This window comes from Zingiber officinale, chromosome 4A (genome assembly GCF_018446385.1).
Source record: "Zingiber officinale cultivar Zhangliang chromosome 4A, Zo_v1.1, whole genome shotgun sequence".
Taxonomy (NCBI): domain Eukaryota; kingdom Viridiplantae; phylum Streptophyta; class Magnoliopsida; order Zingiberales; family Zingiberaceae; genus Zingiber; species Zingiber officinale.
The window spans coordinates 57414451-57486539 of record NC_055992.1 but is presented as its reverse complement, the minus strand read 5'-3'; the positions used below and the strand labels follow the sequence as shown (position 1 = coordinate 57486539).

Below are 72089 nucleotides of genomic sequence, written 5' to 3'. Positions count from 1 at the left end.
TCAAGTTTGACTTGACTTGAGAGGAAGAGGAAGAGTCAAGTTTGACTTGACTTTATGCCACCTCATTGGTGAGTTGGCATTGAGTGGGCCAATGATGATGCTCCACATCATCATAGTTGCTTAAGTGGGATGTCACCTCATAGGAGTTACCATGAGTTGTGACTCTTGGCATTCCATGGAGGTTACACATCCTCTTAATGTGGCCGACCACATCAATTGGAGAAATAAGTTTCATTTTTGAGTAATTCTCATTCATTCCTTCATCTTCTTCCTTGCTCCATTTTCTTCTCTCCCTCTCCTCATCTTGCCGAACCCTACTAAGGTGCTAGCACACTTTAGTTTGGTGATCTCCTTCTTGTGTTCGTGTGGATACTTCTAGAGGGTTGTCTACTTTGACAACCTTGAGATCCTGCACCATTGGACGAGCGGGATTCGCGTAGGGCGCACATCAAGGGTATATTATTTGTTTCCCTTTGTAGATCTACTATAGATCGAGGTTTAGAAACTCGTACTCGTAAGTTTTTCGAAAGTTTTTACTTCACACGGATCCGTGGCTGGGGGTTTCGGGGTTTCCGCGACACGAAAAGCGGTTTTCGTGGCCCGAAAAACCCAACAGTGGTATCAGAGCCACGTGCGAAGACTTGTACGAGTTTAATTTGATTTTTTATGAAAAATATAGGTTCTGTGATATTCTGTAATTTTATGATTTTTAGAGTTTTTATGGGAATTTTTCTCGTAGAAGCGAAGCACAAGTGTCTCGACACTTGTAGGCTTCGACTACCAAGAAGTTTTTTCAAAAACGGCAAGGTTTCACCCCAAATATTTTTGGGACAGTGGGCTAAGGCGCTATTGGATCACTAAGGGACACTCGCGATGGTTAGATCGCGGGTAGGGGCGCTGCCCCTGGTCCCGCAAGGGGATTCATTTCGCGATTGCGCCCGAAAACCGTTAAACGGGACCGCCGGGAAATTTTACTCGTAAAAATTAGTATTAAAATTACAGAAAATTATGGAAATTACATAATTTAGAATTATGTATAATTTGTGATAGTCATGGCCTAAAAGGACCCAATTGGATTGGTATATTTTGTGTTGTAATTCATAATACGACCTGCGTGCTGTCATGTGATTATGTGTGTTGTATTTTTGATACGCGACCTGCGCGTCGTGCCTTTCTCTATTTATTCTTGTCGTAAATTAGTTTAGACTTGAATGTAACTCGAGTTTCAAAATTGTAATGTACAAAATTGGAGCCGTGGAAGGTCCACTCGAGATGGAGTTACGAGGAGGGCGCGAGCAACACAAGGTGGTCAAAGGGAGGAGCTTAAGAAGCTGTTGACCCTAAGTTGACCATCCGATCTTCTCATTGGCTTGAGAAGATCGTAGTAGGGACATGACAAATCACAAATTAATTTAATTAATTGCTTGTGTATATGTGATGCATGATTAAGTAATTAATTAATGCCTAATGATTAGATTAGATTTAAGTCGTGCACATGATGCACCATTTCGATTAGATTAGATCTATCGAGTATATGATACGCATCATCGTTTAGATTAGATCTAAATCACGTCAACTCTAATGCCTACCGTGCCGTGATACCTATCACTACCTCGATCACATGTGTTGTTGAATCTGCCAAAGCAGAGCAACACATATTATCTTGGTAGGGTATGGAAGGACAATCTTGGTCCCACTTATCAACGCATGGGCGAATACAAACTCAATTAGATTGAGTATTCCTAGTTAACTCGGTTGGATCGAGTACAACTATAGGCATTCTTCCAATGGTTGGAAAGATAGGATATAAATCACATTTATATTAATTCTTGGGTGTATTAGCCAAAGCTAACTCAAGTTTTAATATAACTGCGGATAATGATCCTATAAACAAGAGTTGCATAGAGATGTAATTGGTAAATCGTTACCTACCGATCATACTAAATCTTGGGCGTATTAGCCAAAGCTAACTCAAGGGTTAGTATGATGTGGATTTTGTCCCACATGAATTATAGAATTCAGTGGGAGCATCATTTAGTTAAAGGCCTAATTAAATGATTTAAAAGAATATGATATTTATTTTCTGTATTTTTCTGTTGTAGATAACCATGACGTCGAATACGAACACCTTCTCTCTACGTTCTGTCCTTGAGAAGGACAAGCTCAACGGAACAAATTTCCTGGACTGGTACAGGAACTTAAGAATAGTTCTCACCCAGGAACGTAAACAGTACGTTCTGGAGCAGCCCATTCCGGGGGCTCCTCCTGCTAATGCCCCGCGAGCTGACAAAAATGCTTACAAGAAGCATCAAGATGACGCATTAGATGTGTCCTGTCTAATGCTCGCGAACATGAACTCTAAGCTTCAGAAGCAACACGAGTTAATGGGCGCTTACGATATGGTTGAACATCTTCGTCAACTGTATCAAGGACAAGCGAGGCATGAGAGATTTGAGATCTCAAGGGCATTGTTTCAGTGCAAGATGTCAGATGGGGCTCCTGTAGGCCCATATGTACTCAAAATGATTGGGTACATAGAAAACCTATAGAGGTTGGGATTCCCGCTTGGCCAAGAGCTGGCCACTGACCTGATCTTGCAATCCTTGCCAGATAGCTATAGTCAGTTCGTTCTAAACTACAATATGAACGAAATTGACAAGCCACTGCCCGAGCTGCTTAGCATGTTAAGAATTGCTGAGCTGAACCTTAAGAAGGCAAAGCCCCACTCTGTTCTGATGGTTCAGAAACACAAGGGCAAGGGCAAGCCCAAAGGCAAGGGAAAGTCCCAAGCCAAGGGCAAAGGCAAGGCACTGAAGCCTAAAGGAGGGGTCGCCAAGGATGCTACATACTTCCACTGCGGTCAGACCGGGCACTGGAAGAGGAACTGCAAGGTGTACCTGGAAGATCTTAAGAAGAAGCGAAGTGAGACTTCCACTTCAGGTATATATGTTATAGAAGTCAATCTATCTATTTCTTCATCATGTGTATTAGATACCGGATGTGCATCTCACATTTGTACTAATGTGTAGGCGCTGAGAAATAGCAGGGCATTGGCGAAGGGTGAGGTGGACCTACGTGTAGGCAATGGAGCACGAGTTCCTGCTGTTGCTATAGGGACTTATTTTCTATCTCTGCCCTATAGGCTTGTATTAGAGTTAGATGATTGTTGTTATGTGCCTGCATTAACTAAAAACATAATTTCAGTTTCTTGTTTGGACAAGAAAGGTTTCTCTTTTATAATTAAGGACAAATGTTGTTCTATTTATTTAAAAGATATGTTCTATTGTAGTGCACCTCTGATGAACGGACTCTACATTCTAGATCTTCAAAGCCCTATCTATAACATAAATACCAAGAGGTTCAAGTCAAATGACATGAACCAAACCTATCTCTGGCACTGTCGCTTAGGTCATATAAATGACAAGCACTTATCCCAGCTTCATAAGGATGGTTTGCTGGACTCATTTGAATTTGAATCTTATGATACGTGCGAGTCATGCCTACTAGGCAAGATGACCATGACTCTCTTTAGTGGGCACAGCGAAAGAGCGACTGATTTGTTAGGACTCATACATAGTTATGTATGTAGCCCTTTCAATGTCGTTTCTAGAGGTGGTTATAGGTACTTTATCACATTTACTGATGACTTCAGTAGATATGGTTATGTGTACTTAATGACACATAAGTCAGAATCTTTTGAAAAGTTCAAAGAATTCATGAATGAAGTATAGAACCAGCTTGGCAAGAGTATTAAGATACTTCGATCAGATCGAGGTGGAGAATACCTTAGCCATGAGTTTCGTGACTACCTAGCTGAGTGTGAGATTCTATCCCAACTCACTCCTCCTGGAACACCACAGTGGAATGGTGTATCCGAAAGGAGGAATCGTACAATATTAGATATGGTACGATCTATGATGAGTCACACAGATCTTCCAACATACCTTTGGGGCTATGCTCTAGACACGACAGCTTTTATACTCAACCGAGTTCCATCCAAAGCCGTGATAAAGATACCATATAGGATATGGACTGGGAGAGATGCCCAGGTGTCTTTCATGAGGATTTGGGATTGTGAGTTTTACGTTCGACGTCAAGTCTCAGACAAGTTAGGACCCAAATCCGACAAGTGCTACTTTATTGGATATCCCAAGGAAACTAAGGGATATTACTTCTACATTCTCAGTCAGCACAAGGTAGTTGTGGCAAAGACTGGGGTCTTTCTAGAAAGGGACTTTGTTTCTAGAAAGACTAGTGAGAGTACGTTCGATCTTGAAGAAGTTCAAGATGCGGACCATAGCACTGAAGCCTCGATGGAAGTTGAACTGGAACCACAAAGTGTTGTGGATGATGTTGTTCCATAAGGAGTTGAGGAACAACAACCAGTTCAAGTAGACATACCTGTTCGCAGGTCTGATAGGGTACGTCGTCAGCCTGAGAGATACTCATTTCTCTTGTCTGACCATGATGACATTGTGCTCATAGAGGATGAGCCTACCACCTATCAGGAAGCTGTGATGAGACCAGATTCCGAGAAATGGCTAGAAGCCATGAGATCCTAAATGGAATCCATGTACACCAACCAAGTATGGACTTTGGTTGATCCACTTGAAGGGGTAAAACCCATTGGGTGCAAGTGGGTCTTTAAGAGAAAGACTGACATGGATGGACTTATCTATAAGGGTCGCTTGGTAGCTAAAGGTTTCAAGCAGATTCATGGTATTGACTATGATGAAACCTTTTCTCCAGTAGCGATGTTTAAGTCCATTCGGATCATGCTTGCTATTGCAGCCTACCATGACTATGAGATATGGCAGATGGATGTCAAAACCGCGTTTCTGAATGGAAACCTGCTCGAGGATGTGTACATGACACAACCTGAGGGTTTTGTAGATCCACAGCATACTAGTAGAGTATGCAAGCTGCATAGGTCCATTTATAGACTAAAGCAAGCTTCTCGGAGCTGGAATCTTTGATTCGATGATGCAATAAAACAGTTTGGTTTCATCAAGAACGAAGATGAACCTTGTGTCTACAAGAAGGTTGTAGGGGATATAGTTGTCTTCCTCATATTGTATGTGGATCACATACTACTCATTGGGAAGGACATCCCTATGTTTCAGTCTGTCAAGACTTGGCTAGGGAGTTGCTTCTCAATGAAGGACTTAGGTGAGGCATCCCGCATTCTAGGGATACAGATCTATAGAGATAGATCTAAGAGATTGCTTGGCCTAAGTCAGAGTACATATATTGACAAGGTACTCCTTCGGTTTGCCATGCAGAACTCCAAGAAGGGATTTCTGCCGATGTCACATGGCGTGAGTCTTTCGAAGACTCAAGGTCCCTCTTCTAGAGAGGAGAGAGACAACATGGATCAGATCCCTTATGTCTCAGTCATAGGATCTATCATGTACGCCATGCTATGTACTCGACTTGATGTCTCGTATGCTTTGAGCATGACGAGTAGATACCAGTCAGATCTAGGTGAAAGTCACTGGATAGCGGTCAAGAATATTCTTAAGTACTTGAGAAGGACTAAAGAATATTTCTTGATATATGGAGGCAATGATGAGCTAGCTGTAAAGGGTTACAATGATGCCAGCTTCCAGACCGATCAGGATGATTATAGATCGCAGTCAGGGTTCGTATTTTGCATTAATGGTGGTGTTGTGAGCTGGAAGATTTTGAAGCAGGACACAGTAGCTGATTCTACGACAGAGGCCGAGTACATTGCAGCATCAGAGGCAGGAAAGGAGGCAGTTTGGATTCGCAAGTTCATCACTGAACTTGGGGTGGTTCCCAGTATCGCTGACCCTATTGAGCTCTATTGTGACAACAATGGAGTTATAGCACAGGCGAAGGAACCTCGCTCACACCAGCGGACCAAACACATACTACGGCGCTTCCATCTCATTCGAGAGATTATCGAGAGAGGAGATGTGAAGATATGCAGAGTACCTAGCGAGGCTAATATCGCAGATTCCTTGACCAAGGCTTTGGCACAGAGGAAGCATGATGGCCACACTAGGTCATTGGGGCTTAGAGCCTACACTGATTGACACTAGTGCTAGTGGGAGATTGTTAGTTAGAGCCCTAGAGCCAATCATTTGATGTTTGTATTATGGACTTGTTGTATCATATTCTTATATAAATAAAGGCATTTGTTTTTGGTTATTTTACTTACTTGTATTTGTGCCAAATAAACTAAGTATAATAGCGTCCTTGAGTAGAAGATTCTCACCTATATCAATCGGTTAGTTGAACCGATAGTGAGATGATATAGGGAACACTACTCTTAATCATTCCTAGTCGAGTATTAACTTTCAGGGGCAATGTTAATGCAATAAGACTAGCATATAGGTCAACTCGATGACTTGATCTCACAAGTCATGGATATAGAGATATCAAGTTGACACATGGGTATGCATTGGAGAATGTATATTAAATGACCCGCCATGAGAAAGTATCATGGATCGTTATATGAGTGTCATATACTTTCTCATGTGGTTATTAGTATGACTACTAGTCCTTAGACCTGAAGTCACCATGGTTCCCTACATAAGGAGTTATGTACTTTGGTTTCGTCAAACGTCACCCGTAATTGGGTGGACTATAAAGACGATTACTGGGTGTGTAACGAATTATGCAGAGGGATGTGAGTGATGTAGATGGGATCTATCCCTCCTATATGATGGGAGTGACATCGATATTCTTGATAGAGTGAGACCACGAAGTGCATGACCATGCCCAAATGAGTCAATATGAGATATTGAGCTCATTTGATTTAGTGAGTCTACTAGGAGTTCAAGATTTAGATTGATCAAAGGATGACACAGTCTATGCCTCACATTGATTAATCTAGATATCTAGGATAGAAGGACACTTGTCATATTTTGTGAGGAGTCATAATTAGTAGTCACAAGGTGATGTTGGATCTCAACATTCTTGTAACTTGCGTAGTAATGATGTGTTGCTAGATACCGCTCATTACTTATGCTCCTAAATGGGTTTAGGGGCATTGCCAACGTTACAAGAACCTATAGGGTCACACACTAAGGACAATTAGATGGAGATTAGGTTCATATGATGAACCAAGAGGATTAGATTCATTTGATGAATCAAATTGGATTAAGAGTAATTTAGATTAATTGAGTTAGACTCAAGTTGATTCATGTGTTCAATGAGTCTAATTTAGATTATGACTCATTGAATCAATTTAATTTAATGAATTAGATTCATTATATTAAGTTGGCTTGAATTAAATGGTTGGATTAGATCAACCATGAGAGAGATTAAGTCAAGTTTGACTTGACTTGAGAGGAAGAGGAAGAGTCAAGTTTGACTTGACTTTATGCCACTTCATTGGTGAGTTGACATTGAGTGGGCCAATGATGATGCTCCACATCATCATGGTTGCTTAAGTGGGATGCCACCTCATGGGAGTTACCAAGAGTTGTGACTCTTGGCATTCCATGGAGGTTACACATCCTCTTAATGTGGTCAGCCACATCAATTGGAGAAATAAGTTTCATTTTTGAGTAATTCTCATTCCTTCATCTTCTTCCTTGCTCCATTTTCTTCTCTCCCTCTCTTCATCTTGCCGAACCCTACTAAGGTGCTAGCACACTTTAGTTTGGTGATCTCCTTCTTGTGTTCGTGTGGATACTTCTAGAGGGTTGTCTACTTTGACTACCTTGAGATCCGGCACCATTGGACGAGCGGGATTCGCGTAGGGCGCACATCAAGGGTATATTCTTTGTTTCCCTTTGTAGATCTACTATAGATTGAGGTTTAGAAACTTGTACTCGTAAGTTTTTCGAAAGTTTTTACTTCGCACGGATCTGTGGTTGGGGGTTTCGGGGTTTCCGCGACGCGAAAAGCGATTTTCGCGGCCCGGAAAACCCAACACGATTTTCTTATCTTCGGATCTTTTCCTTTGTTTCATGGAGTAGATCTTCTTGTTCTAGGATTGAGGGAATATTTGTGATGTGAATTGATGTAAGATTTCAAGGATTTGCCAACTTCTTGTTTCAATGATGTTATTATGTTTTATATCAATTCAACCTTGTATGGGTTGTTGTGTTTGGTTCTAATTACCATTATTGATTGGATGTTTGTAATACTTGTGGATCTTGTAGAGGAATTCTCTAGATTGTATGACCGAGGGGCGTCGTGACAGGGTTGCCCCGTTAACGAACATCTTGGGGATCATCTTGAAGGGTGAAGCAAGAATCTACAAAGAAGTGGGATAGATAGATGAGTTGTTTCCTATATTTTGATGTGAATTGATTAGTGATGTGTTTCTATGTTGTATGACCAAGGGACGTCATGACAGGGCTGCCCCGCTAACAAACTTCATAGGGATCATGACTATTTAGTTGCTTAAGGTGTAGATATAAGTCTCTAGCTAGTGTTTTCTGCAGGAGATAACCGATGACTTCTTACAAATGCATGACAATTGAGGATATAATTGGTAAAATCAAATTACATTGATAAGTATCACAAAGAAACCAAATCTCCTAGAACTTTCATAAAACCTAGTTTCTGCATTACTTTTCTATTTCCATTTTCTAGTTGCTTCTTAGTTCGTGTAATTCCTAATTGTTAGTTAGAGCCCTAGAGCCAACCATTTGATGATTATTGTATGGACTCGCTGTATTATATTCTTGTATATAAATAAAGGTATTTGTTTTTGGTTATTATACTTACTTGTATTAGTGTCAAATAACTAAGTATAATAGCGTCCTTGAGTAGAAGGTTCTTACCTATATCAATCGATTGGTTGAATCGATAGTGAGATGATACAGGGAACACTACTCTTAATCATTCCTAGTCGAGTATTAACATTCAGGGACAATGTTAATGCGACGAAACTAGCATGTAGGTCAACTCGATGACTTGATCTCACAAGTCATGGATATGGAGATATCAAGTTGACACATGAGTATGCATTGGAGAATGTATACTGAATAACCCGCCATGAGAAAGTATCATGAATCAATATGAGTGTCATATACTTTCTCGTGTGGCTATTAGTATGACTACTAGTCCTTGGACCTGAAGTCACCATGGTTCCCTACATAAGGAGTTACGTACTTTGGCTTCGTCAAACGTCACCCGTAACTGGGTGGACTATAAAGGTGATTACTGGGTATGTAACGAATTATATAGAGGGATGTGAGTGATGTAGATGGGATCTATCCCTCCTATATGACGGGAGTGACATCGATATTCTTGATAGAGTGAGACCACGAAGTGCATGGCCATGCCCAAATGAGTCAATATGAGATATTGAGACATTTGATTGAGTGAGTCTACTTGGAGTTCAAGATTTAGATTGATTAGAGGATGACACGGTCTATGCCTCACATTGATCAATCTAGATGTCTAGGATAGAAGGACATTGTCATATATTGTGAAGAGTCACAATTAGTAGTCACAAGGTGATGTTGGATCTCAGCATTCTTGTAACTTGGGTAGTAATGATATGTTGCTAGATACCGCTCATTACTTATGCTTATAAATGAGTTTAGGAGCATTTCCAATGTTACAAGAACCTATAGGGTCACACACAAAGGGAAATTAGATGGAGATTAGGTTCATTTGATGAACCTAAAGGATTAGGTTCATTTGATGAACCTAAAGGATTAGGTTCATTTGATAAACCTAAAGGATTAGGTTCATGTGATGAACCAAATTGGATTAAGAGTAATCCAAATTGAGCTAATTGAGTTGGACTCAATTTGGTTCATGTGTTAAGTGAGTCTAATTTGGACTTAGACTCATTTAATTAATTTAATTCAATGAATTTAGATTCATTAAATTAAAATTGACTTGAACCAATTGTTAGATTAGATCAACCGAGGGAGAGAAGTGGTCAAGTTTGACTTGACTTGAGAGGAAGATGAAGGGTCAAGTTTGGCTTGACAATTTACCACCTCATTGGTGAGTTGGCAAAGAGTGGGCCAATGATGATGCTCCACATCATCATGTTTGCTTAAGTGGGATGCCACCTCCTGGGAGTTACCAAGAGTTGTGACTCTTGGTATCCCATGGAGGTTACAAACCTCATGATGTGGTCGGCCACTTTTAGAGAGGAATGAATTGATTTTCATTCAAGTGAATTCATTTCTTCTTCTTCTTCTCAAGCTCTCATCTTCTTATCCCTCTCCTCCACCTCCTTGGCCGAAACTTCTAAAGGTGCTAGCACACCTTTTAGTTGTTTTCTCCATCTCTTGCCTATGTGGATACACATAGAGGAGTGTCTATTTTGATACTCTCGAGATCCGACAAACCTTGGACGAGCGGGATACGCGAAGGGCTTCGCATCAAGGGTAAATTTCTTTTCTTCCTTGTAGATCTAGTGTAGGTCTAGGTTAGAAACTCGTACATGAAGTTTTTCAAAATTTTATAAACTTTGCATGGATCCGTGGCATGGGTTTCAGGGTTTCCGTAATGCAAAAAGCAGTTTTTGCGGCCTAAAAAATCCCACAGTAGTATCAGAGCCACGTGCAAAGCGTGTACGAGTTTTGTTTTTATTTTTATGAAAAAAATTCAGATCTGTAAGTTTCTGTATATTTGTGATTTTTATAGATTTTATGGGTATTTTTCTCGTAGAAGCGAAGCACAAGTGTTTAGACACTTGTAGGCTTCGACTACCGAGAAGATCTTTCCGAAACGGCAAGGTTTCGCCCCAAATCATTTTGGGACAGTGGGCTAAGGCGCTGTAGGATCGCTAAGGAACACTCTCGATGGTTATATCACAGGTAGGGATGTTGCCCCTGACCCCGCAAGGGGTTTCGTTCCGTGATTGCGCCCGAAAATCGCTAAACGGGACCGCTGGGAATTTTTACTCATAAAAATTGTAAAAATTATGGAAAATTTACAGAAATTTATAGAAATAACATAATTTAGAATTATGTATTATTTTGTGATAGTCATATCCCAAAATACCCAATTAGATTGAAAAAAAATTGTGTTGTAATTCATAATATGGCCTGCGTGCCATTTTGTGTTTGTGCGTGTTGTACTTGATTCGCGACCTGCGCGTCGTGCCTTCCTCTATTTTATATTCCTGTTGTAAAATAGTTTTTTAGACTCGAATGTAACTCGAGTTTCAATTTTAATGTACAAAATTGGAGCGGTGGAAGGTCCACTCGAGACGGAGTTACGAGGAGGGCGCGAGTAACACATGGTGGTCAAAGGAAGGAGCTTGAGAAGTTGTTGACCTTAGGTTGACCATCCGATCTTCTCATTGGCTTGAGAAGATCGTAGTAGGGCCATGACTAATCACAAAATATTTAATTAATTACTTATGTGTGTATATGTGATGCATGCTAGAATAGTAATTAATTAGCGCCTTGACGATTAGATTAGATCTAAATCGCGTGCATGATGCGCCCTAACGATTAGATTAGATCTAAATCGCATATATGATACACCTCGACGATTAGATTAGATCTCAATTGCGTCAACTCGTAATGCCTACCATGCCGTGATACCTATCACTACATCGATCACATGTTGTTGTTGAATCTGCCAAAGTAGAGCAACACATATTATCTTGGTAGGGTACGGAGGGACAATCTTGGTCCCGCCTATCAACGCATGGATGAGTACAACTCAATTAGATTGAGCAACTAGTTAACTCAATTGGATCGAGTTTAACTATAGGCATTTTCCAATGGTTGGTAGATAGGTCAAAATCACGTTTATATTAACTCTTGGGCGTATTAGCCAAAGCTAACTCGAGTTTTAATATAAAATGCGGATCTTGATCCTATAAACAAGAGTTGCATAGAGATGTAATTGGTAATTAGTTACCTACCGATCATACTAAGTTTTGGGTGATTTAGCCAAAGCTAACTCAAGGCGTAGTATGATATGGATCTTGTCCCACATGAATTATAGAATTCAGTGGGAGCATCATTTAATTAAAGGTCTAATTAGATGATTAATATAATATGATATTTATTTATTTTATGTATTTTTCTGTTGTAGATAACCATGACGTCAAATACGAACTCTTTCTCCCTGCATTCCGTCCTTGAGAAGGACAAGCTCAACGGAGCAAATTTCCTGGACTGGTACAGGAACCTGAGAATCGTTCTCACACAAGAATGTAAACTGTACGTTATGGAGCAGCCCATTCCGGAGGCACCTCCTGCCACTGCCACGCGAGTTGACCGTGATGCTTATAAGAAATATCAAAATGACGCATTAGATGTGTCATGTCTTATGCTCGCGACCATGAACTCTGAGCTTCAGAAGTAACATGAGTTGATGGGCGCTTATGATATGGTGGAACATCTTCGTCAACTATATCAAGGACAAGCGAGGCACGAGAGATTCAAGATCTCTAAGGCACTGTTTCAGTGCAAGATGCAAGATGGGACTCCCGTAGGCCCATATGTACTCAAAATGATTGGGTACATAGAAAACCTACAGAGGTTGGGATTCCCACTAGGCCAAGAGCTGGCCACTGATCTGATCTTGCAATCCTTGCCAGATAACTATAGTCAATTCATTCTATATTATAACAAGAACGAAATTGACAAGCCACTGCCCGAGCTGCTTAGCATGTTAAGAACTGCTGAGCTCAACCTTAAGAAGGTTAAGCCCAACTCCATTTTGATGGTGCAAAAGGGCAAAGGCAAGGGAAAGTCCCAAGCCAAAGGCAAAGGCAAGGCACTGAAACCAAAAGGAGGGATCACCAAGGATGCTACCTACTTCCACTAAGGTCAGACCGGGCACTTGAAGAGGAACTGCAAAGTTTACCTGGAAGATCTTAAGAAGAAGAGAAGTGAGACTTCCACTTCAGGTATCTATGTTATAAAAGTCAATATATCTATTTCTTCATCATGAGTATTAAATACCAGATGTGCTTCTCACATTTGTACTAATGTGCAGGCGCTGAGAAATAGCAGGGCATTGACAAAGGGCGAGGTGGACCTACGCGTAGGCAATGGAGCACGGGTTGCTGCTGTTGCTGTAGGAACTTATCATCTATCTCTGCCTACTGGGCTTGTATTAGAATTAGATGAATGTTGTTATGTGCCTTCTTTAACTAAGAACATAATTTCAGTTTCTTGTTTGGACAAGAAAGGTTTTTCATTTATAATAAAGAATAAATGTTGTTCAGTTTATTTAAATGATATGTTCTATTGTAGTGCACCTCTGATGAACGGACTCTATATTCTAGACCTTGAGAACCCTATCTATAACATAAGTACCAAGAGGTTCAAGTTAAATGACATGAACCAAACATATCTCTGGCACTGTCGCTTAGGTCATATAAATGGCAAACGCTTATCCCAACTCCATAAGGATGGTTTGCTGGACTCATTTGATTTTGAATCATATGAGACATACGAGTCATGCCTTCTAGGCAAGATGACCAAGACTCCTTTTAGTGGACACAGTGAGAGAGCGACTGACTTGTTAGGTCTTATACATAGTGATGTATGTGGCACTTTCAATGTCACTGCTAGAGGTGGTTATAGGTACTTTATTACATTTACTGATGACTTCAGTAGATATGGCTATGTGTATTTGATGACACATAAGTCAGAATCTTTTGACAAGGTCAAAGAATTCAAGAATGAAGTACAAAACCAGCTTGGCAAAAGTATCAGATCGAGGTGGTGAATACCTTAGTCATGAGTTTTGTGACTATCTAGCTGAGTGTGGGATTCTATCTCAACTCACTCCTCCTGGAACACCACAGTGGAAAGGTGTATCCGAAAGGAGGAATCGTACCTTATTAGATATGGTACGATCTATGATGAGTCACACAGATCTTCCTATGTATCTTTGGGGTTATGCTCTAGACACAGCAGCCTTCATTCTCAACCGAGTTCCATCCAAGGCTGTAATAAAGACACCATATAGGATATGGACTGGGAGAAATGCCCAGGTGCCTTTTATGAGGATTTGGGGTTGTGAGGCTTACGTTAGACGTCAAGTCTCGGACAAATTGGGACCTAAATCCGATAAGTGCTATTTTATTGGATATCCCAAGGAAACGAAGGGATATTACTTCTACATTCTCAGTCAATACAAGATAGTTGTGGCTAAGACTGGGGTATTTCTAGAAAGAGATTTTGTTTCTAGAAAGACTAGTGGGAGTACGTTCGATCTTGAAGAAGTTCAAGATGTGAACCATAGCACTGAAGCCTCGATGGAAGTTGAACTGGAACCACAAAGTGTTGTGGATGATGTTGTTCCACAAGGAGTTGAGGAACCACAACCAGTTTAAGTAGATCTACCTCTTCGCAAATCTGATAGGGTACGTCGTCAGCCTGAGAGATACTCATTTCTCTTGTCTGACCATGATGACGTTGTGCTCATTGAGGATGAGCCTACCTCCTATCAGGAAGCTGTGATGAGTCCAGATTCCGAGAAATGGCTAGAGGCCATGAGATCCGAGATGGAATCCATGTACACTAACCAAGTATGGACTTTGGATGATCCACCTGAAGGGGTCAAACCCATTGGGTGTAAGTGGGTCTTTAAGAGAAAGACTGACATGGATGGACTTATTTATAAGGGGGTCGCTTGGTAGCTAAAGGTTTCAAGCAAATTTATTGTATTGACTATGATGAAACCTTTTCTCCAGTAGTGATGTTTAAGTTCATTCGGATCATGCTTGCTATTGCAGCATATCATGACTATGAGATATGGTAGATGGATGTCAAAATCGCGTTTCTGAATGGAAACCTGCTCAAGGATGTGTACATGATACAACCTGAGGGTTTTGTAGATCCACAGCATACTAGCAGAGTATGCAAGCTGCATAGGTCCATTTATGGACTAAAGTAAGCTTCTCGGAGCTGGAATCTTTAATTCGATGATGCAATCAAACAGTTTGGTTTTATCAAGAACGAAGATGAGCCTTGTGTCTGTAATAAGGTTGTTGGGAGCACAGTTGTCTTCCTTATATTGTATGTGGATGACATACTACTCATTGGGAAAGACATCCCTTTGCTGCAGTCTGTTAAGACTTGGCTAGGGACTTGTTTCTCAATGAAGGACTTAGGTGAAGCATCCCGCATTCTAGGCATACAGATCTATAGAGATAGATCTAAGAGGTTGCTAGGCCTAAGTCAGAGTACATATATTGACAAGGTACTCCTTCAGTTTACCATGCAGAACTCCAAGAAGGGATTTCTGCCGATGTCACATGGTGTGAGTCTTTCAAAGACTCAAGGTCCCTCTTCTAGAGAGGAGAGAGACTGCATGGATCAGATCCCTTATGTCTCAGCCATAGGATCTATCATGTACGCCTTGCTATGTACTCGTCCTGATGTCTCGTATGCTTTGAGCATGACGAGCAGATACCAGTCAGATCTAGGTGAAAGTCACTGGATAGCGGTCAAGAATATTCTTAAGTACTTGAGAAGGACTAAAGAATATTTCTTGATATATGGAGGCGATGACGAGCTAGCTGTAAAGGGTTACAGTGATGCCAGTTTCCAGACCGACCAGCATGATTATCGATCGCAGTCAGGGTTCGTGTTTTGCATAAATGGTGGTGATGTGAGCTGGAAGAGATCGAAGCAGGACACAGTCGCTGATTCTACAACAGAGGCCGAGTATATTGCTGCATCAGAGGCAGCAAAGGAGGCAGTTTGGATCCGCAAGTTCATCACTGAACTTGGGGTGGTTCCTAGCATCGCTGACCCTATTGAGCTATATTGTGACAACAATGGAGCAATTGCACAAGCTAAGGAACCTCGCTCACACCAGCGAACCAAACACATGCTACGGCGCTTCCATCTCATTCGAGATATCATCGATAGAAGAGATGTGAAGATTTGCAGAGTATCCACTGAGGCTAACATCGCAGATCCCTTGACCAAGGCTTTGGCACAGTGAAAGCATGATGGTCACACTAGGTCATTGGACCTTAGAGCCTATACTGATTAGCACTAGTGCTAGTGGGAGATTGTTAGTTAGAGACCTAGATCCAATCATTTGATGATTATTGTATGGACTCGCTGTATCATATTCTTGTATATAAATAAAGGCATTTATTTTTGGTTATTATACTTACTTGTATTGGTGCCAAATAACTAAGTATAATAGCGTCCTTGAGTAGAAGGTTCTTACCTATATCAATCGATTGGTTGAATCGATAGTGAGATGATATAGGGAACACTACTCTTAATCATTCCTAGTCGAGTATTAACATTCATGGACAATGTTAATGCGACGAGACTAGCATGTAGATCAACTCGATGACTTGATCTCACAAGTCATGGATATGGAGATATCAAGTTGACACATGGGTATGCATTGGAGAATGTATACTGAATGACCCGCCATGAGAAAGTATCATGGATCATTATATAAGTGTCATATACTTTCTTATGTGGCTATTAGTATGACTACTAGTCCTTGGACCTGAAGTCACCATGGTTCCCTACATAAGAAGTTACGTACTTTGCCTTCGTCAAACGTCACCCGTAACTGGGTGGACTATATAGGCGATTACTGGGTATGTAACGAATTATGCAGAGGGATGTGAGTGATGTAGATGGGATCTATCCCTCCTATATGACGGGAGTGACATCGATATTCTTGATAGAGTGAGACCACGAAGTGTATGGCCATGCCCAAATGAGTCAATATGAGATATTGAGCTCATTTGATTGAGTGAGTCTACTTAGAGTTCAAGATTTAGATTGATTAGAGGATGACACGGTCTATGCCTCACATTGATCAATCTAGATGTCTAGGATAGAAGAACATTGTCATATATTGTGAAGAGTCACAATTAGTAGTCACAAGGTGATATTAGATCTCAACATTCTTGTAACTTGGGTAGTAATGATGTGTTGCTAAATACCGCTCATTACTTATGCTTCTAAATGGGTTTAGGAGCATTGCTAACGTTACAAGAACCTATAGGGTCACACACAAAGGGAAATTAGATGGAGATTAGGTTCATTTGATGAACCTAAAGGATTAGGTTCATGTGATGAACCAAATTGGATTAAGAGTAATCCAAATTGAGCTAATTGAGTTCGACTCAATTTGGTTCATGTGTTAAGTGAGTCTAATTTGGACTTAGACTCATTTAATTAATTTAATTCAATGAATATAGATTCATTAAATTAAAATTGACTTGAACCAATGGTTAGATTAGATTAACCAAGGGAGAGAAGTTGTCAAGTTTGACTTGACTTGAGAGGAAGATGAAGGGTCAAGTTTGACTTGACCATTTGCCACCTCATTGGTGAGTTGGCAAAGAGTGGGCCAATGATGATGCTCTACATCATCATGTTTGCTTAAGTGGGATGCCACCTCATGGGAGTTACCAAGAGTTGTGGCTCTTGGTATCCCATGGAGGTTACAAACCTCATGAAGTGGCCGACCACTTTTAGAGTGGAATGAATTGATTTTCATTCAAGTGAATTCATTTCTTCTTCTTCCTCTCAAGCTCTCATCTTCTTCTCCCTCTCCTCCACCTCCTTGGCCGAAACTTCTAAGGGTGCTAGCACACCTTTTAGTTGTTTTCTCCATCTCTTGCTTGTGTGGATACACATAAAGGAGTGTCTATTTTGATACTCTCGAGATCCGGCGAACCTTGGACGAGCAGGATACGCGAAGGGCTTCGCATCAAGGGTAATTTCTTTTCTTCCTTGTAGATCTAGTGTAGGTCTATGTTAGAAACTCGTACATGAAGTTTTTCAAAATTTTATAAACTTTGCACGGATCCGTGACATGGGTTTCGAGGTTTCCGCAACCTAAAAAGCGGTTTTTACGACCCGAAAAATCCAACACTAATTGATTGTTTAGCTAATTCGTTTTGTGATATCTTTAGTGGTTATAACCAGTCCCCATGGGTACGATATCTTTTATATTACTGACGACATAACCGTACACTTGCGGTGACGTAACACTACTCGGTCACCATGGTTTCCTAACCCTTAAGGCAGGTTAGCCAGGCGACCAGTGGTGTTGGGGTTGTTGGTCTACTACTTCAGGAGTTGAGGCATGATGTCGAGTGTAAGCAGGCCTAGTTTAGCTACTCAGCGGGAGTCCCAGGCAAACTGAACGCAATTTCCCGTGTCATGGGTATAAGATCGGTGATAGGTGCAGTACCGGGCCTCCCATGGGCAGGTTTGTTAATAGGGTTTCAAATGGCCTCGATCCATTGTACCTCTCTAGCAACTTGGACTAGTGGAAGATTCGACCGGGGGTCTCTAGGCCAGACAGGAGGCAGTAGTGGCTTCCTCTCTACCCAACTGGTTGGCACAAGGCTCTTTACTTCTTTCTTCCGGGCAACATAAGCTTCATCTATATTGATGTATTTGACCACTTTCTTGAGCAAATTGTCAAAGTCCTTTGTAGGTTTTCGGATGAGGGCCCTGAAGAAATACCCTTCTAACAGGCATTGAGAGAAGACACTTATTAATATCTCAGAGGTGGCGGAGGGCACGTCCAGTGCCACCTGATTGAAACGCTTAATGTATGCCCTCAGAGACTCCGCAGATACTTGTTTGAGGGCAATTAGACTATGATTAGTCTTCTGGTTTCTCCTGCTACTGGCAAAATGATGTGGGAAGATATTTTTAAACTCTTTGAAGTAAGTGATAGACTCGACTGGTAGTCTATCAAACCATCTTTGTGTCGAATGGGAGAGAGTGATTAGAAACACTTGGCACTTTATAGCGTCGCTATACTGGTGCAGTAGGGTGACGTTTTGAAATTTACGGAGGTGATCTTCCAGGTCCTTATTACCTTCATATTCCCCGATAGACATGGGCTTATAACCCCTAGGTATTTTTCTCATCTAGCACCTCCTAAAAGAAGGCCACGCTAGGTTGCTCAGACGTCTCCTGCACAATTCGGGCCTTTCCCCTTTTGGGGTCCCTCAAGGTTGAATTTTTGGCGGAGGAGCCCTGCAATGGCATGATATTTGTGCCATCTTCTCAGTGTTTGATAAAGCACCCGAGGAAAGTCACATGTCTTCTTCCTCTTGGACCTTCCATCCGAGGCGGAGGGTCCATCCTTTGAGGCCATAGGTGCGTGGCACTAGTGAGAATTTGCAATATATTTTTCTGAGGGCTACTCGCATCTTGGCCACGTTGATTCTACCAGTATCGTCCATCTTCATGTTTTGGAGTAGGTGAATATATTCCTACAGATGACAACAAATTTGATCTCATCCGAAAGCTAAGTTGGATGGGGAAAGTCGATGACAAGGGTGAGCACTTTGTCTAGGCAAAGACTTTGACCTGGGGTTAGAGGACGCGTTGTGGGCTCTAAACCTTTAAGCAGAGCAGGGGAGGGGGAGTCAAGGTCGCAAAGGATAACATGAGCCTATACACACATAGATAAATCACACAAGAATGTTAGAGCTCAAAACCAGGGAAGAGGTCCATGGCGTAGGCCTTCCAACGCTCAAGTCAAAAGCAGCACCAAGCAAAAAGTACGGAAAGAGAATGGATAGTAGTATGGTAGTGGATGCGTGTAGGTATGTGTACCTAACCAATAGAGAGGATTTCATTTTTATACTGCCTCTCATAACTTCCGCAATCATGAAGCATCAGAGAATGTTAGGTGTCAAAGTATGTCAGATGATGGATGAAGTACAGTGGACTCCCATAGGGTGGAGGAAGGTTCCACGTTATGCCTATGACAGAGTATTAGAATATTCCCTGACACATAGCCATTATCTTTTGACAAGTAGTTGTGATTCCCTAACAGGGTTGTCTCCAGCCCATAGTCCGACCGATGCTTGGGTCGTCCGAGAGTATATTGGGAGCTAGGCTCATGGAAAGTGAGAATTGAGCTCTAGGGGCCCAACTAGTTAAGAAGTCGACCGAACGTACACTGGGGTGGTGCCTAAGAAAAATGAGAAGACTGAGCCCTGGGGTCCGACTGGCTAAGAAGCTGACCTAGAGTAGACTGGGGTCGTGCCCAGGAGAAATGAGGAGACTCAGCCCTGGGGCTCGACCAACTAAGAAGCCGACTGGGAGTAGACTGGGATGGTGCCTAGAAGAGATGAGGGGGCTGAGCCTTGGAGGTCCGACAAGCTAAAAAGACGATGATGAGTAGACTGGGGCGGTGTCTAGGAGAAATGAGAGGACTAAGTCCTAGGAGGCTTGACCAGCTAAGAATCCGACCAAAAATACTCTGGGACGGTGCCTAGGAGAAATGAGGAGACTGAGCTATGGGGTCAGACTGGCTTTGTGATCGGCCAGGAGTTATATCGAGAGTCATGCTTATAAGGTGGGAGGGTTGTCCCAGAAGAATTTCTTGGCCTTGACTGTTACTTCCCTTTTCGGACCAAGCCAGGGACTTCTCGGCCTCAACTGTCACCTCTTCTTAACTTTTAACTGTCATATCCCCTTGACTATTAACCTCCTAATATTACCGGGGCCCTCCATTACGCAGGGTATCTTGCTTCTAATATTTGGATTCTCTAAGATGTCTAAAACTCATGCACAACAAATTTTATTGATAAGCTCCCTGTGTTGACCACTAGGTCCTACAAATGTTATAAAGGACCTAAAGTACAAAAGTTTGCTTTCCATTTCATTTTGTAATCAAAACTTGAACCGCCAACTAAGTCTGAAACACTTAATGTCATTTAGAAGTGCCAAACAAATGTTACAATTGTTACTCAATGCAATAATTAATGATACTAACTGTGAGTTTAGACCTTATTGTAACAATTTTGGTCAAAACTACGGCAACCGAAACTGTTACAATGTAGAGCAACGAGGATAAGTCTTGAAATGCATCTTATAGTTTCAGACTCGAGTGAACACGATGGAATGTTCCAAAGTAAAATGTAAATTAGTCTAGATGTTGTTCTAGTTTTGGTTAAAACTGTCATACCATAAAGCAGTAATTGATAAGTTTTAAAATGTTACATGGGGTAGTTTTGAAATATTACATGAAGCAAAACTCATGTGCCAAAGACCATTGCACCTTACAACTCCTTAGAGCCAGATGAACACAATGGAATATTTAAAATTAAAATGCAAATCAAGTTAGACATTGTAGCAATTTTGGATAAAACCACTACAACATAGAGCAATTTTGTCTGAAATTGTTACTCAGTTAGGATGACTACTAAGCTTTAGTTGTTAATATACCAATTTTGTAGTCAGCAACTCTAACTACAATGTGGAGCAATTTATCCAAAACTATTACACTCAATGAAACAAGTTACAATGCTAAACTTGGAGCCAATAGGATTGTAATATACATTAATATTTGACTACTAAACTTGGGTAGTCAATGTACTAATTTAAATTGATAAATTCTAATATTGTTACATTGACTTCGTCTGCTCTTCGGGATGACTTAGAACCCTTAATAGGTTGTTATTCGCACCTTCAAAGAAGTTTTCATGAGAAATTGAAAACGATCAATGAAAAGAGGAACGATGGAACAATAATAATAAGTGAAAATGCAAGCGCCTTTGAAGAAAATTTAGAGTAGGGTAAAAATGACTTAAATTGAAATATCGACCTTTTTGATCAATTGAGAAAAAAGAAAATTGAGAAGAAAGAAAATTGAGAGGAACGATCAAACAGCTTCCCTTCGTGTTTCACGGCCAATAGAGAATAAGAATCATCATTATGGATTTGCTTTAGGCCGATCTGTGTGGTGAAAGATTATATGGAATTGTTTTTATCTTTTATTTTATAAAAAAAAACAAAATGTTTTTGATTGATTTGCAATATACCTGTCTTCATAAAGTTACTCGAAATGTTAAAATTGAAAATATTACATCTACAGTGTAGGGAAAAAGTGAGCAAAAATGTATGCAGCTAGTGAGTAGTGTGCAAAGATGCAAGTCTGAATCACAACTGAAAAAGTCGGGGATACATGAAACGAAAGAGATTGCCATGGAAAAAAGAAAAGAAGCTAAAGAATAATACAGCAATCTCTCTTGATGCCTCTCAAACATCGAAGGTCTTAAAGGAATCAACCATCTCGCGTAGCTTGTCCTTCATCGCCTCCCATCTCCTTTCATTGGCTCCTGTTGTCAATGTGTAAAACTTACCTGCCATGGTGCAAGTAATTTCAGTAAAATTTTTACTAGGCAATTTTCATTCTTTTACAAACACCAGAAATTCATTCCATCAGAAATATGACATAAGAAGTTCTAAATCGTGAAAACTGCACAAATGAACATGTGGTAAATGCAAGTTCAATGAAACCGTAAGCACCATGAACCATACAAACCATACAAAAAGTCTTCTATGTTGAATGTCCTAAATGTTGGACGTTGCATTAGTTGCAATGTTAGGAAGATAAAGGGGTATCTTTTCATCTTCATCTTCCTTCATAATATGCCATTAAAGCATCGATTTGTAACCGATATTTTCTTCTCATATAATGAAGCGTCCAAGAGCAATCGACGAAGGAGTAAGAGGGTGATTAGTGTGTGATCGATCGAGGTGATCATGAGCAAAGAGAAGAACATTCAAGAAGCAAAGGTTTTGGTTCGTGAACCTTGATAAGAGCTTTTCGATTCAGTTTCGTCGATTCAGTTTCGTGATAGCTCTTCCAACGACAAGCGATGACCGGTGACCAAGTTCGTCTCGGGAGACCACTGTGAGTTGTTACCATTTTATTTTGTGTTTGTTTCATGTTATCAAAGACAACAATGGTATCAGAGCGTTAGTCCTAAGTGCATGAAAATCCCTTGGAATTTTTCTCTATTCTGCCCGCGATTTGGTTGACAAAATCGTGATCTACAGCTGCTAAACAAAATCACGATTTGTGATTAACGTTGGCAAGCTACCAGCTTCCGTGACCGGTGAACGCAGAGGATCATGTTTGAAAGGTAAGCAATGCTGACCACCGTATTTGTTATGGGAAAAGAAGCACGGGTGGAAAAAAAGAGGAAAAATGGGGAAGATGAACAATATTTTTATCAACACAGTAATATTTCCATGTTTTTTAATCGATTTAGTAAAAACATAATCAATTAAAAATGAATGAACAATGCTTTTAACGAAACACAGTGACTTCGTGAAATTTTTTGATTTTATTAAATCAAAATTAAAAAAAAAAAGTGAATAAATGAATAGTGCCTTTCATGTTTAAAATTTAATTAAATATATTTATTAATTAATTAAATGCATATAGAAATGTATTATTGAAAATTAAACTAGACCAATTTGTCCAATCAAAACCAGGTTTGGTTTAAATCATTAGTTGATTTAAGCAGACTAGTTTGATTCAATAATACCTAGATCTGGTTCAAATCATTTGTTGGTTTTACCAGATCAGTTTATTATTGAATTAGTTGGGATGATTTTGATTACATAAGTTAGGCTGATCAAATATGACCAGATTAGTTATATTGTATCAGATTTGATAAAAAAAATAGATTTGTTTTAATGCGTCGGACTTAATCCAATGAATATTGGATTAATTAAATGAACCTGAATTTGATCAACAAGTCTGAGATTGACTTAAATGACTTAGATTAAAACAATAATAGAACATAAGTTAGAAATCTTTATCTAATTAGATTAGTTCTAATAAGGACAATGGACTAAGCTTAGGATCTGAATTCCTGATCGACTGATCTAATGGGTCAGTCGACTTGAACTCTTGAAAATTGAGAAGATTTGTTTTTCTTGATTTATTATGATGGTTCTATGTCTGCATAAATTGAATTAAACTGATTTTGTACTGATTAGTCGGTTTTGTATTGACTTATTTAAATTCAATTTTTTAGATGGCACGGACAATTACCACATTGACTCATCCGCGAAGTGCGACAAAACTAGCTCAGGGAGGAGATAGAATATAATTCTGCTTATGGACTTGATGGACATGTTAGACGGCTTGATAGACTATTTTGGAAACTTGAGCAAGAAGAGTTTCCCGTCCTGGACAATTATAGGATCTGGGCTTTGATGTATTCATTGCCAAAGTATCCTAGGGTGATAGTGTTGGTGCAGTTAGCACTAACGGTCTAACTCAGGTTTTGATGAATGACAAATCAGGTTAAGTTAGGTTCGTTGTTATCTAACACTCTGATCGAGTGTGCAGGATAAGTCCAGCTAGGTCGACGGGCTGACCGGATAGCTGGCGACAAGTCCAAGCGGGTCGACGGGCTGACCGGACGCTTGGCGAGAAGTCCAGCTAGGTCGACGGGCCGACCGGATAGCTGGCGAGAAGTCCAGACGGGTCGACGGGCTGACCGGACGTCTGGCAGGTAGGTAAGGTAAGTCACTGGAGGGGAGTGACTGTGAGAACGCGTTCCCGGGAAGGGGACATTAGGCGTCGATCCGGCTTAGATCCATTTCGGATGTCTAAGTCGAGATCGTGACTAGATTCCGGTCTCGGAAAGACGGAATCTAAGTCATACTCTTTTTATCCATCTGTTGAATTTTAACTGTGCTAACAATCTGTTTTACAGGATATATATTTGCCTCGGACTAACTTTGTTTTTCAGGAAAAGAGAGTTTTCTGGAACAAGGTGGTCCGGGCGCCCGGAAGGCGAATTCTATCCAGCCAAGTCGTCGCCACGTGGAGCATCTCGGTTTGAGCAGTTACGTCACATTCCAGGCGCCCGGAACAGCATATAAAAGAAGCCCCAGGCAGGAGCTTCAGAATCAATCAAGCTGAGAACTCTTCTACTGCTGGTCTTGCTGCTCGACGTTCAGTGCGACGCCAACAAAGCTCCGACACTACGCTCCGTTCTTTTCCCTTTTTGTCGGTATTTGTTTTCAGTTTTCATTAGCATTCCCTGTACGATTCTTTTTGTAATCATCATTTCGAATTGCTAGTGATTGCCCAACGAAAGTGGTCAAGGACCACGGGCCTTCGAGTAGGAGTCGTCACAGGCTCCGAACGAAGTAAAACCATTGTGTCTATTTTACTTTTCCGCTGCGTTTATACTCGATATTTTCGAATCGATATTCACCCCCCCCTCTATCGAATCTAACGGTCTTACAAGTGGTATCAGAGGAGGTACCGCTCTGATTTGGTGCAACCACAAATCAGACAGGGGGTGAATTTTTTCTTTCAATTAATTCTAAAACTGGTGTATCGTTAACTTAAATTAGTGCAACATGAATCTAGATTTTTTTTTCTATTTTTCTCTTCCCGCACTACTAATCCAAGACCAAGTCTTGGGATATTTTTTGGTTATTTACCTGTGCACAGAATGTCCCAACAAGAAGGATTCAGCACAGTACGACCTCCACTCTTCAACGGGGACGACTTTCCATACTGGAAGAAGCGCATGGAGGTTTACCTCAAAACAGACTTCGACCAATGGATGAGCGTTACGAGACCCTACAAGATTCCGGCAGATACCTCCGGGAATATACTGGATACTGAAGACTGGACAGCTGACTTGAAGAAGAAGGCGTCAACCGAAAATAAAGCAATCAACACTCTACAGTGCGGATTGACAAGAGAAGAACTAAACAGAGTCGGTCCACACAAGAACGCTAAAGAGCTGTGAGACAAGTTGATCGAGCTGCACGAGGGAACGAGCGACGCCAAGGTAACCAAACGAGACTTGCTTTTAAATAAGATTTTTAATATAAAAATGCAGGAAGGTGAAACGGCGAATCAGCTTCACGCGAGGATCAAGGACATCCTCAACGGGCTTCATGCGATAGGCCATCAGATGGAAAACAGAGACTTAATAAGGTACGCATTAAACGCTTTTCCACGTAATAGTTTGTAGGCATCAATAGTGGATGCCTACAAAATTTCTAAAAATCTCTCTAAGTTAAAGTTAGATGAACTTTTCTGTGAATTGGAATTACACGAACAAACTAATGCTGGAGCCGAGAAAGGTATAGCCTTATTTGCAGGTTCCTCCAAAGAAAAGAAAAGCAAGCCTGAACTTGAAGAAGACTCCGACCAAGATTCTGAAGACGAAGAACACCTGGTGAACTTGGTAAGAAAAATGTTTACCAGGAGAAAAAGGAGCTTCAGCAAAAAGGACCTTCAAAAGATCAGTTCTCCCTCAGAACAAAAGAACGTGACTTGCTACGGATGCAATAAAAAGGGACACTACAAGAACGAATGCCCAAAACTGAAGTTCGACAAACCAAAGCCAACAAAAAAGAAGGCACTCAAAGCAACGTGGGACGACTCCTCGGACGAATCGGAAGAAGAAGAGCAGAAACATCAGAGCCACCTCGCACTGATGGCCCACGAAGCTGAAACAGAAGACGAGTCAGAAGATGAAGACGGGTCTGAACCCGAAACAAGCCACGAGTCCGTACTCGTTTCCGAAGACTCGAATGAGGTATATTTTAATTTAAACAAAAATTTTTTAGAATTATTTCCTGTTTAAATAGTAGATTAACTAAAGTAGAAAATGAAAACAAGTCACTTCTTGAGGAAAATCAAAACCTCAAGGAACAAATCAAAAATTCAAATCCAACTCAAGATCTAACACTTGAGGAGGAGAATTTATCATTAAAAAATGAGATTAACAATTTAAAAGAAATGTTAGAAAAATTCACAACAAGATCAAAAAATCTAGACTTAATCCTAAATAATCAAAAAGCATGTTATAATAAAACCGGATTAGGATATAAGTCGAATTCAAATAAAACCTTCAAATCATTAATAACCCAATATAAATCAACCAATCTAGCTTGGGTTCCGAAAGCGTGTCTGACCACGCAAGTAGGACTTAATCAATATTATATACCTAAAGAAAAAATACATTATATAAAATCGAATAAACCAAACCAAAATCCAAAATACAAACCTAAATCAAATTCAAAATCTAAACATTTTAAAAATCAACAAAATTATCACCAAGTTAACCATAACTATAAAAAGAATCGACACAAACCTAAAACCAAAATCTAAATTAATGGCCAATAATTCAGGGGGAGGCTCCAGAATAGCTGGCACCTCCAAAACTAACCTACCCGACAGGGTAACCCAAAACAAACTAACCCGGCAGGGTAATTAGGATTAGTTAAAAAGAGACCAAGTTTAACTTGACTCATGGTACTGGTGAAGTTTTTGGATGATAGTACGTTAGGGAAGCTTGGGCATCGCATGTCTAGAAAGATATGGCTTCGATCTGGTGCATTTGGCCAAGTGGAACTGACCGAAGCTACCCTTAAACGAATCCTAACCAGTTAGACCAAGATTTGGTACTAAGTTCCGTGGATAGGACTATTCGGAAAACCTCGAAAGGTTGGTTACTTCTAATGATGTCCATGTGACTCACCAAGCTTAGAAGTTTATCCGAAGAATGCCTATTTGTGGAAACCAAAGCTAAGTCTGAATCTAACACAAGTTAAACCAAAACTCTGTAATCAAACCAATTTCATCTCACAAAATCATAGGATTCCCTGATTGATAATATAGATCGGGTGAGATGAATAAGGCTTAAATTTTAAAGTTAAAATTTTTAATTTTAACTTAAAAAATTAATTTCAAAATTTTAAATTTTAAACTTAAAAATTAATTTCAAAATTTTAATTTTAACTTAAAAATTAATTTCAAAATTTTTAATTTTAACTTAAAAATTAATTTCAAATTTTAATTTTAACTTAAAAATTAATTTCAAAATTTAAATTTTTAATTTTAACTTAAAAATTAATTTCAATTTTTAATTTTAACTTAAAAATTAATTTCAAAATTTTTAATTTTAACTTAAAAATTAATTTCAAAATTTTAATTTTAACTTAAAAATTAATTTCAAATTTTAATTTTAAACTTAAAAATTAATTTCAAAATTTTAATTTTAACTTAAAAATTAATTTCAAATTTTAATTTCAAACTTAAAAATTAATTTCAAAATTTTAATTTTAACTTAAAAATTAATTTCAAAATTTTAATCTTAAACTTAAATTAATTTTAATTAATTTCAAAATTTTAAACTTAAATTAATTTCAAAATTTTAACTTTAATTTAATTTCAAAATTTTAATTTTAATTTCAAAACTCTTTTTTAAAAATTCAGTTTCAAAATATTTAATTCAAAATTTTTAAATTTTAAAACTTAACTCCAAAACCTAAAACTCTAACAAAAAAAAAAAAAAAATGCAGTCAAAAACCAGGGGCGAGCGCCCGGAAGGGGATCCGGGCGCCCCGCCCTAAATCAACCCCGGGCGCCCGGAGTCCCCTATAAATAAGGGGCAGCAGGCGCCCCCAATCTTTGCACCACTAATTCTCACTTTTGCCAAGGTTCACTCCGAACCTCAGTGCGAAAGTACTCTAAATCAAAATTTTCTTGCGGTGAAGACGCTGTTGCGATTCAACCGAGGTCGTCAGATCTTTATTTGTCGATGGCTCCTCGGTAAAAAATTCTTCCCCTCCCTAAAAATTTTATTAGAATTTGGTCTCTTATTTTGTTTCTTAGAATGTTTTATTATATATATACAGTAGGAAACGAACAAATACTGGTGCTGGACCCTCCAATGCTAGTACAGACCCTAGGTTCCCCACAGACGAACTTAGGATTAAGTTTGAGTCAACTATCTATAAGGCCATTAGGACTGCCTGCATAGATAGATCTTTCTTTCTAGTGTCATGTCCCTCCGTTTTAGAGGTTATAGACCACTATAACTTAAAGAACCTTGTCGAATGTACTAGTCCAATAAACATAAGTCTGTGTGCCGAATTTTGCAATAACCTAGTGAAAGTAGACGATCTCACCTATACCACTAGGGCAGCAGGCACTGATATCATATTTTCCCCTACTACTATCCGAGAGTTCTTAGAGTTACGTCCATCTATTTGTTCCTTTTTGTGCTATCCTCCCAGGGATCTACCATTCGGAGATCCCTACTCACATATTACTCTCGATACGATTTATTCGTATTTTTTTTTAGGAGAGCGAGATCCCACTGTGACACAGTTTAGGTCGGTAGAACTTCGAGTCCAGGACTACGCTCTTTATAGGGTGTTAGTTCTTTGCATTTTACCACTGACTACTCGGGACATCGCTGTGATGCGCCCATTTCATTCGTTCTTACTCTATGCCCTGAGTCATAGGTTAGATATTGACATCAGCCTACATATCTTCTCCACCATTATCTACTCGGCTGGATTCGTGACTGATAGACGAGTCCACATGCCATTTTGTCACATTCTGACAGCCTATATGTCCTCGTTGCACATTGATGTCACTAGAGGAGACATTGCCCATATGACCGAGTTCGATGTTATAGCGGCTCGGAACTTTTCCCTAGCTGGTGTCCAGATAGATAGTGTAAAATACCGGAAAATAGGCGAATACTAATAAGGGAATTTTCCGGAATTTTTGGAAATTTTTCGGGAATTTTTCGGAGCTCGTATGGACGAGTTAACGGGGATGAAAATGGGGCCCGGGGAAAAGCCTGTTTAGGCGACCCATTTAAGTGAGGAAATGTTTATTTTATATTTCCTTTTTCTTTTTCCTTTATTTTTCCTTTTCCTCTCCGTTTCTTTTTCTCTTCCGTGCGTGCCCGACACTGCCTTCTCCCGTGCCCTAAACAGCGCCGAGCAGTTCCCCTTTCTTCTTCTCTTCTCACTCGGCGCCGGTTTCTTCTCATCTGTGCCCTAGCCAGCCCGGCCTTCTTCTTCTCCTCTCCCTGCCGGCGACGCCACCCCATGCCCTAGCCTCTCCTCCCTCACGCGCGCCACTGCCGTTCCGACGCTGAGACACCACCGGCCACAGGAACTCCAGTCGCCTGAGCTCTAGCCGGTGCCACCACAGTCCTCTTCCTCTACAGACTTGGTGTCTCTGTGCCCTAGCGTTGGCCCGCCGCCGAGCCTTGGTCGCCTCACAGCCACTCTTTGCCGCCGGCCTTCCTCAGCCCTAGTTCTCCGGCCGACTCCTCCTCCTTCCCGAGCCACACCGTGCCTTAGATTTGGGCCAAAGCCGCGACACCCCTCTCTTCAGCGACATCTGAGCACGGCCGACTGCCGTCCCTCTCTGCCCTAGCGTCGGCAGCCAACCAATTTGCCTACACGGGTTCTCTGTGCCATTGTTTTCCTTTGTGCTACACTGTCCTTCCAGCGCTGGATCTCAGCCTCGGGTTGCTGTGAAGTGCAGACAGTGAGTAAGGTGATCAGACCCCCAAGGTGAGCCTTGATTTGGACTTGCATGGTTGAGCATGTACACACTGTGAATTGGACATTGGATTTGTCTAGGTGCTGTTTTGGAAGGGTTAACTTGCTAGGCAACGGTTCCACCTCGCTCCGGATAGGATTGTTGGCAGCAACTTCGTCTACTGTGCTGCAATAGTGAATCTTCACCAGCTGTGATCTGAGGTGAAAATGTGTTTTATGTATGAATTGATACGTACCTAATTTGGTTATAGGATGATACATTGATGGCGGATCCTTGTTGTAGATTGAGTTGGTTTTAAATGAATCTAATGGAACGATTAGGGTTAAGATCATTAACCTTAGTCAATGGTTAGATTTAATTTTTGGTAGGTAATTGGTTATGTTAATTAGGGTTTTTCCCTGATATTAGTTTCGTGGGTTTTATTAAGCTATTTAAATTCATTTGAATTGTAGCTAAATAAAATATATCTATATGTTCGACACAGGACTTTGATTCGGGACGGTATCTCGACGAGTATCTTGATTACAGGATTGGACCATTTTATCGGAGGCGGGTACTTTGACTTATGTCTTTTGATATGCATGATAATATGTTTAACATATAACAATAATTGTGTTATCTGTTTGTTTCGGTTGGTCGCTACATGATTAGTTACATGTTTGTTTGTTTATTTATGCTGCACTGCATGATATCTACCTGATCACATATGCTTTAGGTAGTGAATCAACCACATGCTATGATATGTTCTGGATCTAGGGTTTATTTGATACCCTATTTGATTGGTGTACCTTCTATTTGATACTTCTTCCAGTGGTACACACTTGTATCTAGTTATATGGACTATGCCATGTTTTTAGTGTCATGCATCATGATTGCATGCTGTGCGATTGTCGGCTCCACTTTGGTTGACCCCATCGCCAGTTACATGTACTGCACACACCACCCATGGATTAGTTGTATATCTGGCTGGAGTGTGGCGGTTCTGCTGTTTGGCTCCGTTGGTCAGGTGACCAGACAGTTCCGCTCTGCTTGGCTCCGTTGGCATTTAGGGTAGCAGCGTGGCCGGCAGATGGTGGACTCTGTTGGCTCCGTTGGTCGAGACTCGGTAGTAGCCGGAGATTTCCTCCCGTCGTTGTGTAACGGAGATGAGAGCATAGAGCTCCCCATTTATGATTTGGGGCGGAGGCGGAGTATTCGACAAAGATTCCGTCCACTCGATCACTGTCAGGAGCGGTGATGTCCGAGTGCACGGTCACCATATCATTTATTGCATTTTATTGTTGTGATTGTTGCACTTATATGCTGCATTTGTATGGATGCATTTGATTGACATGCATACAGATTATGATTCTTTTGACCCTGTTACCTTTGTACCTTAATCCCGGTTAGTACAGTTATCTCCTGATTTCGTTTCAGTTGCATTTATTCTTTCTCGTATTCAGGAGACTGTACGCATGATTAGTGTTGTCTGTTATTTGTTTTATTATGCATATCAGTTGTACCTGCTGAGTGTTGGACTCACCCCGCATCCATTGTTGATATTTTCAGGTTGAGGCTGTCCGGAGCAGTTCCAGTCGCTAGCCCCCATATGCACGTAGAGCTAGTTCTCTACTAGTTCGTTATTGGTTTTATTTAGGCCTTTTTCTATATCAGACTTTGTTTTAGTATTGTCTTTGGATTTTTCCTATAGATATTGTATGGATTGACACCTTTTTATGGATTTTTGATATGGTATTGGATTTCATTCTACTACGTACCTGCCTGGACGGCAGAAGAGGTGAGTTCGTTGGATTTGAGCTTTACGAGTGTAGTGGAGTAGGGTGGATTTTGAGTCAGAGTCCTATTGTTATTGATTACTATTATAACTGCGTGGTTGTGACAGCCAGAGGCTGAATATCTTTATTAACTGCGTGGTATTTGTTTTTTTTTATTTTTGTTATCATTCCAGCCGCTTGTGGCTGATGTATATGTGATATGTAGAAAGTTTCATATTGTCCGCTGTACAGGGGAGATGCTGTCGAAATTTCTTCGGACAGAGACTCCTCTGGGGCGTGACAATTTAGTGGTATCAGAGCGAGTATACGATACTTGCTATGTGTTCTAGATTTTTGAGAGCTTAAGTTTTACGATCTTTGTTTTCGTATTTCGGATAGTTGATATAACCTGATACCAATTGATATGGTATCAGAGCGCCAAAGTTTGGCGATATTTGTTTGATTTTCGTGTGTTGGATTTTCGAGATTTATCTGATACCAATTCATTGGTATCAGAGCAGGGTGTGATACCTGCTTTTGGTATTTTGGATATTTTTATACTAGCCCTAGTTGCGAGACATATTGGTGTGGGCAGTTATTTTTGGTTGCACGGATTTGTCCGTTTCGATTATGTTATGGACTTCCGTTTTGGATTTATATGGATTTCCGGTGTTTGTTTTTCTCGTACGGAATTCCGAGGTCATTTTGGGGACTGGACAGCGATGGAACATCTCCAGACGGCATATAGGTATGATGTTTAATTTTATAGTTTTTGACAGGTATTAGCATTCTTTATTTAGTACCTGTCTGATTGCTGTAGCACATATTACTTGTGATGAGTTAGCCATTGAGGATGGTTGACCTTAATAGAGATAAGGGATTATAGTCTCTGGTGATTTTTCTTATCATACCATCAGTAGTTTTAGCTTCTGTTACTACTCATAAGGGATGGAGGCACATACCAGCCTCTGCTATTGTTAGCTGGGTAGTGGATGATACCTATAGACTCCTGTTGACTTAGCCAGTAGAGTTTTTATACTCATACCTTTTGGATATTAGGGTACCCGATACGATGGGAATTGGTCATTGGGGGTTATCATGTTTGATCATTGTTGAGAATGATTTGAGGTTGAGAGATATTGTGAGATCAGGTATTGTGATATGTTCATTTCTAATGATTTATGAGGATAAATGTTATGTGGTTGTCTGATGACCAATTACTAGATATTTGTTTTGATGATCTATTTGTGGATAACTATTTTGATGATTTATATTTGGGATGTCGTTAATGGTGACATAATGAATGTCATGTATGATATTCACAGGTTTGATGATTATGGTGGGTGATCAGATTATAAATTTGGGTGCTGGAGAGTTTTACGGTTGAATGTGCCTATGAGATTTAAATAAACCTGGTTGGTTATGGATAGTTAACAGGATGATATAAAAAAAAATGATGATATATGCTTCCTCTGATATGGGACTATGTGGATAAATAATGATTGATGTTTTGAATGCTAACTTGCCCTCATGGGGAGTAAAGGTTTATTCATCTGATATAGTGTGGGCTGATGTTTTTGAGGATGAAGATGAGAGTGTCTTGATGTTCTTAAATTCTGACTTTTTCTTTTGGGTCGTACACATTTATACATATGATATTATATGGTTAGATATACCTTAGTTGCTTGTGGAGGATTAAGGTATTCTTGATTAGTTAGTAGATGAATGATTTAGTTTTGTTGGTTGATCAGTAGAGGATTGCCATACTCTATTTTTAGAGGTTCGAACCTTTAGGATATTTGTGCTTAGTTATGTATCTAAAGCACATTTGAGTACATGTTTTGTACTGACGTGGAAAGGACTGATTTTGCCATATATCACTGACGGCTTGGATAGGTTATAGAGGATCGATGTATCATATTCTATGAAGACTTTGACCGTGGACTGTGTATACCTGGTGGGATAACTTAGAGAGTGCATTGGGATATGTGACCCTACTGATGTAAGGAAGTGTAGAGCTAATTGCTTAACACTTATGAGATACAATCGTTACTAGTGTATACTGGAAGAGTACATTTGGATTTATGATGATAAAATTTTCCCCATTAGATATAGTCTTGGTAGTGTATGACATTGACTTGCAATGTTATACCATGATGTGTATATCTTTCTTGTCCGATACTAGTTCCTTTGAACCTATAGCAGGGTGGTTACTGGATGATTAGACTGCTTTATTTTGGGTTGCTTTTGATTGATGTATTCATGCTTGACACATATGCATGAATTTTGTTTAGATATACCTGTAACCCATGAGTGTTGGTAGCATAAGGTTGGTCTTTTTGGTTGAGCTGGTATGCTGATTTTGGATGTCTATGTTGCATGTATATTATGATTTGTTATGTGTTGTGGGAGTCCTATGGTAGACTGTCCATTTGCAAGTAGTATATGTATCCATGTTCTGATATGGTTTGAAGGTTCCTTGTGGATCATAGATATGTAGTTCGGTGTATGTATTTGGATGTGTTATTGAAGATATCTTGTCAATTAAATCTGAGTTGTAGTATAAGTACATCGGTGGTGTTTTGATGGAGGCATTTTGTCGATTTAATCTGAGTCGTGATATGTACATATGTGTTTGGTGTGATATCTGAGGTATCTTTTTGATTATGTTTGATTTGTGAGTGCACCTGGGTTTAGTATGCTTATTTGGAAGTATATGTTGGATATACTCTTGGCATAGGTGAAGATATGTCATGTGAGTGTGGTTTGAGGTGTATTGTTGATTTTACCTATGTTGATTTTGCACACGACTTCGGTATGCATTGTTGGAGATATCATACTGAATATACCTGAGTTGTGAGTATGTTTAGTGTATAATAATTGGAGGATTTTGTTGATCATACATATGTTGTGTGAGCATGTGTGCTAGGTGTATACATTGGTAGCAGTATGATGATTCTACTTATACTGAATTCAGAATGTGGAGTGACTGCATTATGTCATTTGTTGAATTAACCCATCAACTAATTTTCCTATCAGTGGATGACCCACTAGGATGCTGATAGAGTTGATGATGGATTTGAGTAGTTACTAGGTTGTTATATCCTAGGCTAACCACAGCGAATTGTGGTAGAGAGATTTTGTACAGTCTCTAGCTGGATAGTTAGGTGTCTTGGGGTACTTAGGTATTATTTTGTGGTGGAGCGTTGCTCCCACATATCACGGATTGCTGGTAGCGGAGCATTGCTCCTATATTTATTGCAGATACATATTTCAGATTATTTGTGGTGGAGTATTGCTCCCACATATTGAGGATTTCTTGTGGTAGAGCGTTGCTCCCACATATGTGGTGTTTCCTGTGATGGAGCGTTGCTCTCACCCTGGAGGATTTATTTTTTTTTGGTGATTTATGTTATTGATGATTAGATTTTTCGATTTATTATTGGAGATCTTATGAATAGGAATGTCTGTGATACAGACATTATGTGTATTGGTTTTTGTCATATAGGCTTACAGTGCCTTAGATGTTTTCAGGGACTCGATGATCCTGGTATGTCGAGGATGTTTGGATAGGTGTCCATTATCTTTGTGGACGATGTTGTGATTTATTACGGATCCGAGGTGAGTCACGTACACTATCTTTGCATAGATCTAGAGATGATTCGACAAGAACATTTATATGTGATTATCAGTAGTGCTGGTTTGGATTGTCTTTTGTTATGATGTTTGGGACACACGGTCACCAGTAGGAGTGTACGTGGTTCCACAGGAGATAGAGGTTGTTACCGTTGGGAGCAGCCGAAATCAGTGTAGGAGATCCGCAGTCTTTTGTGACTCGCAGGATATTACAGACCTTTCGTCGAGGGTTGCTTTCACATAGCTATGCTACTTTCACGCGTGACCATGAAAGGCGTGAAGTTACTTGGACTGAGGATTGCAAGACCAGCTTCTAGGAGCTGAAGCGGAGACGGGTGTCGACTTTGATTTTTGGTTTTTTTTACCTTCGGAAGAGGACGAATTTGTCCTCTACACCGACGCGTCTCTACAGGGTATGGGTGCTGTTCTGGTGCAGCACGGTAGAGTATTCTTATATGCTTCTCGATAGTTGAGGGAGCCTGAGAAGAAAATACTCAGTTCATGATCTGGAGTTGGCCGCTGTTATTTTTGCCCTGAAGATTTGGCGGCAGTACCTGTATGATATTACATTGAGATTCTCACTGACCATCGGAGTCTCAAATATCTGTTCATTCAAAAGGAACTTAATCTTCGACCGAGGAGATAGATGGAGTTCCTGAAGTATTATGATTGTACCATTAGCTATCACCTGGGAAAAAGCTAATGTGGTTACCGATGCACTTAGCTAGAGGTCCAAAGGGACTTTAGCTTGCCACCGAGTTGTGGTCACAGATTTGATTCAGGATTTCTCTGAGTTAGACATTGAGGAGCAGGGACAGACAGAGCAAGGTATTCTTGTTACCATAGTTGCTCAGTCGTCGATCAGGACGAGAATCCGAGAGACCCAGTTGTTAAGACCTCATAGAGCTCAACGTAAGGCAAAGTGGTCCATATTATCAGACAGAGGATGTCAGAGGCATAAGACTGCCAGAAGTGTTATGCTGACCGGAGTCGGAGACCTTAGAGTTCTCCATTTGCGACCAGGTATTTCTACGAGTTTCACCCACGAAAGGGGTGAAGAGATTGGCCTCAGAGGTAAGCTAGCTCCGCGATACATTGGACCTTTCCAGATCTCGGAAAGGATTGGAGCAGTAGCTTATCGGTTGGCACTATTGCCGTCCTTGGCAGGCGTTCACGCCGTATTCCACGTGTCTATGCTAAGGAGATACGTACCCGATCTGATACATGTGTTGATAGATAATCTCAGTTCTCCTTTCAGCCTGACGTCACCTATGAGGAGGTTCCGGTATGGATTCTAGACCGGAAAGAACGTCAGTTGCGGAACAAGACCATCCGGCTGGTTAAAGTCGGATGGCAGCATCATTCGGACGAAGAGACTACTTGGGAGCTTGAGGATACGATCCGAGCTCGATATCCCCACCTTTTCACTTGAGGTATGTGATTTAGTTTACCGTTCAGCATTTATACTTTATATCTGTTGTTGGTACTTGCTGATGGTAGATAACGAAATTTGGGGACCAAATTTTTTATTAGTGGGGGAGAATGTAAAATACCGGAAAATAGGCGAATATTAATAAGGGAATTTTCCGAAATTTTTGGAAATTTTTCGGGAATTTTTCGGAGCTCGTATGGACGAGTTAACGGGGATGAAAATGGGCCCGGGGAAAAGCCTGTTTAGGCGACCCATTTAAGTGAGGAAATGTTTATTTTATATTTCCTTTTTCTTTTTCCTTTATTTTTCCTTTTCCTCTCCGTTTCTTTTTCTCTTCCGTGCGTGCCCGACACTGCCTTCTCCCGTGCCCTAAACAGCGCCGAGCGGTTCCCCTTTCTTCTTCTCTTCTCACTCGGCGCCGGTTTCTTCTCATCTGTGCCCTAGCCAGCCCGGCCTTCTTCTTCTCCTCTCCCTGCCGGCGACGCCACCCCATGCCCTAGCCTCTCCTCCCTCACGCGCGCCACTGCCGTTCCGACGCTGAGACACCACCGGCCACAGGAACTCCAGTCGCCTGAGCTCTAGCCGTAGCGTTGGCCCGCCGCCGAGCCTTGGTCGCCTCACAGCCACTCTTTGCCGCCGGCCTTCCTCAGCCCTAGTTCTCCGGCCGACTCCTCCTCCTTCCCGAGCCACACCGTGCCTTAGATTTGGGCCAAAGCCGCGACACCCCTCTCTTCAGCGACATCTGAGCACGGCCGACTGCCGTCCCTCTCTACCCTAGCGTCGGCAGCCAACCAATTTGCCTACACGGGTTCTCTGTGCCATTGTTTTCCTTTGTGCTACACTGTCCTTCCAGCGCTGGATCTCAGCCTCGGGTTGCTGTGAAGTGCAGACAGTGAGTAAGGTGATCAGACCCCCAAGGTGAGCCTTGATTTGGACTTGCATGGTTGAGCATGTACACACTGTGAATTGGACATTGGATTTGTCTAGGTGCTGTTTTGGAAGGGTTAACTTGCTAGGCAACGGTTCCACCTCGCTCCGGATAGGATTGTTGGCAGCAACTTCGTCTACTGTGCTGCAATAGTGAATCTTCACCAGCTGTGATCTGAGGTGAAAATGTGTTTTATGTATGAATTGATACGTACCTAATTTGGTTATAGGATGATACATTGATGGCGGATCCTTGTTGTAGATTGAGTTGGTTTTAAATGAATCTAATGGAACGATTAGGGTTAAGATCATTAACCTTAGTCAATGGTTAGATTTAATTTTTGGTAGGTAATTGGTTATGTTAATTAGGGTTTTTCCCTGATATTAGTTTCGTGGATTTTATTAAGCTATTTAAATTCATTTGAATTGTAGCTAAATAAAATATATCTATATGTTCGACACAGGACTTTGATTCGGGACCGTATCTCGACGGGTATCTTGATTCCCGGATTGGACCATTTTATCGGAGGCGGGTACTTTGACTTATGTCTTTTGATATGCATGATAATATGTTTAACATATAACAATAATTGTGTTATCTGTTTGTTTCGGTTGGTCGCTACATGATTAGTTACATGTTTGTTTGTTTATTTATGCTGCACTGCATGATATCTACCTGATCACATATGCTTTAGGTAGTGAATCAACCACATGCTATGATATGTTCTGGATCTAGGGTTTATTTGATACCCTATTTGATTGGTGTACCTTCTATTTGATACTTCTTCCAGTGGTACACACTTGTATCTAGTTATATAGACTATGCCATGTTTTTAGTGTCATGCATCATGATTGCATGATGTGCGATTGTCGGCTCCACTTTGGTTGAGCCCATCGCCAGTTACATGTACTGCACACACCACCCATGGATTAGTGGTATATCAGGCAGGTGTGTGGTGGTTCTGCTGTTTGGCTCCGTTGGTCAGGTGACTCAGCGTGGTAGCCGGCAGTCAGTTCCGCTTTGTTTGGCTCTGCTGGCATTTAGTGTAGCAGCGTGGTAGCCGGCAGATGGTGGACTCTGTTTGGCTCCGTTGGTCAGATGACTCAGCGTGGTAGCCCCCGTCGTTGTGTACCGGGAGATGAGAGCATAGAGCTCCCCATTTATGATTTGGGGCTAGAGGACGGAGTACTCCGACAGATCCGTCCACTCGTCCTCATCAGGAGCAGTGATGTCCGAGTGCACGGTCACCATATGCATTTATTGCATTTTATTGTTGTGATTGCTGCACTTATATGCTGCATTTGTATGGATGCATTTGATTGACATGCATACAGGATTATGATTTCTTCGGTCTGACGACCTGTTACCTTTGTACCTTAATCCCGGTTAGTACAGTTATCTCCTGATTTCGTTTCAGTTGCATTTATTCTTTCTCGTATTCAGGAGACTGTACGCATGATTAGTGTTGTCTGTTATTTGTTTTATTATGCATATCAGTTGTACCTGCTGAGTGTTGGACTCACCCCACCTCCATTGTTGATATTTTCAGGTTGAGGCTGTCCGGAGCAGTTCCAGTCGCTAGCCCCCATATGCACGTAGAGCTAGTTCTCTACTAGTTCGTTATTGGTTTTATTTTGGCCTTTTTCTATATCAGACTTTGTTTTAGTATTGTCTTTGGATTTTTCCTATAGATATTGTATGGATTGACACCTTTTTATGGATTTTTGATATGGTATTGGATTTCATTCTACTACGTACCTGCCTGGACGGCAGAAGATGTGAGTTCGTTGGATTTGAGCTTTACGAGTGTAGTGGAGTAGGGTGGATTTTGAGTCAGAGTCCTATTGTTATTGATTACTATTATAACTGCGTGGTTGTAACAGCCAGAGGCTGAATATCTTTATTAACTGCGTGGTATTTGTTTTTTTTATTTTTGTTATCATTCCAGCCGCTTGTGGCTGATGTATATGTAATATGTAGAAAGTTTCATATTGTCCGCTGTACAGGGGAGATGCTGTCGAAATTTCTTCGGACAGAGACTCCTCTGTGGCGTGACAGATAGGGATGACGGGACTATGTTTTGGCGGAGGGGGGCACAGCACCAGCCAGATCCAGACGCACAGGTGGACGAGTTCATGCTCGCACTATTTCCAGAGGAAGCCGCACCGGCTCCACCACCGCCCCCAGCTCGAGCACCACGACACGCTCCCCGCACTCTAGCCGACCGTATGACCGGACTAGAGAGAGCTATGGCGAGTCTCCAGCAGGAGAACTCTGATTTTCATCGGGACATACGGCGAGAGGTTGCCGAGTTACTAGCTGCCGGGGACACCCGACACACTGAGCTGATGGCACTTCTTCGATCCTTGGGATCTGAACCACCCCCTTCATCATCTCAGTAGTTTTAGTTATGACCTACTTCTGTAGCTACACTACTTGTAAAATATTTTGGATTTATCTAGTGATATTTCAGACCTACATTGATTATGTTCTATCTCGGTAGCCTAGGAATTTTAAATTTCAAAATTGTTTTCAAAAATCACTCTTTCAAATTATAAGTCAAATTTGTTTGTTTTCAAAACCTTCCATTTTTAGACTTTCAAAAACAGTTTTGGCCTTAGACTAGCTTGGAATCCATAGAAAGCATGCACCCATAGGGCTAGTTTTTGAGCATCTCACCAACACTTTAGGTTTACCTTGCGTGTGTTTGACAAACATAGAAAGGGGTGAGATGCATAGGCCAACTGTCTGGACTTAAGATGCTCATCTCAGTGCATCAGCATAAGTCTGGACGTTAAATACAAATCAGACAGTAATCAGATTAAGTTCATCAGTCAAGTCAAACACTGACTGCTTATAATCAACTTAATCTGACTAACCAAGTGAAAACTACTATTTTCTGATAGTGAGTTAGTAACTAATTGGTTAGACAGCTGTTTAAATTTTAGTATCAAGTTCAGGGGGAGAAATTAATTAAAATGTTATGTGTTTGAAAAGTGCCTTTTAAAACTAACTTGTGGTTGGACATCAGTTTACAAAGAGTTAAAATTTAACTAAGTATTTGAAAAACTTGGAAGTTTAATCCCACCTAATTTTCACACCTGATTTTAAAAGTTAACTATTGAAAATTAAACTTTCCAAATTTCGCTTTTTAGCCTTAATTTTTTCAAATTTAGCTTGATTAACTTTGAAAATTGTTTTCTTGAACCAAACTCAGATTTTTACAGTAACTCTACACTATGATTGTTCACCCTTGTGTTTTTTGATGAATGCCAAAGGGGGGTTAGGTGGTTAAGTTAGAACAACAAAATGCCAACTTGAAAAACTAACTTAAAACCTTAAAAACCTCGAAAATCATGTTTGATTTCTGCATATATTTATCACTAACTTAATCAGGTTGTCATTCCATCAAAAAGGGGGAGATTGTTGGTGCAGTTAGCACTAACGGTCTAACTCAGGTTTTGATGAATGACAAATCAGGTTAAGTTAGGTTCGTTGTTATCTAACACTCTGATCGAGTGTGCAGGATAAGTCCAGCTAGGTCGACGGGCTGACCGGATAGCTGGCGAGAAGTCCAAGCGGGTCGACGGGCTGACCGGACGCATGGCGAGAAGTCCAAGCGGGTCGACGGGCTGACCGGACGCTTGGCGAGAAGTCCAGCTAGGTCGACGGGCTGACCGGATAGCTGGCGAGAAGTCCAGACGGGTCGACGGGCTGACCGGACGTCTGGCAGGTAGGTAAGGTAAGTCACTGGAGGGGAGTGACTGTGAGGACGCGTTCCCGGGAAGGGGACATTAGGCGTCGATCCGGCTTAGATCCATTTCGGATGACTAAGTCGAGATCGTGACTAGATTCCGGTCTCGGAAAGACGGAATCTAAGTCATACTCTTTTTATCCATCTGTTGAATTTTAACTGTGCTAACAATCTGTTTTACAGGATATATATTTGCCTCGGACTAACTTTGTTTTTCAGGAAAAGGGAGTTTTCTGGAACAAGGTGGTCCGGGCGCCCGGAAGGCGAATTCTATCCAGCCAAGTCGTCGCCACGTGGAGCATCTCGGTTTGAGCAGTTACGTCACATTCCAGGCGCCCGGAAGGAATCCAGGCGCCCGGAACAGCATATAAAAGAAGCTTCAGATCAATCAATCAAGCTGAGAACTCTTCTACTGCTGGTCTTGCTGCTCGACGTTCAGTGCGACGCCAACAAAGCTCCGACACTACGCTCCGTTCTTTTCCCTTTTTGTCGGTATTTGTTTTCAGTTTTCATTAGCATTCCCTGTACGGTTCTTTTTGTAATCATCATTTCGAATTGCTAGTGATTGCCCAACGAAAGTGGTCAAGGACCACGGGCCATCGAGTAGGAGTCGTCACAGGCTCCGAACGAAGTAAAACCATTGTGTCTATTTTACTTTTCCGCTGCGTTTATACTCGATATTTTCGAATCGATATTCACCCCCCCCCCCCCTCTATCAAATCTAACGGTCTTACAGATAGCAGACTATGTATGGGAACGTCATGAAGGACGCATCACATATTCAAAACTGTGTAAGGAACTACTTCACCATATAGGTGAAGAAGATCCTGAAGAGTATGAAGAGGACTAGGAAATGTTCGAGGAAGATCTAGAAATAGATCTGATGACGAATCTTGAAGCAGTCTCATATGAAATTATCCCAAATGAGTCTAGGATGATAGGGATAATGTTGACCGCGGGACTAGTATTTGTCATAGTGGGAGTGGTATTGACTTATCTAGTTTATTAGTGTTCTGTTTACTGTCGTTTATGAACAGTTTTAGCCCATTTAGTTTTTGAGTCGTGTATTAATTTCTATCGTTATGTACGAACAAAGTTATGTTCTGAAAAGTTATGTTATCTGTTAAAAAACTTAAAAATGATTAGTTGATTTCATGATTCATTCATGTTCAATGATTCATTCATATTCATGATTAGTTCATGTTTAATTATGATTAGTTCATATATCCATATGATTAGTTCATATGAAAAATTATTAGTTCATTTGATGGGATGTGTGTAATATAATTGATTGATTAGATTGGAACATACAAATGATAAGTAGAAACATCGTTATCACTTGATTTTGTAAATCAATTCTAATTTAGTCAATAATTAATTGACTGCATATGAATTATACTAAAAAAATAAATAATGTGTTTATTTATGTAGATTATGACAACTAAAAACATCAGAACTCAATAAAGGAGAAAAATTATATGGGGATAACTACAAAATATAACACCTTAAGAAACAATACATTCTTGAGGAACAAGAAGTTCTAGAGGCTGTAAATCAATTCATGGATGAACTGGCTGATGGTTTTACAGGACAGCACAAACTTGATGCCTATAAGGCATGGAAAAGAAAGGACTCCATTGCTAAGGGAATATTGATTAGTTCAATGGTTGATGACCTAGTATTTGAGTATGAGCCATTACCATCGGCTTATACTGTCTGGGCAGCCCTTAGAGAAAAGTACAGTGGAGTAAGTATGAGTAAGATCCATCAGCTAACAATCAAGTTTGATAGCTGTAAAAGATACTCGAATGTTACCATAGCCCAACATCTCAGGGAGATGGGTAACATGATTCGAAAGCTTAAGACTGTTGGTCATACGTTGATCGATGAACAACAGGTTCAGGCAGTTATCTGTTCCCTTCCTGATTCTTGGGAAACGATGAAACAGAATCTAACCCACAGTGAGAGTATCAAGACTTTCATTGATGTCTCACGCCATGTAGAACTTGAGGCAGAGATGATTGAATCTGCAAGAATTTCTGGTCAAGCTTTTGTAACTGAAGGTTCTGATTCTAAGAATAAGAAAAGATGGTTTAAGAAAGGAAAGGGAAAAGGAAAGGAGGTTAGTGTTGTTGCTGCTAAAAACCAAATCAAGAAGCAAAGAAAGAAATATGGACAAAAACCTAAAAGTAAGCTGAGTTGCTTCAACAGTGGCAAGAAGGGTCATTTTGCTCAGGATTGTACTGAGCCTAAAAAGGTAGATCTATCTTTAACTTCTTTCCATGAGCATTATGTTGCAAGTACAGTGTTGTTAGTTGATTCTTATCCTTTGTGGATTGTAGATTCAGGAACAATGAACCATGTAGCTCGTGATCGAGCTACATATGTGGAGTACCGTCGGGTACCAACTGACAACAAATAGATATATGAGGGAAACAATGCAAGAATTGAAGTCAAAGGAATTGACACTTGCAAGCTCAACCTACGTGGTGGGCGTACCTTGTTTCTACGTGATGTCTTGTATGCTCTTGAGATTCGACGAAATCCGGTTTCCGTCACTTGTCTTCTTGATTTAGGTTATTGTGCAAATTTTTATAGTCGTTGTGTAGAACTTCGAATTAACTCTGTGCTAATTGGGCATGATTATGTAATAAATGATTTTATGGTTTTTAATGTAGAACCAAATAATAATGATGGTTGTTTTTCGAATATTACTCTTACTAGTAATGCTGATGTTAATGATGAAATTTGGCATGCTAGACTAGGACATATAGGACAAGAACGAATAAATAGATTAGCTAAGGAGGACCTTTTAGGCACTCATGCTAAGATTAACTTATCTATATGTGGGCATTGTCTTGCTGAAAAGACAACTAGGAAATCATTTGGCAAGGCTATTAGTGTTGAATCATCATTGCAATTGATTCATTTGGATATTTGTGATCGAATGAAATTGAAAGCTAGAAATGAGAGTTCTTATTTCATTACATTTATTGATAACTTCACTCATTTTGATCATGTGTATTTGATTTCTCATAAATATGAAGCGCTTCATTCGTTACTTGAACGAAGTTGAGAATCAATTGGAATGTAAGGTTAAAACCTTACGCACTGACCATGGAGGTGAATATTTTTTTGATTAGTTCAAGACAATGTATAATGAGAAAGAAATTGTTAGACAGCTAACTATTCTTGAAACTCCAGGGCAAAATAGGGTTGTTGAAAGAAGAAATAAGACTCTTCTTGAAATGGTTAGGTCTATGATGGCACAATCTCCTATTGAGGAGATGCATTATTAGTTGCGGCTTATATACTTAACAAAGTGCTTTCAAAGTCAATTCCATCTACCCCACATGAACGTTGGACAGGCAAAAAGCTGGATTTGAGTAATCTGAGACCTTGGGAGTCAGCTGCCTACGTTCATGATAAGACTCACGAATATGGAAAATTAGGACCCAGAGTAAGAAGTGTATCTTTATAAGGTATTCTGAGACTTCTAAGGGTTATGTCTTCATTGGTGAGCGATAAGATGGAACCATCTCTGAAATAGAGTTAAGAGATGCTACTTTTCTAGAAACTGAGTTCCCAATATGAGGTAAAATTGATAAGATAATTCCTCTATATGAGATAGAGAAGGAGGATAATGTTCCTTTAACAACAAATCAGGAGATGTCTGAATCTAGTCAACCTATTAGGAGTAATTTGTCACTGTCTAACCTATAAAGAAGTAGTCGTCAGATTATTCCTCGGAAAAGGTTTGATATTGAGAATGAGACATTGATGATTCTCCCAATTGACGATGAGGGACCTCGAACAATTGAGGAAGCTTTAAGAAGCTCAGTAAGAGAAAAATGGGAAATTACAATGGATGAGGAGATAGAGTCAATGAGAAAGAATAAAATTTGGGATTTAGTCGATCTTCCTCCTGGCCGAAGGACTATTGGGAATAAGTGGATTCTCAAAGTAAAAAGGAAAGAAGATGGATCGATTAATAGATACAAAGCTCGATTAGTTGTAAAAGGATATACCCAAATGGAGGGTATTGATTTTGAAGAAACATTCTTCTCATTTGTGAAGTTTGTGTAAATACGTATTATTCTAGCTATAGTAGCACAATTTGACATGGAATTACATCAGATGGATGTAAAAATAGCTTTCCTTAATGATAATCTTGACGAAGAAATCTATATGGTACAACCAAAAGGTTACGTTGTTGAAGGCCAAGAGCAAAGAGTATGTAGACTTGGAAAGTCTATATATGGGTATAAAGCAAACGTCAAGACAATGGAACGTAAGATTTAATGAAGTCATTTTGTCTTATGGTTTCGAAATGATCAATGAGGATAATTGTGCTTACCTAAGAAAGGAAAAAGGAAAGTTTGTCATTTTATCATTATATGTTGATGATATGCTAATAGTTGGAAGTGACATAAAGTGTGTGATAGAAGTCAAATCCTAGTTTTTATCGCAATTTGACATAATAGATATGGGAGAAACAGAGTACATTTTAGGAGTGAAGATCATTAGAGATCGATCAAAAAGGCTTTTGGATTTGTCTCAAGAAGTTTATATCACTAAGATGCTACAACACTTCAATATGTCAGATTGCAATATTGAACAGACGCTTATAGCGAGAGGTCCTATTTTAAGCAAAAGTATGTATCACAAGACTCCCGAGGAAATAGCCAAAATGAAGAAAAAATCATATGTCAATGCTATTGGTAGTTTAATATACACTATGTTGTGCACTCGTCCTAATATAAGCTATGTTGTTGGCTTAGTTAGTCGTTTCTAGTCAAAACCAGGATCGAGACACTGGAAAGCGATAAAGAGAATATTCAGATATCTCAAAGGAACAGCAGATTATTCTCTCTGTTTCCAAGGATCAGATATGAGCCTGAGTGGCTACACAGATGCAGATTGAGTAGGACCTTGATGATAGAAAATCCACATTTAGGTATATCTTCTTGCTGAATGGTGGCGTCATCTCATGGAACAGTAAGAAGCAAGCTTGTGTAGCCTTTTTGACAATGAAAGTTGAGTATGTGGCTTGTACAGCGGTTGTGCAAGAGGTCGTCTGACTAAGAAGGTTTCTGAAGTATCTGAATATTACTGAGAACAGTGAGAGTCCTGTTATAGTGTACACAGTCAAGCTACAATAGCTTTTTCCAAGGATCCCAAATATTACAACAAAGACAAACATATAGAAATTAAGTATAATTTTGTAAGGGATATTGTTACAAGAAAAAGATAATTCTTGAGTACATCACTATACGTGATATGTTTGCCGATCATTTTACTAAGCTATTAGCTAAAGAGTCATTTCAAGGACATGTAAAGTCTTTGGGATTTCGAAGAATGTAACTTATTGTCAAGACATTTTGATAAATGAAAATGTCATGATCTATTCAGTGTATATGTTTTGGTTACATTCGAATAAAAGTCTCGATAAACATGTTGGCAGATTAAGATTGGTCCACTCACATGGACACTCATCTCTATTTGTTATGTACAAATAGAGGTAAAACTGTTGCTTATAGAACAACTTATGTAGCCGTGAATAGAGAGACATACTAACAAGTTAAGGTTGCCTTGATAATTGTGTCAAGATGAGATCACTTATGTAATGATTGGAGTAAATACACCTACCATTTACTAAATCTGCTTAAGGCCGTATTGGAATTCATATATTGAATTCAGGTGGCAAAAGGCGAATACGCTCGCCCCAGCGCCCCCGCCAATCCGTCCCAGGACCAACACGAAGGAGATAAATCACGGTCATGCACTCTTTTTAGTAAAAAGAACATCGTAACATGTGATTCATACCACATGTGTTATGGCGACAAGAATGATAGTAAGATAATGGATCCCTACTTCTCTACTATGTGAGACCCTTGAGATTATAAGTTAATCTCAATCTTACCATAAGTAACTATTTAGCTGTTTACTTGAAGTTCTGATCAGTGTCTACTACTTTAGTATGTTTCTTATTGGTTATGGATGATTTGGTCTATAGAGCATAACTAGAAAAGCGACATTCTAGTTAAAAAGATTAAGATTGATTTACATCTGTGATATTTATTCACTAGTACCAGTTACATTTTTAGTTCGGTACATAAAATGTAATTGTGAATAATTATATTGATTGGAGATGTTGAACATGCTCTTGACATAATAGTATGTTCATATTGATGTAAATAATTTAATCTGGGCTAAAGGCAAGTTATGATATCTTTGATTCGTTCTATGAAGCAGCTATGTAAGGTGTAACAATCTTCTTAACAATTATTGCTCAGTGTGCTTGCTGTCGCACGAATCATTTACCTTAAAGTATGAATTGGATGTTCTTATTTAGTCTTTGTGACTAATTAATTTATGCTCTGGTCTTTGTGACTTGATCATGATAAAGTTTATGTGACTTATCTGGTCTTTGTGACTAATTAATTTTGCTTTAGTCTTCGTGACTTGATCGTCAAATAGTTTATGTGACTTATTTGATCTTTGTGACCAATTAATGTTTAGCTTTGACCTTGTGGCATGATCATCTTGTAGTCTATGTGACTGACATGATCTATGTGACCAGATAACCTTTATGAATTGACTTGGACAAGTGGGAGATGTTGGACATTGCATTAGTTGCAACGTTAAGAAGATGAAGGGGTGCCTTTTCACCTTCATCTTCCTCCATAATGTGCCATTAAAGCATCGGTTTGTAACCGATGTTTTCTTCTTATATAATGAAGCGTCCAAAAGCAATCGATGAAGGAGTAAGAGGGTGATCAGTGTGTGATCGATCAAGGTGATCATGTGCAAAGAGAAGAACATTCGAGAAGCAAAGGTTTTGGTTCATGAACCTTGAGAAGAGCTTTTTGATTCAATTTCGTCGATTCAGTTTCGTGATCGCTCTTCCAACGGCAAGTGGTGACCGATTGACCAAGTTCGTTTCGGGAGATCACTATGAGTTGTTACCATTTTTATTTTGTATTTGTTTCGTGCAATCAAAGACTACACTAAACAGAGATGCATCTTCTGATGATGTATTGCGCCAACTGTAAAAATAGAATGCAATGCTTTGTGATTTCTTGGAGGAAGCTGAAAGGTTGTGTTAAGAAATAAACACACTTGATATCTTTCTTGTGCAAAGAAATTAATATATTAGCATTTGTGGGAGTTTCGTACATCATATTGTCATTTTTTTGAGACTAAATTTGACTGAATAATTTATAAGTGAATGGATAATATGGCTATTATTGTCAACCAATCAATAAATAAAATTATCAATCTCTGCTATTGAAGGATTTTGTTCATTGAAACCCCTTGTTTGAGAATCCATACTATGCCCTCATGATAGAACTAATCAAAGATATTGCATCCCTTGTTCGGAATTATAGTGTGAAGAGTTCATACCGTTTGCAATAGAAATTGCACCAAGGCCATGCCTAGTAAAGTTAGGAGCCTGAGCAATGAACTCAAAGGTGTAGTAAGCTCTGCCGTCAACATCACGCTAAATCAAGAAATATAAATTAAATCAGTGTAAGATTTTAAATACAATACTACACGCTAGTAAAGAAGCTAATAGAAGTTTTATCAACATCCACAAAACTGAGGTAAGAGGATTTTAATGAGATTGAATGTGGACAGTGAATAGTGATTCACAAGAAAACTAATTAATAACACCAGAAGTATTCTATACCACTACTATTGAGATATTTGCATTTTGGTAACTGCATTATAGACTTGCTTAGTTTACAAAAATTCACATAATTATAAAAGCGTAAAGAAAATTAGTGTTTATTCACATCTAACCAAAACTACAATCTGCCTCATTTGTATATACAAATTCTTTTTTTTTTTAATTATCAAATTCACTAGTCTGTTCATTTTCATGATGTAGATCCATATGACGCTGGACATAGTTACCCAGTACAAACAGAAAGAAGACCTTAATAATTTTTGGAAAGACTTGAAACGAGTTTCAAAGTTAATGATGTATACTGATACTTACCCATTTTAAAAAAGGAAGGTAATTCTTGATTTCTCTTACTTTCTTTTCTAACATCTGCTTCATTTTTCAATGCCCTAAATTCTCAATATTTCTATAATGAGACCTAACGATTTCATTTTTCTGTTTTCCTGGCAACCTAGTGGTCATGGATGAGCTTACAAAACCACATAAAAGATCAGCATCTCTTGTTTGATTGTTCTCAGTTAAATAATTTCAATTTTTTCCCCACTTCTAATAGCACAAAGGAGGGTGACATATGGTGAGAATTTATACATCAAAGGACAAAAGATAAACTGGGATGTTTTATTAAGAACCTCACACCTCATGATTCTCCAACAAGCAATTAATTATAGATATGAGAAAATTATTGCAGCAAAAGGCGAAGCCCTCGCCCCCAGGGCCCCCACCGACCGGACCCACGGCCATCGTGAGGGAGGTAAATCGCAGCACCCGAGCTAGTATGGGACGGACCGGGTGGGATACAGGGATAGGGTTTAGGGTTTAGTGGTTCAATATATTATTACTAGCTACTTCCACTAAAGGATCAACAGAAGGAACAAGGAAAAACCTCTGCAGCTTCAATCAACTTTGTTTTCTGTGAAGCAGGAGCCAAAACCTTTTTGACCAAAGCCTCAGCAACCTGAGATAACATTGTTGATTAAGTATAAAGCAGTGAAAAAGCTGTATACGGGGTTAGTTTAACTTTGGTAGAAATCATGTATATAATAGAAAAACAACTAACCACTTGTGGGGGTCCAAGTTCTTTAATACTTTGCTTGTTAGTCACAACCATATTGACACTAACATTTTCTAATGGTTCAATTACATCCTTGAAAACTTTATCTTGTCCTTGAATGACAACTTCCTGGACATAAAAATATCCAGATGATATTTAAACATATAATCATCGTAAACTGTGAACGTCTGCGAAATAGGGATGCTAGATTTTTTATCAGCTCTGTGAAAAGAACACATTGGAATTTTACCTGCCATCCAAATGGGTACAAAAATGAGTAGCCATCCTTCTTATCCAAGACAGCTAGAAATCCTTTTTTAGCCTCTGCAGCAACTGATCCATATTATGGTTTGTTTCAGAAATCCATAACAAATTTTAGGAACTAACACACTGCACAATTTAAAAGCAAGCCCCCATGGCACTTAAAATTCTTAGAAAATTCAATATAATTTTTAAAATGACCATAAGCAACACTTACATGATGGAAAATTAGCAGATTGGGAGCCAACAATTGAAATAGTTCCTAGAATTAGTGCTTGCCTTCTCCCAGATGCTTCTGCAAGCACAAAAGCATCATGATATAAGGAACCGAGCAAATATAAATCATCTTCAAAGTTCTCACTGATATCGATGATAGTTAAGAAATTAGAGGACCTTAATACTACAGGAAACCACCTATCCACAAGTACCTCATGTACATTTTCAATAGTAAAAGCTCCTCACCCTATAATTCTTCTAACAAACAAATCTTTCAATTTTAATTAGTTGTATCCAAACAACTCAAAATTTGTCCCTTGCTTCTATGTATTTTCCCTATTACTTAACATGATAGCAATCTTGCTTTTTGCACTTGGTTCCAGTCTACATTTTTATTTCATTCAATTTTGAAATCTGTGACATTCCTACTGTTGAGATTTGCTACCAAATGATTATTTAATTTTGGCTTTTTTTGACTTGCTGAGTTGCTTATTCCTTTTTCTTTTGAATCCTCCAAATCTAACAGGGATAACAGTTGAGAATGGAACCTGAGTGTCTATTGTAGGTGAGTTATGATCATGGTTTGAAATCTCATAAGTCTATTGAGGTGAGTTATGATTATGGTTTGAAATCTCATACCGTGCTAGGCGAAACGGTCAAAACATGTCATTCCAATAAAATACCAAAACTCAATACTATTTGACCGTGAGACAATGTCTCCTATATCATCGTGTCAATCATATCAACGAGTATCATTTCATATAAATAATCAACATCTCTTGGCCTGCCAAAATTGAAATAATGTTATTATTTTTTTTAGTTTGTTTCCATATAGGATAAAAGATAATGTCAAAATCATAACATTCCAGATGAAAAGCAACCATTGAACTTAACTAGTTGCCTTTTCTTTTTTTCTTCATCTCTTTCCTCCTTCTACCTCCGATTTGTCACTGACATCATACATGGAACATCGACACAATTCCAAAACAATGTCATTCAATCAAAGACCAAAACACTAGCACTACTCGAGATTTTAAACCTTGAATATGATCATGCTTCTACAAACTTAATAATAGCTTTATCATGTGAATATTGTGGTGATTAGTGTGTATTTTATAGCAAATATGTCATCGAAACCTGTTGTTCCAATTGAACCTTATCAATTGCATGGATGATAATAGGATTTAGCATAGTCGATGTTAGTGTCTATATTTTACATTAAAAAAATATTTTAATTTGAGCACGTGTTCCTCCCCACTAAAGTCATGGGGAATTGTTATTTATTCTCTTTAATGTCATTCTTGTGATGTTTGGTCATTCTTAGGAATGATTGAAATGCTACTTGTCGACATGATTAATACAACAACACAAGAGCGTTGTCCTAGCGTCGAGGAATATCAATGCGGAGTAATAGCAAGTTTCGGTAATTTATCGAAATAATATGTTTCAATTATTTCACCTAGCATGGTACAAGATTCAAAGATTTAGGAAATATGAGAAATTCACTTGCTATTAAGATATCTCTCTTAGGAGGAGATATTTATCTCTCATAGCGAAAATATATTTAATATGCCTAAGGAAAGCGACTTATTTGATGGTTAAACCAGATGACACTCCTATGGATGCAAATGTTAAACTAAGGACACAACAAGAGTGTTGGTGCAATCGGCTTCCAAAATTTTGATGGTTTGATTTGAAAAATATGTTTAAGAAAATTTAGTTAAAGGTGACCAAATAATATTATCATGATTGACTAAGTCTGTTAGTACCAAGAAGTCAGCCTCTTTACTGGAGGTCGGCCTAGGTTGGGAGGGGATGAGTCTGCTCTCTGACTGGCTTCGAGAGCATCTAACTGATCTATCTCCCCGTCACTGAGAGAAGAGAGTCGCTCTTATCTGGCTTCCAGAAGCTAGAATCTCTGGCGCACTACGTGAAACTTCCCTGGTCGATCTCAACCGTAGACTCCGCGCTTCCGAACCTGGCTGATCTCATACTTACGGAGAAACTTCCTAGAAGCTCAGCATAGAGGGGCTAGGTAGTGGAAGAGTTAGTTGGGAACTACATAATGGAAGTCCTAGCAGGGCTAGATGGTGGAAGATCTAGTTGGGAACTAGCTTAAGTCCAAGGTAGGTCAAGTGGAAGCTGAACACTTAGCAAAGAGAGAAGTCTTGGAGGAGTAAAACTCCAAGCAAGTGAATCTAGTAGGTTAGGTAAAACCAAGTGCTAGGTTTTGCATGTTTTGTTTATTGTTTGCTTGTTTGTTTTGCAAGGAAAAGCAATTGGACTAAGGCTCGGGTGAACTAGTCCAAGTCACCAGACTCATGGTCCGGTTGACCGAAAGTCGACGTGATCAGGATTCCATGAGTCGGTCCATGAATAAGTTTTGATTGAGCTCTAGGTGACCGGAGGATGTTCCAGTCGACCAGGATGTCAAAACTTAGCTTAAAGAGGATCGAGTTTGCAACTGAGTCAGCGGAGGTCCAGTCGGTCGAAGGAGCGTCAAGTCGACCGAAGGAGTGTCGATCAAGCTTTATAAAAGGAAGTCAAGGCAGCCTCTTCTATGATTACCTACAATCAATTCATCTTCATTATGTGCTTCGAAAGTGCTTCAAATTTTGCTCGTGTAATCTAGGAATATCCAAGACAAGCATTGTCACACCCAAGACTTGTAGATCGAAAACACAAGTTTGTTATCATTTTTATGCATGTGCTATTAACTACTTCTCTTTTGTATTTAACTAATCTGAGAAAAAATAGAAGATTTGTTGGCAAACTAAATTATTTTGTGGTTAGAAGGCTAGGCATATCATTCGCAATGAGTGCGATTAGTTAGTTCCTTCAAGTTGGGATATGCTTCTAAAAAACTAATAAATTTGTATTGTGATAACTAAGTTGTCATGCACATAACTCTTTATCAGTATTTCACAAGAGAACAAAACACATAAAGATTAATTATCATTTTATTTTTTAAAAAAAAGTATAGTCCAAGGAGATCACTGTATAATTTCTAAGTTCTAATGATAAATTAGAGGACTTGCTAAGTAAGTCCTTGAAAGGTCCTAAGATTAATATATCTGTACCAAGTTGGGTTATCATAGCATCTTTGCAGCAACTTGAGGGGAGAGTTAAGAACCTACTTATTTATAAGTAATATACATTATAAGGGTTTAAATGAATGTAATATTACTATGATGAATAACACATACACAGATTGAACCTAGGGTATTTAACCTAAATCTTTCTCTCTACATGTTAGGTGAGGATTAGTCTCATGGTCATATACTATAGGTCCCCGAAGGTAGAGCTTCTAGAACCAGTGGTCATATAGGAGAAGGTATAGACAACAGTGTAGATTATAAGTCCCTCTCAGTCACAGTCACTAACTTTGAATTAGATGATCAAATTGAAAATAATAGAGTGAACTCAAGGAATGTGACATCAAAAGAAATAAATATGCATTGTAATTCAAGAGACTAACAACAATTTGCCTTTTGTAACCAAGATAAACTTGACTGATTTAGGTGACAATTTATCTCTTCTGGATGATAAGTTATAGACAAAGGAAATACACCTAAATACCTTTGGCGGAAGCCACAGAAGAGAGCTGTGGATTATAAGGAAGTATGTTGCAAGAAAGACCTCAACACAAAAAAAAAAATGAGTGGAACCCTCATGTCACTAAATGTTCTAACAAATTTTCTTTCAACTTAATCATTTTGTTGTGGTGTATATGAACATGATAACTAATGAAATATACTTTGGCCAGCGATGAGGGATTGAAAGGAGTACAAGAAAATTCCTTAGCATTATCACTTCTTAATACCTAATGGAAACACCAATTTGAGTTCTATATTTCTCCATAAAAGGAGCAAAAAATAGAATATACTTCAGATCAGTCTTTCATTATTATTGATCTTAACTAATCATCAATTAAGGTAAGAAAGTATTTAAAACCAAATTTGTAACAAACTCAACTAGGACCCTAAATGTCATAATGAACTAAAAAATGGTACAAAAACACGTATTCAATCACTATCCAGAAATATTGACTAAATTTGTTCCCCAAATTGACAAAACTCATACTCAAAACTTAAGATGGTGGCAAACTATGGACCATTTGTTGTGGTTTAGAAAGAGTTGGATGAAAAAAACAATAAGGGGGCAAACTATGCACCATTTATTGTGGTTTAGAAAGATTCGGATGACCAAGACAAAAATATGGGGGCAAACTAGGGACCATTTGATGAGGTTTATTAACGCCCAGATGACAAGAGTGAACTTATAGTCATTACTTAGAACTGTCAACCAAAAAGGTAGAGGTGTTGTAGATAATTGATATAATCCAAAAAGATTCATGACCGACACTTATCACCTTCATTGTCATGGAATCCTGAATGGAACTAAAAGCAAATATGATGCAAAAATCCAAAAAAATTATAACATTATTAATAAATGATAAAGTAAAAAAAATCAGGTACCTAAAGAACAAAGGAAAAGTGATAATGATGAAGTGATAGGAATTTGTCCAATATCTTTTGCCATTATGAAAGTCATTGACAAGCATGACACTCATGAATGAGTAAAGCAATGTAATGAGAGTAGAAAATGAGTGAATATTACCAAATGTATGCTCAAAGGCACCTTAGTTAAGAATCGAGGTAGAAAGTAGAAGGTTAGATAAAATATAACACAAACATAGTAGATGTACCTCCATGGGATAAGGTAGATCCATGAAATAAGGTAGTGTTTATGGTGATGAGGTTCTATTGCAACATAAAGCTAGGAACAGTAATGGTACAGCTAGAACTAGAAGTTCTAGGTTTCGATGTAACATCTTGAGTCGCCATATTTGATTGTACTACATAAGCAATGTGTAGAGAATGGCCCGGTGGATAGTCGTGAAGAGTGTAGCAGTCATCTCTAACATAGTGAAATATCCCTCAGTGGGTAGAACCTCCACAATTTTGCCAATGGCCTCCTCTACTACCTCGAGCTCCTTCAAATAACACCCAGAGTGGCTTGAGCAAATGTGTCTATTGGAGAATCTGATAATGCTATGGATATGGTGGACCCCTTAACAACGTCATGCAAACATCTAAAAAAGATGGAATGGAGGTGTATCCTAAGATTTTGAGTCTTCAAGGGTTCTAGCTCAAATAGAACCTTGTCAAGATATATATTGGTCAGAAGCTAGTGAAAACACTCTTGCATGGCCCATACATCTAAGGTGAACAAAAAAAAAAACCTCAAATATCAGGAGCAATGGTAGAGTCAACTAATATATGTTGTGATATTTGGGTCAAGCTATAGTAAATAAATTTGTAATCACATTATATGTTCGAGAAATATATCCTATGTATAGATCTCTAGCTTGTATCAAGGTATCATAATAGGAAACAAAAATTCAAAAAGGTTCTAGCCATGGTTTAAAATTCCAAGCCGTATCTTTTGGTCTATGACTGAAACGATACGGTTTCGATACTGTATCATGTCGTACTAATATGATTTTGATATTTTTTAATATAAAATATATTAATAAAAATAAAAAATTAATTTAAATATTTAAAAATTTAAATAAATACATATGATAAAAAAATAGCTCTTATTATATATTTTTAGAATTAAAATAAATAATATATTATATAATAAATTAATGTTATAGTTCTATTAGGGATTAATAAAGCATGTTTAGATTATCGCTACTATAGCTAGGAGTTAATTGAAATTATTAAACTATGATTTAATTAAAAAATTTATCACCGGCATGCAACCAGCCTCTCGTGACCACTCCGGGGCGACCGTCGAGGTTGCGTGATCACTCCGATGCTCGGCCACTAGGTCACGCGACCACTCCAATGAGGTCACAGGGTCATGCAACTTCTCCTACATAGCCGGGAGGTCGCGCAGACGCGGTTGAGGTGGTCGTGTGACCATTTGACGTAGCCGAGCTGGTCGCACAACCCCTCCAGTGCAGTCGAGGTGGTCGCGCGACCCCTCTGGGGCGGTCGAGGGGGTCGCGCAACTCCTTCGGGGCGGTCGTGGAGATTGCCCGTTTCGGCATTCCTATATTGTGCCAGTGCCGATCTGTGGGCAGAATGGTTCCTACATTGGCTCTAGAACCACTTTCTAGACAAAGTCTTTTAAAGAAATTAAATATTTAATTATCTCTCTGAAAGTCCAAAAAAAATAATAACTTAAGCATACACCATGCATTCTAGAACACCATGCAGTCTCATCTGGAATTGGAAATATTGGAATCCAGATCGAGAACACCATGCAATCTAGAACACCATGCAATCCCGTCCGAAGTTGGAAATATTGGAATCTAGAACGAGATGAATCTATGGTTCATTATGGACTGCCAAAAAAGAGCCAACAACTGCCCATCATGTTGCTCCCATGAAATTTGCAAGAATATAACGGCTCATATAGGAAGGGAATCCTTGGCGCAACGGTAAAGTTGTTGCTTTGTGACCAAAAGGTCACGGGTTCGAATCCTGGAAACAGCCTCTTGCAAAAAGCAAGGTAAGGCTTCGTACAATGGATCCTTCCCCAGGACCCCGCATGGCGGGAGCTTCGTGCATCAGGTTGCCCTTTATCATGGCTCATATAGCAATGTGTTCTAGCTTTTCCCAACCATGAACCACTGTTGCCCATAATGCATAATTCTTCTTGTTAAATGTTTTTGGTCATATTCATAGATCTAGAAAAGGACAAGCAAGCATTAGATTGAACATGTGGTGATGTAGTTTTGGAGCTTGGAATTTTTTTTTATTGTGAGAATTAGGTTAGTGTCTCTTGTTGAGACTTCATCGTGGGTGGAAAGGCATACAAGAGCGAAGTTGTTGGTTGGCAACACCTGTTGGTTAGCAACATTGATGCTTGGCGACGCTGCAGGTGGCTGGTCACTCACGATGAGTTAGCTCATGGTCAATGTTCAAGAAGAAGATAAGCATTCACATTGTGGTTCCCTCAACTTGACTTCCCAGTTTTCTCATCATTGTGAAGTAGAGGAGAGGAGAGGAGATGGGTGGACAAGAAGCGAAGGGGTGCCATGCAACCCTTAGGTGGAGAAGAAGAGATGGGCCATCACATAACCCCACACCTAGTGTTTCTCTTTGAGATAGGGGCAGAGCTTAATTCACTAACTTTGGCATTACTTTGAATGTGGAAGATAGAGGCATAGCTCGCAATATCTCAACAGCATATTAAGTGTGGAGGATAGAGGCATGCCTCTCTATCAGGATGAGACATGACTCTCAATCAAGATGAGGAGACATGCTTTCCTCCTTTGTTGAAGGGTGGGTGTTACATATTATTTTTAAGTACCCTAAGAGTATCTACACCAGATTCCCTATCTAAAATTTAAAATTTAGGATAGAAAATTTACTTTATTAAATTTGGATATCCACTTTTGACTATACAATACATCAACTGCCATATAATTTACTATATCTTTATTTTTATATTATTTTTTCTCTCTCCTCTATATTTTTTAATATTATCTATGAAATGACAAACGTGGAAATGGAAAGTGAGAACTAGAGAAAATAATATTTTAATATTTAAAGAATGGATTTTATTCCCCAAATTTAAAGAAACACTGTTTATAAAATCTAAATTTACGGAATGAGTAGGGTAGCTGATGTAAAAGTTTTTTTAAATGTAAAATATAAAATTTGAGGTAAAATCTTTGTTTAGGGATCTGATGTAAATGCTTTAAGTAGTCCCTTCCACCTGTACATGTATTATTCATCAAAACAATATTTCATTTAAACCTTGTATTGTATACTATCTGCAAATAGGTCCCTGACAATTAGTAAGGATAAGCAAATTACTTGGCTAAGGTTCCAAGATAAGTTTAACAAAAAATATTTTCCAGAAAAGGTTTAGTTGTTGCAACGGTAAAGTTATTAGTTTGTGACCAAAAAGTCACGGATTTGAATTCTGGAAACAGCCTCTTGCAAAAAGCAGGGTAAGGCTGCATACAATGGATCCTTCCCTAAGACCCCGCATGGCGGGAGCTTCGTGCATCGGGCTGCCCTTTTTTTTCAAAAAAGGTTTGTAATGAGAAATGAGGTTACTGAATTTGATTCAAGATAACACTATTACTAAGTTCTAATTTTCTCCTCATATGGGAGTTAATGATGCAGAGAATATGTGAAGGTTCTGGAGTTGGAAAAGGCTGAGCACTAGAAGCAAACTTTCAACCTTAATGCTACAAGACATCTCATAGGTAGTTGCACAAACAATGTTGACAGCGCATCCTAAAGAAGATAAGCAATTATAAGATAACTACCCTCAGGAAGTAAAGATCAAAGGGTTAACAAGTCACATATATGAACAGCAAACCTGGACAACTCAGTAAAAGCCTTTAACTTCATATTACACCACCGACATGTTACCTTAAATAAAATCCAAAAACTTCATCTTGCTTTTATCAATCACATACATTGTGGAAAATACTTCATGATGAACTACTCTAGATATTTCTGACTCGACAATGTTAACTTCTACAAAATTGAGAAAACTGCAATTCATCAAAATTATCAGCTCGTGGCAGATTGAATTCATTATGATAAAACAAATACTGGTTGGGAGATTCAATTATCTTTATATGGTCATACTGATAAAGTTTACTTCTGAGTGTCACTAGTATGTATTGTGAGCTTCATCAAAATCATATCTATAAGATTCTGTGATATCAAACTTTGTCAGGGGTAGACCTTCCTCAACAGGGGGTAACCTAAAGGTGGAGTGCATTAATACATGATCATATATCAAGATGATTGTTGTCCTACCACTAGTTATTCCTCACTCATTGCTGAAAATGTTAAGAATTTGGCAAATTAAGAAGCAAATAATAATTTCTCATTCTACAGACAAGGGAGGATATAGATCCATGGCACAAGGTGGCTGGGAAATATTGAATTTAAACTTTAATGCCTTCTTATCTACATTTGTTTCTCAAAATACTGCTTCTTTCTGCATTATTTTGTATTTCTATTGTCCATTTTCCAGACAATATCTTAACTAAGTGTAATTATTTATTTTCCTTCTATCATACCTAAGACAAGATTAAAAAATATTTTTGCACCATCTACGGGAGATAATTAAAAGTGAAGCACCTTTGTTTAATACTGCCCACCCAGAGGATTTAATTTTACGCAATTACTTCAGCCATAAGTTGAGATTAAAAGTAATTTCTCTTAATAAGAGGAGGTATAGCTCAGTGGAGTGTCATATTTCCAATTAACCCTAAGTTCTTTCTCCTGAACCAAAACTGACGCACATCAACTTCTATGAAAGTAAATTGTAAGTCCCTGGTTTCTCTGGGAATTTGCTCAACAAAAACACCTAATAGACCTCTTGAAATGAACAAAACACACAATGGGCTCAGCAGCCAACCTTGTTGGGAAGTGGGAGCAGCCTCTGCTTTAACACGCAAAGGAAGCCTTCTGCTGCTGTAGCGGCGAGGCAACAACACTGCGCCCTGAAAGAGAAAAAAAATACAGAAAAAGAAAAACTCAAAGCGAATCCCATAGTGCGTCGGCGACATATGATTGTCAAATTTGTCATCCGAAAGGAGGGGATTGGAAAGAAAAGGAAGATAACCTGATGGGGAATTGATGCGGCAGAGGAGGAAGAGTTGAAGGGAGAAGCTCGATGCCCCGCAGCAGGCAGCTGATGCATTGCAGCCATCTGTCTGGGTGTGTGTGTGAGAAACTGGATTTGTGGAGGGGAAAAGGAAGAACAGAGAGGAGGGCGATATCCCGCGCGGGAGGTGGCGAGGGGCTTATCGGTTATCCTATACGGGTGCTGTTATTGGTCCATATCTGCCACGTCATGTGAATCACCCCTTCAACAATGATTTTTATAAAGGGACAAATGTTTATCAACAAATAAGTATTAAACAACAGTAGCTAAATAAAAAAATTAATTTTGAAATATATATTATAATAATATATCCAAAAATGATGACATAATTTTATAGTAAAAATTATTATAGTCACTTAGACGTTGAGATATATAACACTTTGGTTAAGATCTGTCAAAGTCATTGATTCAATTGTTAGAGGTAGGGTTAATTGTCAAGTTAATTATTCAAATTGGTGAGGACGGTATGATAACCTAGATCTTATCCATGTTAGATGTTGAGGAGATGAAGGGATGCCTCTTCCCCTTCATCTCCCTCACTGATGCAAATGTCAAGGAGACGAAGGGGCACCCTTGCACTTTCGTCTTTCTCAATCATCTTATATATGAGCGTCCAAGTCAGGGAGATTCATAGAGAAAACGAGAGGGATTTAACAGTGGACAAAGGAGTAAAGAAGAACATACTATCGGGATTTGGTTTGTGATCTTGCGAAAAGCTTTTTGATTTGTGATGACTCTTTTGATAACAAGCAAGAAGAACTTGTCGAGATTTGGCTCGTCGTTTTCAAAATCGTCTCGAGAGATCAGTGCAAGTGTTTATTGTTGTTTATAGATTTATTTTGTTTCATGATGTTAGATCTAATATTGGTATCAGAGCAATTAGTTCTAAGTGCATAAAAAACCCCTGAAATGGTCCCCTCGGGACGGTTTAGTGGCTAGCATGAGGTGTTGCCACCATGAGGTCTGAGATTCAAATCTCGGCAAAGTCGAGATAAAATGCCTCCCTTATGTCTAGTCACTATTCCTAAGGCTAGTAGTCGCCCGTGATTTACCTCCTCCGTGTTGGCCCTGGGACGGGTTTGCGGGGGCGCTGAGGGCGAGCGTATTCGCCTTTTACCACCATGAAAAACCCCTGAAATTCCCTCTGTGATTTTTTTCTTTTGCCCGTAATTTTGTTGACAAAATCATGATTTGCCGCCTTCAGCGATCGCGATCTGCAATTGATGTTAGCAGGCGACCGGCTTCCATGGTCTGCAAAGGCCAGCGATCGACCGACCACCATATTTGTTATGGGAAAAGGAACATGAGCCGAAAAAAAGAAAGGAAAACAAGGAAGATGAACATTTTTTTTATTGCATAGCAATATTTTTCATGTTTTAATCGATTAATCAATTAATTCATTCATTTGAGTCGATTGAATTGACGACACAATATTATGAGAAAATATTTGATTTTTATAAATCAAAAAGAAAATATTTTCTACATCATTAATCAAGTTTTTTTATTAGTTGAATCGATTGAATTGACGACACAATGAGCATTGGATTGATCAAACAAACTTGAGTTTAATTAATAAGTCTGAGATTGGCTTAAATAAGCTTAGATTAAATAATAACAGAACATAGGTAAGAAATTCCTATCCAATTAGATTAGTTCTAACGAGGACAATAGACTAAACATAGAATTTGGATTCTCGATCAACCGGTCCAATGGGTTAGTCGACTTAGACTCCTAAAAATTAAGAAGATTTATTTTTTTTATTTATAATGATGGTTTCATGCCTGTATAAATTGAATTAATCCAATTTTGTACTGGTTAGTAGATTTTGTACTAACTTATTTAATTTTAATTTTTTAGATGGCATGGACGATTAACACATTGACTCGTCATGAAGTGCGGCGAAACTAGCTCAGGGAAGAGATTCAGGAGATAGAGTTTAACTCTGCTTATGGAGTCAACGGATATGTTAGATGGCCTGATAGATTATTTTAGAAACTTGAGCAAGAAGAGTTTCCAGTCCTGGATAGTTATAAGATCCGGGCTTTTAATGCGTTCATTGCCAGAATATCCTAGAGTGATACCAGACTATGTATGGGGGCGTCATAAAGGACGTGTCGCATATTTAGAATTGTGGCAGGAACTATTTCACCATATGACTGAAGAAGATCCTAAAGAGTTCGAAGATGACCCGGAAATGTTCAAGGAAGATCTAGAAATGGATCCGATGGAGAATTCTGAAGTTGTCCCACCTGAGATTGCCTCAAATGAGTACAGGTTGAAAAGGGTAATGTTGGCCACTGCACTAGTGTTTGTCCTAGTTGGAGTGGTGTTGACCTATCTAATTTATTAGAGTTCTTTTATTATTACTGTCATTATGTACAAACAGTATTAGCTCATTTAATTTTTGAGTCATGTAATAATTTCTGTCATTATATACGAACAGAGCTATTTTATGAAAAGTTATGTTATGTGTTAACAAACTTGAAAATAATTAGTTCATTTCATGATAAACTCGTGTTCAATTCAATGATTAATTCATTTCATGATTAGTTCATATTCATTTTAATGATATGTTCATTCGATGATTAGTTCATTTTAATGATTTCCGATCCGAGCACCCGGAAGGGTTCCGGGTGCCTGGATCGCCTTGGTGAGGCGCCCCAGCTGAACCAGACCGGTTTGGGCACTCAGAGTAGCCTGGGCGCCTGAAATAGCTCCGGGTGCCCAGACTACAGTCAACTTTAAGTTGACTTTTTGTCCAAGTCTTTCGCTCTGACTCCACTTGCTTGGGTGATTTCGGTCATCCAGGATAGGATTCACCCGAACTCATTTTCCGGCTTTCTCAAGCAGTTTTCTGCTCCAGCTTCTCGTCCCTCGAAAACACCGTGCGCCTCCTTATTCGCTAACATACTCTTCCGTACCACCTCATGTAACGACCCAAGCTAGGGCCGGCCAAAGGCATGGTTCATTGGTTCATGAGGTGGCCGGCCCTAACTTGAACCCAAGCTTAAGTGGTCGGCCCTATTAAAATAAAAAGTAATTTTATTTTTTAAATTTTTCCATGATTTTTAAAAGAGAGTTTAAAATTTAAAATCTTTCCTTTTATAGCTTTCTACAAAAGATTAAGAAAAGATTTGAAATCTTTCCTTATTTGTAGATTGAAAGGTAGATTTTAATTTTAAGAAAACTTTCCTTTTTTAACCATGTTCATGATTTAAAAGAGAATTTTAAAATTAAATATTTCTTTTATAAAGCTTCTACAAAAGATTAAGAAAAGATTTGATATCTTTCCTTATTTGTAGATTGAAAGATATTTTAATTTTTTAGAGATAACTTTCTTTTTATCCACATGTTTAAAAGAAAGATTTAATTTATAAAAATTCCTTTTTATAAACCACCATGAAGGGAAAAATTATTAGAGAAAGTTTTTATAAAATTTCCGGAAAAAAATTAGGAAGTTTTAATTCTTGTGTGAATTAAACTTTCCTTGATTGGGGATTAAAAGTGGTCGGTCATATGATTTAAGAAAAGGTTTTTAATTTTAATTAATTAAATTTTCCTTTTCATGGCAAAGGAATTAAGGAAGTTTTTATTAAAATTTCTTTATTTGGCAAGATCAAGGAATATAAAAGAGGGGGTAGAGGTGCCTTCATGGTGAACGACTCTATTCTATTTCCTCCCCTCTCATCCTTGGTGTGGCCGACCATCATCCCCTTCTCTTTTCTCTTCTCTCCATCTTGCGGCCGAACCTCATCTCATCCTTGGAGTCCTTGTGGTGGCCGGATCTTGCTTGGAGAAGAAGGAGAGAAAAGGAGGTGATATTTCTAGCATCCGTTGGAGCTTGGTGGTGGCCGAACCTCTTCATCCTTGGAGGAGCTTTTGGTGGCCGAAACTAGGAAGGAAGAAGAAGGGCTTGGGTGGTTCTCATCTCGGTAGATCGTTGCCCACACAACGTCCGAGATAAGAAGAGGAATACGGTAGAAGATCAAGAGGTTATTTGCTTACAAAGAAAGGTATAACTAGTAATTGTTTCCCGCATCATACTAGTTTTCTTTGTATAGTTATTTTTGGAAATACCAAACACAAGAGGCATATGATTCTAGAGTTTTCGAATTTGTTTCGAAGTTATGTTTCTTTTCTTTTATTTTTCGAATTTGTGATTCGATTGTTCTTTTTGGTTAAACCTAGAGTTATTTAAGGAAATTAAATATTAGCTTTCCTTAAAAGGCTTTGTGTAGGTGGTGGTGGTTGCTCCCATTCCAAGAAGGTAATGTGCCTCGCCATGCAGTCTTGGAAGCCAATTTTAGAAATTAATATTTAATAGAATTAATAACATAGGTGGATTTGAATCAATAGTGTTAAGTTCCGCTTGCGATTCAAATCTAAACCATTAAGAACAGATAAGTTAAATTTGGAATCAATGATGTTAAGTTCCGTCTGTGATTCCTAATTTAACTTCTAAAGAACACAATAGGTTATTTAAGGAAAGGTTCGACACTTGTAAAAAAAAATTTGTACAGTGGAACCGGTACGTTTTCCTAGGACTAACCAACATCAGGCTCATATTATCTTCAAAACACAGAAGGGAGAGTTCTTGGGCACCCCTGGAGTGCAAATCATTTATAGCCCTACCGAACTTAATAATCTTATATCGCTCGAGAAATACAGATATCCGAGAACGAGCGGACTAACACCTCTTTAGTGTATTTCAAGAATCCAATCATGTGAAATTCAGCGCTATCAAAAGAACAAATCAAGTTTACTTTAAGCAATTTCCCTCCGTTTGGCCATGCGAACAAATAACAAGTATGCTCATAATTTATGTACTTCATTCGGTAAATACAATGTAGGCCAAATATCGCTTGAAAAATAAGCGCAGTTTAAGCAGCGTGGTAATTACCGGGCAAACATTTTTATTCTGCTCAAGCGGCCGTCGATTGGGGACTTTAAGGAGTGATCAATCAGTTTTTCTTAAGGAATCTCAAAGACGTTAAACCATCATGAGGTTAGTGAAAGCATTTTTAGTTTCACTCAAAATCAAAGTCGACCAGGAAATCTCTTGAAGTAATCCGGACGGGTCTTCTTGAGAGGAACCCGAGACTCTAAACTATTAAAAGTAAAGTCGACCGGGAAATCTCTTGAAGTAACCCGGACGTGCCTTCTTGAGAGGAACCGGACACTCTAAACTATCAAAAGCAAAGTTGCCCGGGAAATCTCTTGAAGTAACCCGGACGGGCCTTCTCGAGAGGAACCGGAGACTCTAAACTATCACAAACATAGTCGATCAGGAAATCTCTTGAAGTAACCCGGACGGGCCTTCTCGAGAGGAACCGGAGACTCTAAACTATCACAAACATAGTCGATCGGAAAATCTCTTGAAGTAACTCGGACGGGCCTTCTTGAGAGGAATCGGACACTTTAAACTAGCACAAACATAGTCGATCGGGAAATCTTTTGAAGTAACCCGGATGGGCCTTCTTGAGAAGAACCAGAGACTTTAAACTTTCAAGAGCAAAGTCGATCGGGAAATTTCTTGAAGTAACCCAGACGGGCCTTCTTAAGAGGAACCGGGGACTCTAAACTATCACAAACATAGTTGATTGGGAAATCTCTTGAAGTAACCCGGACGGGCCTTCTTGAGAGGAATCAGAGACTTTAAACTAGCACAAACATAGTCGATCGGGAAATCTCTTGAAGTAACCCGGACGTGCCTTCTTGAGAGGAACAGAGACTCTAAACTATCAAAAGCAAAGTCGCCCAGGAAATCTCTTGAAGTAACCCAGACGGGCCTTCTTGAGAGGAACCGAAGACTCTAAACTATCACAAACATAGTTGATCGGGAAATCTCTTGAAGTAACCCGGACGAGTCTTCTTGAGTGGAACCGGAGACTCTAAATTATCACAAATATAGTCAATCAGGAAATCTCTTGAAGTAACCCGGACGAGCCTTCTTAATAGGAATCGGAGACTTTAAACTAGCACAAACATAGTCGATCAGGAAATCTCTTGAAGTAACCCGGACGGGCCTTCTTGAGAGGAATCAGAGACTTTAAACTAGCACAAACATAGTCGATCGGGAAATCTCTTGAAGTAACCCGGACAGGCCTTCTTGAGAGGAACCGAAGACTTTAAACTATCAAGAGCAAAGTCGATCGGGAAATCTCTTGAAGTAACCTGGACGGGCCTTCTTGAAAGGAATCGTAGACTCTAAACTATCACAAACATAGTCGATCGAGAAATCTCTTGAAGTAACCCGGACGGGCCTTCTTGAGAGGAATCGGAGACTTTAAACTAGCACAAACATAGTAAATCGAGAAATCTCTTGAAGTAACCCAGACGGTCCTTCTTAAGAGGAATCAGAGACTTTAAACTAGCACAAACATAGTCGATCGAGAAATCTCTTGAAGTAACCCGGACGGGCCTTCTTAAGAGGAATTAGAGACTTTAAACTATCAAGAGCAAAGTCGATCGGGAAATCTCTTGAAGTAACCCGGACGGGCCTTCTTGAGAGGAACCGGAGACTCTAAACTATCACAAACATAGTCGATCAGGAAATCTCTTGATAAAACCTGGGCGGACCTTGTTGAAAGGAATCGGAGACTTTAAACTAGCACAAACATGGTCGATCGAGAAATCTCCTGAAGTAACCCGGACGGGTCTTCTTGGGAGGAACTCGAGACTTTAAACTATCATGAGCAAAGTCTGGCGAAAATTAAGTAGTTGACCAAAATATGATAGAGCACAGGACTCTATGGACTCAAATCGATCGAGATTATACACCGGACTAAAGGTTGATGAAAATTTTCATATTAAATCGATCGGAATTACACGCCCGACCGAAAACTCAAAGGTTGATATCAAACTGTTCGGGATTACACACCCATTCGAAATCTAAAGTCATTTGGCTTCCTTTATAAAAATCACTTGGGATTACATTCTCGCCTGGGATTCGAAATTCAATAGAAATTCATTGGTTATTCAAAACTACACTCCCTGCCTGAACTCATGGTATTATGAGAGAATTCTGTGATTTGTCACACATTATCGTTCAGGATTACACGCTCGTCCGATGTCTAAAGTCATCAGGATTTCTTTATGAAGATCACTCGGCATTACACTCCCAACCAGGATTCAAAGTTCAAAGGGAATTCTTTATATATATAATTCTTCAAAGTTATATTTCCTATCAGAAGTCACAATCATATGAAGTTCTCTATTTAAAATCGCTCAGGATTGTAATCTCAACCAAGAATAGATAAATCCTATGAAGTTTTTCATATGAAATTACTCGAGATTGCGCGTCCTTCGGAAGCACTGAGGTCTTTGGAATTCCTTATATACAGTTAAGCCTGAATAAAGATCAAAGTGTTTGCTGAAAAGCCTTATTGTTCAGAGCCCTATGATCAATAAAGATACCACAACAGGAAAAGCTTTTGAGTAAGACAGTACTTATTCTCAAGAGGCAGCAGCCAGATAATGAAGGTCGGAAAAATAGGTAAGTACGAATTTTTACAAATATTGCAAATACTAAATTACAAGTCTTTTATTTACAAGTCTTTTTGAGTATATAATCATGCTTACTTAAATTCGCCTGTCAAGTCTTTGGGTAACTCATGGTTAAGTCTGCGATGATTTATGAATTGAAGGGAGGTTCGCGAGGTAGATAAATACCTTCCCTCAATTGTTGAATAACTCCAGTCACGGAATGGTTTAAAGTCCCTATGACCCGGCGGATATATTCATTAGTAAATGTTGGGGACCTTAGATAGGCTAAGCGCCTGTCCTCCCATCGATCCTCCTCATGCTCCTTATAACTTTGAAATTCGATTTGTAGTGTAGCAGCTTGGGCTTTGAAAGAATCTCTTTCTGATTTAAGCTGCTCTATCTCCTTCTAGAGTGAGGATATCTCGGCATCCTGAGCCTTTCTTTGTTCTTTCTCTTGTAGAATAGCAAAATCTCTTGAGGCTGAATCTTGAGCCTACTCAGAAAGAAAGACATTGTGAAGCCTCTCCACTTTCTCTAAGACAACGTTTTTATGAGAAATATCTAAGATGACTTTGTCTTTTAAAGCAGATTCCACCTGGAGGCTGGAATTTAACTGATCCACTCGTAACTTTAGGGTTCTTCTTTCAAGCTCTTTGTTTTTCAATGACTATCGCTCATGCTGCAGTTCCCTTTTCATAGCCTCTATCTGTTGGGCCTGTAAAGCTATCTTCTCTTGTAACTAAGTAAGCTCAGTGTGGGAAGGAGGAAGATTAGCTTTCAGTGCCTCTACTTGAGCTTTTAACTTGCCGTTTTCCCTTTCTAAAGTAATGATCAGTTGGTCTAGATGAAGACTTGAGGCAAGAAACTGAAACAATAGTGCAGTTAGCAGGAAATAATGATACGATAACAATATATAATGAAAAACACTTACCGCAACAGCTTGACGACTATGACTGTCAACACCGTTGGAAATGCTAGTGCCCCTTAGCAGTTCTTGGCTATGCTGCCAAGATTCAGCCAACGGGCCTTGTAGCTGCAAAAAACTGTAACTGGGAGGGTCCAAAGCTTGCCCCATTTGAGAGGACAGACCCACAACCTGTCTAAATAAAGGTGGGAGGATAGAAGGTGAGGAAGGCCGGGTAGAAGAAGAAGGAAGAGAGAGAGGAGAAGTGGTAGAAATGGGAATAACAGAGGAAGAACTAGAGGGGATGGAAGGTGGCACAGCAATAAAAGTTGATTCAGTTGTTGAAGCATGGATAGGGGATGGTCCTGGACTCGGAGAAGATCTCTTGCAAGGTGTTCTTCTAGCTCGGGGTCTAGAAGCCAGAGGAGGTAAAGCCAGGGAAAGAGGTTGAGTGGAAGCCGAGGTGGTAGTAGCCATCTGAGAAGCAGAAGTAGCTGAAACAATAGCAGAAGAGGAAGGAATAAGCAGACCCGGTCTTATCATTCTGAGAGAAAGATTGGAAATAATGTGGGTAGTGAGCATTGGTGCCTTACCTCTCACAAAAGAAATAGGTGAAGGAGCAATTGTTAGGACCAAAAGTAGCTAGAGGGGGAGGGGGTGAATAGCTCGTCGCGTTCGCTCGGTGCTCGGCGTTGCTTGTTCCTTCAAAGATGTGTAGCGGAAATACAAAGAACAATCACACAACGCTAACACGGTTGGTTTACTTGGTATCCACCTCACAAGAGGTGACTAATCCAAGGATCCACACCAACACACACACCCTCCACTAAATAAAACTCTCCTTTATGGTAACTACCAAGGGCGGAGAAGCCCTACAAGACTCAATACAAGAAGAGAGGGAAAGGAAACAAGAAATACAAGCTTACAAGCTTACAATGAGTATAAACCCTAACCCTAGCTTCTCTTCTTGGCTTTGATCCGCCTCTTGACTTGGAAAACTTCCAAGATCCTTCAAGAACTGGCGATCTGAGCTTTGTGAGTGCTGTGGAGGAGCTGGCGAGAAATCTGGAGTGAATCGGAGAAGAGATGCCGAAGGAAATGAACGCCTGCGGCCTTTATCGACGCCAACGGTCGGATCCCGATCGATTCGAATATTCCCAATCGATCGGGGAGGCTTTGGATCGATCCACGGATCGATCCAGAGCGCCTCTGTGCTCTGGAAAAACGCCTGGATCGATCCACGGATCGATCCAGCGCTTATCGCGCGAAGCAGCCGCGTCCCAATCGATCCACTGATCGATTGGAACATCTGGATCGATCCACGGATCGATCCAGAGGCTCTCTGTTCGCTTGGGAAAGGCCTGGATCGATCCACTGATCGATCCAGCTCCTGGATCGATCCACTGATCGATCCAACACTTGGTTTTTGCCCAAAACCAAGTTCCAAGCCTCTCAAACCAACATCCGGTCAACCTTGACCTGTTGGTACATCATGCCTAGCATCTGGTCACTCCTTTGACCTGCTAGGACTTCCCACCAAGTGTCTGGTCAATCCCTTTGACCCACTTAGACTTTTCTATTCATGCCAAGTATCTGGTCACTCCCTTGACCTACTTGGACTTCCATCAGATGTCTGGTCAATCCCTTTGACCTATCTGTATTTCCTCGTGCAAAGTATCCAGTCAATCCTTTGACCTACTTGGACTTCCCAACACCAGATGTCCAATCATCCTTGATCCATCTGGATTTTCCCTTGCCTGGCTTCACTCACCAGGACTTTCACCTAGCTTCACTCACTAGGGTTTTCCATCTGCCTAGCTTCACTCACTAGGGCTTTCACCTTGCTTCACTCACCAGGACTTTCACCTAGCTTCACTCACTAGGATTTTCCTTCTGCCTGGCTTCACTCACCAGGACTTTCACCTAGCTTCACTCACTAGGGTTTTCACCTGGTTTCACTCACCAGGACTTTCACCTAGCTTCACTCACTAGGGTTTTCACCTGGTTTCACTCACCAGGACTTTCACCTAGCTTCACTCACTAGCTTCACTAACTAGGGTTTTCCTTCTGCCTGGCTTCACTCACCAGGACTTCCCTGTCAAGTATCCGGTCAACCTTGACCTACTTGACTCTTCTTCAATCAATTTCTTATTGTCAAACATCTAAACTCAAACCAAGACTCAGCTTGGTCACCCAGGTCAACCTTGACCTGAGGGATGTTGCACCAACAATTTCCCCCTTTTTGATGTTTGACAATACCACAATAACACTTACAATACCACATGTAAGTTAGGCTAATCCTATAGCCTCAATCTTCATGCCACTAGGTAATGAACATATAAATTAAGCTCTTCATTCTCCCCCTACGAGGGCACACTCCCTCTAGGTAATGAAAGCCTAACTTACACCCATTCATAGGTCCTTTCATTCTCCCCCTATTGGCACACATCAACCCATCTTTGGGCACACATCAACCCATGCCCTAATTTTGGGTACACATCAACAAATCCATTTGTTGACGACTCTCCCCCTGAAGAGTTACTCATCATTGTTCACACCATCACTCGTTGTGATCAACACGATAAAGAAGGTCCCATACCCTTCATTTATCCTTAACTTCTCCCTCAATGTAGACAAATACCCAACCTTGAGCATTATCTAACCACTTGAGTTCCCACTTGAAATAATGAGGATATCCACTCCCCATTTCAAGTTCAAAAGCTTATACATGAGCATTTTCTTTACAGAAGGTTAACCACCTTCCAAGGTTCATGAAAAGTAATTTTTCATGTCTTTAAAGAGTCCCTCCCCCTAAAGACATGGTGGTGACTTCTGTCATTACACCAACAATGACTTGGAATCCCTAAACCTTTAGGAAACCCAAATTTAGAAGTTTTGAGGTTCAAATACTCAAAATTTGAAACAAACCTCAACCTAAACTTCAATGAAGCCTTCCTTAACCAATCCATCCTTGTTTTCACATGAAAACACCCTTTGTATGTATACAAATGTATTTTAGGGGTTTGGAATGGTTACCTAGACTCAAAGAGGTTCAAAGATGCTGAAATCAAGCCTTCCGGCCAAAATCAGCAACTTGGATCGATTGAGTTGGGTTCCAATCGATTGAACCTTTCAATCGATCCACCGATCGATTCGAGACTACTGGATCGATCGGCCGATCGATCCAGTGAGTCCCCGTGATGAGACTTCAATCGATCCACGGATCGATTCGGGCACTCCAATCGATCAATGGATCGATCGGAGCTCTGATAGTTGCTGAAATTCCAT

General features: G+C 39.6%; 1 protein-coding gene across 1 annotated transcript; it reads right to left on the bottom strand.

The window, feature by feature from the left end:
• Nucleotides 1–21714: 21714 nt before the first annotated feature.
• Nucleotides 21715–60531, bottom strand: LOC121969937 (psbP-like protein 1, chloroplastic). The gene is made up of 8 exons (XM_042520262.1): nucleotides 60371–60531; nucleotides 60164–60248; nucleotides 50757–50834; nucleotides 50529–50611; nucleotides 50285–50407; nucleotides 50111–50182; nucleotides 48945–49041; nucleotides 21715–22030 (listed from the first exon to the last, which is right to left on the bottom strand). Exons 1-8 carry the CDS (start codon nucleotides 60455–60457, stop codon nucleotides 21927–21929), a joined length of 729 nt encoding a protein of 242 aa, XP_042376196.1. The 5' UTR covers nucleotides 60458–60531; the 3' UTR covers nucleotides 21715–21926.
• Nucleotides 60532–72089: the final 11558 nt, after the last annotated feature.

Bases quoted from the DNA above. Each gene is read 5' to 3' on its own strand.
- LOC121969937 (XM_042520262.1), bottom strand. From the start codon at position 60,457: ATGGCTGCAATGCATCAGCTGCCTGCTGCGGGGCATCGAGCTTCTCCC. The intron at 50,835-60,163 runs GTTGGCTGCTGA...TTGTGCTTGCAG, and splicing joins TGCTCCCACTTCCCAACAAG to AAGCATCTGGGAGAAGGCAA. The intron at 49,042-50,110 runs GTTTTTCCTTGT...TTCTTGATTTAG, and splicing joins AGTTGATTGAAGCTGCAGAG to CGTGATGTTGACGGCAGAGC.